At 37.8% G+C, this 72089-nt stretch overlaps 3 protein-coding genes across 6 annotated transcripts; 2 read left to right on the forward strand and 1 right to left on the reverse strand.

Annotated features, from left to right (window-relative positions):
- Positions 1-15749: 15749 nt before the first annotated feature.
- On the forward strand, positions 15750-19000 carry LOC116264742 (probable WRKY transcription factor 35). Its single transcript, XM_031645115.2, has 3 exons — positions 15750-16383; positions 16990-17130; positions 17854-19000. Exons 1-3 carry the CDS (start codon positions 15812-15814, stop codon positions 18434-18436), a joined length of 1296 nt encoding a protein of 431 aa, XP_031500975.1. The 5' UTR covers positions 15750-15811; the 3' UTR covers positions 18437-19000.
- A 6773-nt stretch (positions 19001-25773) lies between these two features.
- LOC116263727 (probable protein kinase At2g41970) lies at positions 25774-32554 on the forward strand. 4 transcript variants are annotated; one of them, XM_031643474.2, is made up of 9 exons: positions 25774-26043; positions 26255-26472; positions 28479-28732; positions 28929-29055; positions 29685-29958; positions 30516-30648; positions 30721-30807; positions 32124-32246; positions 32356-32552. In XM_031643474.2, the coding sequence occupies exons 2-8, from the start codon at positions 26388-26390 to the stop codon at positions 32238-32240; spliced, it is 1077 nt and encodes a 358-aa protein (XP_031499334.1). In that variant the 5' UTR covers positions 25774-26043; positions 26255-26387; the 3' UTR covers positions 32241-32246; positions 32356-32552. The 4 variants fall into 4 exon arrangements, with proteins under 4 accessions (XP_031499334.1, XP_031499332.1, XP_031499336.1 ...); XM_031643472.2 differs by having other exon boundaries at positions 32124-32554; XM_031643476.2 differs by having other exon boundaries at positions 25778-25904; positions 32124-32554.
- A 27755-nt stretch (positions 32555-60309) lies between these two features.
- On the reverse strand, positions 60310-65196 carry LOC116264073 (tubulin beta chain). The gene is made up of 3 exons (XM_031644019.2): positions 64675-65196; positions 62450-62719; positions 60310-61169 (listed from the first exon to the last, which is right to left on the reverse strand). Exons 1-3 carry the CDS (start codon positions 65066-65068, stop codon positions 60493-60495), a joined length of 1341 nt encoding a protein of 446 aa, XP_031499879.1. The 5' UTR covers positions 65069-65196; the 3' UTR covers positions 60310-60492.
- Between the last annotated feature and the right edge of the window lie 6893 nt (positions 65197-72089).

Consider the following 72089-nt stretch of genomic DNA (forward strand, 5'->3'; position numbering starts at 1 on the left):
TGCACTCATTAAGAGGCTTCCCCTTCTCCTTCCCCAATGATCAATTAATTCTTGTTGTCTTCGATTAAGTTTGTCTGTGTCCCAAAGATTCAATATCTAAAAATTTTATAATTGTGTGGGTACTGTAGCTTTGCTGAGAGTGGCCGGCGGTAGCCACACAAACGAGGCCACTCCCCCCCCCCCACCTCTCTCTCTCTCTCTCTCGTTTGTCCCCAGTTTATAGATCTCGTTAATGTTTTTGTTTATCCTTTTGCAAATGCGTGAGAGAAAATCTGATACGACATGTATGTGTGTATTATATGTATTTGTGAGTCGTGTTGCACTGCTTTCTATGATTTCCATTGAAAGCTTCATCCCGATCAGAACGCCAAAATAAAACCTTCTGATCACTCTCTCGATCAACCTCCTTACGAATGACACCTTTAACGCACTTCTATCTTCTGTGGAATCGAATATTGGTTGTCTTAGCAACAGACACTAATTTCTCCAGGTCAAAATCTTATGTCACCTTCTTTTCAAAGAACGGTGTTTTTGAAGACGCATATTCATGCCCTCGAATACCGGTGAGTTTCATATTTGTATATTGCATTTTTTTTTTTGCAAACGTTAACTAACCTAGTCCTTGACCTATGGGCAAAAAGGCATCTTAATCCCCAATTAGTTTCAATTTCTACCCTTTGGGAGCCTTCTATTTTACATTGGACTCCCTGCTTCCATTCGACGACCCTGAGCCAAATACTATCAACACCGAAGCTACACTTCTGTGACATCGGGTCTGTGTCCTCTCATATTCGTCGTCCATAAATTCTCGGAGGCTGTGTATCACCCGGCTCAAACTTGTGTCACATGATATCTGAAAGAAGTAATAGTCAAAAGTGACTTATTTAAGGCTTTTAATAGGAAAAATTCATGCTCTCGTGGCCCATAAAACTCCTGCCTACCAAAACCCCTATCCAATACGCAAGGCACTGCCGTCGTTCGCCTGCAATTTCTAGAAAATGAACTAACTAATCTGACTGCCATTTTTAGACTATTTCAAATGATGAGCCAACGCATTTTAGTCGTTGTGGAACCCAAATTGATGCACTGGCACCATAAAGAAGGCACCCATCTAATGTAGCTTCTTTCTAGACAAAACGAGCTGGCTTCCCACCTGCAACGTAGCGCAAGCTAGTAGTTGGGTTGGAGAGTTGGCTCGCCTATCCAGACCAGCTAGGCTAGCCCACTACCTGGCTTCCCCATGGACTAGGCTTGCTTCCTCCTCCAATCATGGTGCTCCATACTAGCCACTGACTAGAGCAGTGTTGGTTGAATTAAAGGGGGCCATTGATCATTTTACTAACAGGGCAGTCTGGTCCTATGGTGACATTGAGCGGGTGTGTTGGCATTACAGGAGTAAAGTTGAGGTGGCGGCTAGGACTCGCTTATGCTGATTGGGCTCAGGCTGGGCACGAGGCTGGGGCACTGGTTGGTGCATGGTGGACAAGGGTGCTTTGGGCTATGCATAAAAGGCTGTGTGTCCCAGCTCGGTGTCGTGTTGGGTCTGGGGTGGATTGGGCTAGTCATGGGAATCAGGTTTGACCAAGGGCATTTGACCGGGTTAGTGTGTGGCTGAGCTTGATCAGCCAAGACTGGCTAACCTCTCATGTGCCGATTGAGTGGAGTTGGTTCATCCTGAAGTGACTCGTATGCTCGTGTGATGGTTGGTGGATGCAGGCTGTATGGGTTACTGGGGATGGGCCTATACCAACTTCTCCCTCCTCAGATTGGTTTTGTCCCGAATACCGAGCCACTAAAAATCTATCCAGAAAACTATCATCTTCCCCAGTCATGCCCATTTCTTCCATCATTCCATTGGACCAAAAGGTGGCACGAAAGACAACCCTCTTTTCAAATCCTATCACTTTTACTATTTGAGTTGGCAAGGGCAATGGATAATCTCCACGAGTCGAGTCTTCTTCAGATGGGGCTGTACCAGTGAAGAGCTTAAGTCTAAAAACATGGAAGACAAGATGTACTTGTGCATTTATTGATTCCCAACCAGTGGGATTCCTTGCCTATTTCTTCATGACTCTAAAGGACCATGAAAAATGGGAGAAGCGTAAAATTTGCTTGGCCAAATAGGGTTCTTTGGCATTCCATGAGTCTTTTAAGGAATACCTAGTCACCAGTTTGAATGTTTTTTTCTTTCAGCTTTTGTCATGTCGTCATTTCATTCTATTTTTGTCATTTGAATATTTATTATCCTAAGAATTTCATCTTTTTCTTTACATTGCTTGTGCATATTGGAATGTTGACTAGTACCTTTCCCACACTATAACAATGAAGAAGAAGGTAACAATATACAACTTCAAAAGGGATCATACGGATGGCAGTATGGTGCCTTGTATTATACAAACCATTTGCCCGAGGACTGTAATTTGGACAACTCTTTGTCTTGTGACTGAAAAAGCATTTCAAGAATGTCTCAAGTGTCCTATTCACCACCTCAAGTTGGTCATCAGTTTAGGGGTATTGCTATATTAAAAAGTCATCATTTTAAAGTACTTCCAAAATTTGCTTAGGAAATGAGATCCTCTATTGTTGATTATGTTTTTGGGGCCCCCATAAAGTTTTCATATATCCTCATGGAAGTCTTCTACTGATGAAAGAATTGAGAAGTTTTCTGATAAATTAATAAATGAGCATAATTTGTCAGCAATCTATCACAGCCAAAATAATCTCCTGGCCTTTGGAATTGGGCACGGTGCCAATGAAATCCATAGATATCTCCTCCCAGATGTTTATAGGTTTATGTATGGGGTTTTGTAGGCCTCGCGGATGGGCATGCTCATATTTATTTTTTTGTGGGCAAGGATTACATTATCTCAATTCATTTTTTCCCTTAATTTCATGTCCTTCTAGAAGAAGGTTTCCTTGAGTCTATGTAGGGTCTTGCTTACATGCAAAATTTGTAAACTTTGCTTATGAACTGTAAATTGTTAAAACTTTTATGCACTCACCTCTAGCTTAGATCAGTACAGATCCAAGGACTAAAGATCGTTCTATCGGTATGAGGTCGGACTGTTCCTAACACCTTTACCAAGGGAAATCAACCAAGGGCTAGACTAGTCTCTAAATTGTCCAAATGACTGGACCCATAATACATCAAAGGAAATATACCCTAGATTTTGGAAAAGATATAAATCAAATGTATGTAGATTTCAAAAATTGGGGTGTACAAATAGGAGAGCTCATAAGAGTGATTTGTTTGCCCCCTTTATTCATCACATATCCATGCAAACATAGATCTAACTTAATTGATGCATGCAACACAAACAAAAATGATCGAGAAGAAGTTTCTAGGGATCAGAGTTTTGGATGTGACCCTTTAGATATAGTTTTATGATCCTAAATCAATATCAGATCCAAAATCCAAGATGAGGATGCAGTTCCAACCATTCTCTAGGGTTTTAAATTAGACAGTCATGTTGAACCTTCCTGCCACTCGGCTAAGTTCACTTCTTATGAAGCCCAAACGTGTCCTTGAATGACCAAATGGTCTAATGCTGCTGACTTGAATTTAGAGAATGCACCAAAGATGTGTATGAGAAAGAAAAAACTTTGACTTTCTCATATCCAAGTTCAATACCAAGATCCAAACTTGATACTTAAGACCCAAGTCTAGCTGATTCAGCACTTTGAGATAAGATATTCAATGTTAAGAACTAGAACCAAGCCAAGATCCATATTCATCATCTAGATCCAATTCTAAGATTCAAATCCTACTTTCAAAGGTCTATTGATGTATGGTCCGTTATCAAGGTCAAAGATTTGCCATTGGAGTCTAAATTCATATGATCTAAATCTAAGATCAAAATATGCCTGAGATCCAAAACTAATTAAGGTTTGAACTAAGTACCATGAAATCCAATGTTCTACATATCAATGTTAAGGGTGAACACAAGCCAAGTCGAGCCCGAGTTCAGTTAGCTCAAGCTCTGCTCGACTAATGAAACTCGAGCTCGAGAGTAGCTTGAGCTCAACTCAATAGTTACGTGTTGAGCTCAAGCTCGACTCAATTAAGGCTCAACAAACTCATTTGAATAGAATTGATATTCATCGTTACGTGTTGAGATCGAGCTTGACTAGATTAAGGCTCGACAAACTCTTTTGAATAGAATTGATATTCATTGTTACTTGTTGAGCTCGAGCTTGACTCGATTAAAGATCGACAAACTTGTAAACTTGTTTGAATATATCGACTTGACTAAGGCTCAACAAACTCAATTAAGGCTCGAGCTCGACTTGGCAGTTACATGTTGAGCTCAAACTCAACTCGATTATTTGAACGAGTAGATTCATGAACTCGAACTCGACTCATTTAGCAAATCTTTCGGCTCGAACTCATTCACAAACTGAGCTTTAACGAGTCGAGCTCGAGTAGCTCGACTTGTTGTTCACCGCTAGTGAAGATCTAAGATTTATGTTTTGATGTCAAGATCCAGTTCTAAGCTGGGATCTAGGTTTTGTGGAATCTGAATCCAGGATCCAAATTATGTCAATCCAAAATCCATCATGTAAAATCTAAATCTCATCTCTTCATTCTTCATAATAGACAATATCTAGATAAACTAGATGTGAGAATTAGGTGTACTTTTGATTAGCGCAAGGGCTTATGGGTCTAAGTCAACCTAAGGGTCAAGTCTAGGGATTTCATAGTTGTGGATTGTAAGGCCGACCTTGGTTTAGCCTTACAATAAAACCAAGGGGTTTGGATATAGGATTTCATCTTGGTCATACATGAACCTAAGGTTTTCAAAATCAGGTTTATGAAAGATTTGGGGAATCATTTTGAAAATATGCTTTTTAAGGTCTAGAAATTAAGATGAATTTGGGTTTTCATGTGCCTAGACTATTGTCAAGGGCACAATACTAGACCTAGTTGACATAATTTCTACTCAAATAGTGTTTTGTCTAGATCTATTTGACAGAATTTCTACTCAAATAGTGTTTTGTGCAGTATTTATGAGACTATAGTGCAAGATTAAAACATTGTGCTTAAGCATACCTAGATTTACATGATCTATAAAAAAATGGAGACCATATGTATGTAAAAAGCAAAGAGGGAATATAATTGAAGAATAAAGTACTAAAAAGGAATAAAGAGCAAAAGGAAGTGGGAGACATACCTGACCTCTGCGCCTAGCCTATAAACATCAAAATTAAATTTATTCTGATGGCATAAAACAAGCTAAAACTTGGTGCAAGAATTAAACGAAAGCAACTAGCTAGGGCGGACAAGAGGAAATTATACTAAGCATGCCAAGGAAACATGAAAATTCCTGAGGTCTTTAAGAAATAAATAAAGAAAAGCAAAGAAAAAGGAAAAGGAAAAGATATAATCCTAGATTGATCCTGGACCTGACCTGCCTGATTAACATGAACCAACCTCATAGAGTCTGAGCTAAGGACGACTTGGTTTATCACTACCATGACTTGAAGCAAGAACTAGACTTAGACCTGGGACAGTAAAACTTTATTTTTTCTAAGTCAAGATTTATAGATACCTGAGTGACAATTTTCCTCTTTTAAGGTGCCAACTCGAGTTTTGATTAGTGTGGAGAGATTGGGGCGAGTGGGTGGGGAAGGAGGGGACAACCCCTACTTATAGTGGCCCAGAGGGGGTGTTCCATAAATTTAGACACAAGGCAAAACTTCTATTGCTCAGAAATTTTTCCTCTACAAAACATAAGTTAAAGCCCTCAAACATAGGAGACCATCATACATTAAATGTATATTTCAACAATATTTTTGAGATTTTAGAACTGGCGGGTGTGCAGGTGTGAGAGTGACACAATGCATGCATGCACTAAGAGCTGGTGTTCTAGCATTTGTAGCTCAAGGTGAGCTGTATCTAAGCTAAGTTCACTAAGGTGAACTTGTTCTAGGCAAGTTCTAAGTTTAGAGTGCCAGGCGGTCTAAATTTGGTGGGTGACCTGGTTCTATAGGCTGACATGTATTGCGTGAAAAACTAGTGAGCTAACCCTAATAGCTCATGAGGACTCGTAGTGTTGGGAATCTCCTAATTGCATTGGTTTAGGAACAATTCTCAAAGTTCTAAGGTTCAGGGGTAAAAAGGTCAATTGGCTAGGTGACCAGGATCTAAAAGTCCTGGTCCTAGGTGTCTGGCACCAAAGTATGGCAGGTTCAATCAGTTCTAGGTGAAAGACCACCTCTTTTGAAATTAGTTCAAAACAAGAAGATACATTGTCCAAATTAGGGGAAAAATGGAAACTTGGTAAAGTGGGAAACTTTAGGGTATTTACAGGTCTTATGGACATCCTCATACCCAACTGATGGAGTGTCGTGGAAAAAATGAAGGAGGTTTGGAAGAAGTCTTCATTGTGTAGTTAGCCATACGTGATTTTTATTATAAACAGCCATATTCTTGTATATAGTTGGGACATGCCAAGAGGACTTCAAGAAGCTTGGTCCTAATTCGAAAAAGATATTGATCTAAGGCTTGGTCTTATTCTGTTTTTGGTCATAGGCTATCAGAAATCTGGGATATTGTACATAGGACGTTTTCTTCCTTTTGGTACCATTTCTCATTGAGAGAGCATCTGTAGCACTGTTCTCTTGATTTTTCTTGTATTGAATTTTGAAGTCATAGGCCATGATTTTGGTTAACCACTTCCGCTGCATGAGGGTAGTGATTAAGTACTTGAGGCAACGATGATCAGTCTAGACTATCAAATGCTTGCCTAGGATGTAGGATCTCCATTTTTATAAAGCCATCACGATGTCTAATCTCTCTTTATCATAGGTTGACAAATGCTTGGCTTTAGATGTAAGGGTCTTGTTGATTAAGGCTATGGGGTATCCCTCCTACCTCAAAATTACTCCAATACCTTTGTCGCTGATATTGGTCTCAGTTAGAAAGTCCTTGGTAGGATCAAGCAGGGCTAAAACAGGTGCACTCAACATGGCCTTAACTTTGACTTGATTGAAGCCGACAGTTGTTTTGCCACTTCCAAGTTCAAACAAAGGAATTTGTATGCAAAATGCTAGGTAAGAGGGGCGGCAATGTAACTGTAGTGCTAGATGAACCTCCTATAACTGCCTGTTAGATCTGGGAAACCTCTCAAGGAATGATGCTCTTGAGAGTTGGGCCTTGCTCCATGGCTTGAAGCTTCTATGGATTAGCTTTGACTCCATTGAACATGAAAATGTGGCTTAATTAAGCCACTTTTTCTTGGCCAAAAGCGTACTTTAGATGGTCTTCATTGATGTTACACCAAATTGTATCATAAACAATAAAAAAACTGAATGGGTTTTGACTGATTACATTCTCCTTATGTCTCAGATAGTCAGAGACTTGATGATCTTTGTTGTCACTATAAAAAACTGCAACGTAGATGGCCAGAAAGGGTCTGTATGGACGCTATTTTCTTTGCGCCACGAATAGTCAAATATTCATGGTCTATGCAGATATTATCCTGCATCGCTTCACAGATGGTTTAGAGACTCAATAGTCCTCACTGGCACATTCTGACATTGCATCACAAATGGTCATAGACTTCACGAGCATTCATTGGAGTTATTTTTGCTGCCTCGCAGATGGCAGGGACTTGATGGGTCTTCATTGATGTTATTCTCACCACTTCACTGATGGTGAAAAGGCTCAATGGACTTAGTTGGCACGATGACGACTGCATCATGGTAAACTCAACGGGTCCTCACTTACACTATTCAGATGGTTAGAATACTCAATGATCTTCAGTAATGTGCACATACATGAATATATATGTACCACTAAAGCGGAAGCTAAATTGTTTGAGATCAGGTCTTTTGCGGAATTGAGTTTTGGAACTTTCTGGAGATATAGGTGAAGCTTAAATAAATTCACATGCACCGAGTTTGCTTGTTTCATCTCATGAAGTTCAGTTTTACTTTCTCACTACACACTTCTGAATGGCAAATTAACCAGCCCTGGTTGCCATGATAATTTGCTATCGTTGAATGTGTAATATCTGTTATTTTATGTGAGACTATTTCTTGAACAAACTTAAGTCTATGTGTACGTACTTAGGCTGTATATTTAATACTTAAGGTGTGTATTTAAATTTGTGTTTGACTGAGTCACAAAATTGTACATGCTCACTAAGACATCCTATACTTTTTTATGTCAGAAAAATTGAAACAGATTGCACTCACAAGGTCCCTTTGCAACAGTAAACTGTTATATCAATTTACTCCAAAAGAGACACATAAAACACTATAATATACTGTTCCATGAATTTATCTCAATCTTTAGGGTGGACATTTTTCATTGCCAAATGATCTCATAGGAGGTGCAAGTATAGAGAGAGGGTCTTAAATGAAACTTCTTTTGTGGTTGCATCTTTAAGATTGGCTGTCTCATGAAATGTACAATCAAATACTGGGTGAGTGGGGTTTTCCACTGCCCAAAAGAAGGCTGAACCCCCCATTGAACCTCTTATCCCCCAAAGCACAAGGTCTGCTTTTGGTGCCTCGTCAGTGACCCTCCTTTTGCACAACAGAGGGTGAATGCAATCAGATTCGATACAAGAAGCAGCCGCCTACAAGCTTCACCATGACCATTGCACCAACCCCTTTGGGGATAAAACTCACAATCACATAGACTTGAACATGGCAATAAGATCTACTCCTTTACATAAACAGCTATAGATATCTGCTTCAAACGCAGCCTACTTATAAGTACAAGAACATGAACCAAGCTTGCATTTGCTTCGCGTAGTACGTTACTAAAGAGTGTCTAAGGGTGCAGACAAAGCGAGATGGTAACCAAAATCGATTGGCTAGCTAGTTATAAGATAATGAGATCGGTAGCAATGATTGTACTTTCCCAATTAAATTCAAAGTTAACTCAATCCAGAAATGTTTTTTTGTAGATAATTAAATTATTTTATAAAATAGAAGAAACACGGTTGATCACTTAGCTAATAAGTAGAAAAGGAGACTCATGTTTCCTATTGGAGGAAAACAACGACAAGCACAATTACAAGAATCTCGCCAAATGTCTTTAAGTGATTTATGTTAAATATCTTAGCCTTTCATTAACTTAGAAGTTGCTTGAAATGTTTATGATGACGCAGGATGTGCTAACGCTCATGATGTTTGGCTCGTTTTAAAGGAGAATTGACCAAGCCAAGTCGCGTTTTGTAGCTCGACCCATTGTATGGATAAATACTCATAGTGCGTGCGTGGCCTAGGAAGGATATTGTTTCAGAAGATTATATTTTATTTTAACAAATTAATATAGTTGATTATATTGTCCAATGTTTGATTATTAGCATTAGAAATAGTATCTATGATCATTTTTTCTGTGTTCTAAAACAAAACAAAAAAAATGGTATTATTAAGACCTGTAGTTGAGGAATGTATGTATTTGAAAAGGATAGTAAATTCTTATAGTGCAACGATTTGTTGTCTATATGGGTGAAAGGTACGGGTACACGTCGGTGTCGTTGACTGGGCAGGAACAGATTAGCCTGCCAAAGTCAAAGATGTTCATTGATGGGATGGTAGCTTATGAATGTACCCCTTTTAACGTGCGTTTGATGCACTTGGGAAAAAACACATTGGATCTTTCTACCATGAAAAATTTTCTTGAACAGGGTGGAAGGAAAATTTTCCATCGTAAAATTTCAAGTTGTTTGATATGTATAGAAATTATTTCTTTTCAAAAATTCCAGTGTTTGATAATCAACAAAAATTTCTTGGATAAATTTTTAAGTGACCCCTAGTGTTGATCAATGCACAAAGAACTTAATACAAGAAAATCTGTGTGTGTTTTTTCATGTTTGAGTGTTAACCCTACTAAAAAATAGTAGTTTTTAAAAATAACCCCCTGCTCTTAACCCTCCCAAAGACTCCAAAAGAACAAAGACAGGAACCAAACAGCAAGCATGCAGTCTAAGAAAAAGGTGTCTACACTAATTCATGCTTCATCCAATCAATTTATAGAAAATAAACATATATATATTCAACGGGAGGTTCATCTTGTTACTGAACTTCATTCATTCAATATTTCTCCACGAAATTTTTTTACCGCTTGTTTAGTGAGGGAAAAATCCGCAATTTTGTGAAAAAAAAAAAGTCCAACATGGAATCGTTTCCAGGTGGCAACCTTAATTGCATTATTAATGTTGCAAAATATTTAAACACAAAAAGTCAGAGGCCAACGGCATCCTCACCTCATAAGTTCCCAATAAAGATAGACTAGAGATGGTCCCCAAGGCTTTTCTTGTCCTTTGACCAACAAACCGTTTAGAGGTTCACATCAATGGCCTAGAAACACGCAGCTAGCTGCCCACGTAATTTTTCTATATTCTACTTTCTAGACCTTTGAACAAGTTTTAAATACAATGCCTGAGATAGGATAGGATTTTTTTTTTTTTTTTTTGGCCGGTTCAAGTAGCATCAGGAGCCCAGCCCTACTTAGAAAGACAAGTTTTAACTCTTATGTCTACGTCATGGTCATGTTTCTCCACTAAAAGCAACATCTACCTCCAACTGTGGCCGCTCGATATTATCATCAGACTCAATTAACTTACAACCAACGCATATCGGGTCTTGTGGCAAAAAGCCGTCTCAGCTTGGCCTTCTATGTCAACGGATTCGATTTGAATTCGTTTATCATCTTAATCAAATCTGCATTGTTGGATTTTCACGTATTCGGATTTGAGACAAATTAAAAGAATCTATATCATATCCAATTTCGGATCTATGGTCATGTTTTGAGTCTGATCCAGATCTAGTTTCCAAATTCACATTCACTCTAACCATCAAATCGAATCTAAACTGCATTATACGTCCGATACAAGACACTTATTTAAAATCTAAACTAAAATCTGGATTTGATCAGATATTATTCTAAATCCGATTTTGATTCCGATTAGATGCTATTTGTTAATTTGAATGGATCTGATTTTGTAGTTGGATGTTAATTTCTTTTATCCAATATTTCCAAAATGGTTCGGTCGAATATCAAATCGGAATTGAACTTATTTAACATCACTACTAATAGAAGAAAAGGTCCAAAGAGAGATTATATCAAGATCCGAATGCATCGGGTTTCAAGATCAACGAATGTTGCCGTTAGAATGTCCGTCCAGGAAACGTTGATTCTTCGTAGACAACGGCCGGTTAAGCTGGGTTGGATCTGACCTTGCTTAATATTTATTGGTCCCTCACTACGTGTAGGGCACAACACTGGACGTGTTGTTGAGATGCGGACACTATTATTTTGTTTGGGATCAAAGGAATATTTTGGGGGAAAAAAAAAACTAGAAAAAAGCAACTCGTGGATTCTCCTTTATTCATATTAAGGAGAAACCATGTCCGGATACAGTCAAGCCCGAACTCATCAAAGTTCCAATTGCGGGTAGATTTGCACCTCTATGCATTTGGACCGCCTATCCGTTCGGTAGGGATCCAAACAAAATGGTCGGAAGAGGTGCTTGGGTTTTCCCCTAACTTAAGTTATGTGTTTAGTTGTTGATGAATCATGCAACTCTATCCGTTCTAAATAATAAAGACTTATGGGTCATGTAGCAATAGTAACAATTTGTTACTTACTCGTGCTTGGTTAAATAACATATTGTTGGTACTCAGTAATTCTAACTTAATTTTTGGGACAGATTTTAACAAACTGTTCCCATTTTCAAACTTAGATGTACCTCTTTACACAAAGCGTACACTTTTCTTTTGCAGTTTCTGCCTTCCATCATGTCATCCAATCTAATTAAACACAAAGTTAGACACACATGACATGTTAGATCGACGTTCATTTTGCAGTTTCTGCCTACCATTCCATATTAACGGAGAAAGGCCAAAGCACGTAAAAAGACCATATGGAGGACGACCCACCATTTCTTTTCCTTATGACTCGAATGTTACCAATTATTGAATCAAGTTTGAATCGGGAAATCGATTTTGTGAATTGGATTCGTAAAATATATAATATTTATATTCGATTGAAAAAATCAAATAAACAGTGAAAAAATATCAGAAAAATTACCAAAGAAAAACAGAAAAGCAATGTAAAAGTGATTAATAACATATCCGATTCATTGAGAAAGGAATATTGCCTACTGCTGGAGGTGGGCAGCCTAAATTTCTTACAGCATTCCCAGTGCCAAGGAAAAAAACAAAAGAAAGAACCATGGAGTTCAAACAAAACCGTCGAAAAACGGAGTAAGAACATTACCAACTAATAGGGCTGCTGAGAAATGATCGCAGACTTATCATAGCAAAATCGATTTCTTCGTGAGACATGTGGAGAAGAGAAGCAATCTTTTATGATAGAGAAAAGTAATCTTCGCGCTATTTTGTTTTTTCTTTGAGGCCACGTTTGATGGCACCGATTTTTTAGAGGGGGAACTTTTTCTAGGGGAAAATCTCCATGGAAAAATGTCAGAAGGGTAAAATTCCCTTCTTCTTGTTTCAGACCATGTTTGATGGTCTGGAACTTTTTTGAATGGGAAAAAATGTCTAGTTTGATAGGCAGGAAAATTTTTTCAAGAAAAAATTTTTTGACCGTTTTTTTGTCATGGTAAAAAACTGCAACTAACCGTGCACCACCTACACACATCATGCAATTCAGCCTGGAAAAAATATTTAAAGCCATTCAATAAAACCCTGTGTAATGTACAACATAAACGCTACATCGTTCAAAGCCACTGAAATCATCTACAAGTTACTTGGTACGTTACCTCCAGCCCCAATGAGTGCCAAGAAGACATTCTCTCTGTCTGTCAGTCCCATTTTTCTTACCAGAACTTAACACGAGTCCTGCACCCTAGCCAATGCTGTGGGCCTATTTGGCAAGTCTAGTGCCTCCTAATGTATCTCAAACAACCACATTTGCATTATTGAGGCTACATCCTGCTGCAACAAGAATTGATCCACTTGAACTACAAGGAAAATGAAACTGAAACTATAAAAGGATGACAAACTTGTCACATTTATAACCCATTCTGTACAACAAACATAGGATGCATAGCTTTGAAAGTAGACGGTTGATTCTGTGGGCTGGACATTGTTCGTGCTTCCAACCTCAAGTAACCACGTGCATACAGTTCCATCTGATGAATTAAACAAAAGAACAGAAACAAATCTCAAGAGGCCAACATGAATAACAAAACTGTACCAACTTTTCCTTCCCAAATGGTCAGAACAAATATGATGCATACTTCAACACTTGAGTTGAATCAATTTGTTCAGTAGCAGATGGACTTAGGCTCAGTTCATGGATTGCCTTTGACTGTGTGATCTTAATAAGGTTTCAGAAAGAGAGAGAGAGAGAGAGAGAGAGAGAGAATGAGAAAGATGGATAAAAAGCTCACAATGTTGAACAACAAAAAGGAGAGGCCAATGGTAAACTGCAACCCACAGAAATCCTTGAATAATTGAGCCCATAACTTTGTAGAATTAGCAGTATCGAAAATGTAAACTAGATTCAAAACCTTATTAAGATGACGCAGTCAAAGGCAACCCTAAACAGAGGCAGATATGCTCTCTTTTGCCTTTCTTAGTTTCTAAGGCAGCAAGATAATAAAATGCAAGTCATATCTGCTAATTAACAATTTTAGGAATTCAAGCACATGACAATTCACCTCAGAGTTTCATTCATACCCACAAATACAAATTGACACCTACTGACCTAGTTGCATATACTCACTTATACACAAAGGTGCATGCTTGCTACATTTGCCTAAGCGTGATTGAATTAACACATGAACAAGAAAATAAACATAACTGAATGAGCTATAGAGGCACATACAATCACAATCAGTATCAAAATGATGAACACTTCCAATTGGGGCAAAAACAATGTTCCTTGTTTTACAATGCCAAGTACAAAGAACTCACAAGGGAAATAGCTTGAAGCAAGCTATTTACATAACTCTTTTACAGTTTTACTTTGATTGGTTCAAAAACAGTAGATGTTCCCCAATTAGCACCAATCCCTCTCACAAAAACCAATAGCATGGAACCAAAGACTAAGCCCAGAATCAGGTAAGGCAATCCCATTTTAGTCCAAAGCCTGATCTTCAAACAACAAGTTCTGAAATAAAATGTAAGTAAAATCAAGTTTTTGGAAAGGACAGAAAACTCCAGGAATACATAAACGGGATTAAGAACAGGATGTTGCAGAAGACAGAAACTTTCAGAAAACAGAAAATGATTTGGGTATAATAAGATACCCAAAAATACTAAACTTCAACGAAGTTCTTCTAAAGTTCTTTCACCAAGATCCAGAACATGTTTCAATCATGCCAAAGAACAAAGATCTAGCAAATACTAGCTTTGGAAGAAAATGCCACTAAAACGGAGATCTTGGAGAAGCATGAAAACTTCAGACGGACAAGAAGGGAAGGTTGGTACGGCGTCCAGTAAAGAGGAAGCAGACGAACATGGTAGCTGTCAAAACTGAAGACATGTATACCTTGCATTTTTGAGCTGGGAAAAAAAAAGAACACTTACAGCAATATCCACTATGTTATAAAGGACTAAAACAAGATTGACAGGCGCTGATAAAAGAATATGCATAAGATAGCTTTAATAGCACATAGTAACCAAAAAGATAAAAAGAAACGGTTGTTCAGGCCATTGAGATTGAGGACGTAAGAAGGCAAGGATCACCCATGAAGCAGCGGAAGGAAAAAAACATATGGCGATGAATAGAAAAAAAGACAGAACGCAGGAATGGCGTACCTCAACTTCTTCGAAATACCACAACGGCTGGAGGCAGAGCAGCGGCTGTGGTGGAGAGCATGGCGAGCGGACGACGACTGGAGGCAGAGCAGCGGCGGTGGTGGAGAGCACGGCGAGCGGACGATGGCTGGAGGCCGGAACGAGAGCGAAGAAACGAGTGATGAGAAGCCCTAACGGGCAAAAAATTTGTCTCCGCCAAAAAGTCGGACCCTCCAGGGTCCGACTTTTTTCCAGGGGAAAATTCCCCTGGATCCAACCTTTTACCCGGGGAAAAAAACCTGCGTTTGATTGTATCAGGAAAAGCCGTACAGATTTGGAAAATTTACCCTGATGCACAGTGAAATCCCTGTGCATCAAACGTGGCCTGAGGGAAAATTAGGGCGATTCGATTTGCGCACACTTCGGTTTTATCATGATTTAATATGAGACCGAGACGTGGCGGAGATTTAACCGATTCGGGAGCAATCTGGCGATCCCCACCTGCCGTCGACCGTTTCTGAAGCCAATCGCTAAAGGGACGATTCAGTTCAATTAGAACCGATGTTAACGATGGTCTCGCCTTCTCTTTGTAGGTAGATAGTAAAAAGAGGGAAGATTTTGACCTTGGGAAGGCGTCAGCCATCCATGACTGGAAGCAATTCTTTCGGGCGTATGAAGGAGCAGAAGTTGGTTTGCATCTCAACCAAAAAAGTCAGCCTTTGTTACATATGATGTGCTAATGACATGAGAGTTACAGCTGAGAAGAATTTAGGGGAAGCATCTCTCTCTCTCTCTCTCTCTCTCTAGTTCAACATCCATTACCATCATCACATTCATCATCAACACCATCATCTCCATCCCCACCTTTCTTTAGTACAGGTTGCGCCGCTTTACATGTAACCGAAAAAAAAAAAAAAAAAAATCGGTCACTTTAGTTCTCTCAACGAAGAACACAACTCATCAAAATCTCCATAAAAGCTTTAGTTTTCAGTCGCTCTTTGGAGCAGTTCTGAAGCCCTTCCCCTCTCCAAACTATATAAATAAGAATTCAAGTTCTCCATCTTTTTTCTCTTCTTATGAAAAGATGTGCAGTTTGTTCTGGCAGATGAAAGACGACCAAGGTGATCTCTCAGACATAGTAAGAGCCAATGGTGGTGGTAGTAGCAGCGCTAGTGCCATCGATGGTCCGTCGGCGACTTCTACTTCATCAGCTCCTCGTTGGAGTTTTCCGGCAGAATCCATGAGTTTTCCACAGAGAACTGATGATGGGATCGATGATTTCGCCGACCCGGCCTTCGGCAATGCACGGGATAGCTTGTTGCATGAACCCGTGATCTCCAGTTCGGCGTTCTACCACCGTTTGAATCCTGTGTTTCTTAAGAGGGAAAATACTTTCTCCCATAGTACTAGTTATTACGCCGGCGATGGCTTGATGAGCGAGGAGATGAAGCCCTGCCAGTTGTTGACCTGCAGGATGCTCCCTAATATTGGACCAAAGCCAAAAATCCCGATTCCGTCTATCAACTCTTCCTCTCTTTCTCCAGCAGGAATCAAGCCCTTGAATGAACGTGTGAAGGTGAATTCACTGGGTGGACCAAATGAAAATGGTGGATTAATGCCATTAAATTCCCCAAGAAACACTAGTATCAAGTGGAGGTTAGAAATTTTCTTCTTTTGTTTCTGTTTTCTTGTTCAATTCAAGCAACCGCCTAATAAATTTTTTTGTGCCGAAAAGGAAAATCATTGAACTCATTCTGCAACAAGATATGATTATCATCGGTTTCAATAAAAAAAAGTGTCATGTTATGGAGCATTCGGAAAGAGATCATATTATTGTAGGGTGACAGCTTTCATGCAATGTCATATATTTCCATTATTATGATTATTGTTCTTATGATGATAAAGGCGGGTTACTGCTCGTTGGCTTTGACAGATGAGACAGAAATGAACTCGAAGATTGTAATATTTGGTTTTGATTTCGTTTTTCTATTGATGTTTACATTTGCTTCGTTACCCATGAAATTTTGTCGTTGATCGTTCCAATCGGTCGCGATACAGTAGAAACATTTCTTTTGATTATTTTACCAAGGGTTCCATTTGCATAGATACATTTGAACATAATCTGTTTTCTTTGTTCCTTGTATTTTGTTTCTGGTCATATGTATTAAGTTTGTGGGCATGAATCAGATCAACGGAGTTAGTGATTTTATGGGTTCTGATCAAGGCAACTGTCGTTAATTAGTTAACTTCTTTGGTGGTCAGAAAGAGTCAGATAAAAAAGGTGGTGCGCGTACCAGCGCCTGCTGCACCCGATAACAGACCAAGTGGAGAAGTCGTCCCCTCAGATTTGTGGGCATGGAGAAAATATGGTCAGAAACCGATTAAAGGATCTCCCTATCCCAGGTATCATTCGGATTGAGTTTTTCAAATGAGGAAAGAAAAGGTTCACAAAAACAGAAAAAGGAAAACAAGAAAGAATTAGATTCATCGTCTTTTATTCCGTTTTCTTTTGGTACCAATTTTCCTTTTGCTGCTCCAAGTGCTGGCAGATCATTCGAGCGAGAGAGAGAGAGAGAGAGAGAGAGAGAGAGAGAGAGAGAGAGAGAGTTCTTGGTGTGAGCAAGAAATCATAAGTTTAACCGTTTTGGCTTCTTTTTCTCGTTGTTTCGAACTTACAGAGACAAGACGACATCAAAAATGGAGTGCTAGCTGGTATATCAATTCCTTTTACCTTTCACTTGGTTCAATTGGGCTCAAGTTGATCTTGCTGTCACTTCCTCCTTTCCTTTTCCACGTTACGGCAAGGATGACAAAATAAGAGGCTAAAAGTGGTACGAAAACAAAGCAGAAAGATTGACTATACCCGCTACCAGCTGCAAGGAACTGAACGCGTTTTTCGTTTTGGGTCCCTTCAAAACATTGTCCTCTTTTGAAGAACTGTTTCGTACAAGTACTGTTGACAATAACAAATTAATTAAAGATGTCTCACTTAATACAAGAGAACAATAAAAAGAAGAATCTTTCCCGGACCACGCGCGGTTATTAAATTTGGACAGACGGGTTTTGATTACAATTGTTTAATTCTTCTTCACTTTGCATTTGTTTTTGTTTTTTGGCATCCCACAGAGGGTACTACAGATGCAGCAGCTCAAAGGGTTGCTCAGCAAGAAGGCAAGTGGAGAGGAGCAGGACTGACCCCAACATGCTAGTGATCACCTACACCTCAGAGCACAACCACCCATGGCCGACACAAAGAAATGCGCTTGCTGGCTCAACAAGGTCACAACCAAGTAAATCAGACTCTGCGTCGAAGGTTTGCCCCCAAATCCAGAATCCAAAGGCGGAAGAGAGAGTGAAGGAAGAGCTGAAGGACGCAACCTGCTGTAAGATGGAAGAAGGGAGTATTGTTTGTGCAAAAGAAGATGGGATGGGAGATGCAGAAAAGTCTCTAGAGGTTGATGATGAGGGTGAGGTGGGCCAGGATTTTCAAGGGAGCTACAGGCCTATCATTCCACCAGACGCAAGCCAGTCTGACGATTATTTCTTCTATGAGCTGGGAGGGCTAGAGCCAAATCCGTTAAGCCTTATCTTTCCTCACGGTTTCCGTGATGATAAATCAAATGAAGACTCTGAGCACCAGGGCTTAGACCCCTTTAGTTTTCTTGAATGGCCTGACAACTCGCTTTCAGGATCTAGGAAGGGTTTATAGCAAGACCTTCGGCTATCAAAGTATAATTTGATTGAATCTGGTGCTCCAACTCCGAGGTCTGGTTATAAACCCTTTGCGTTCAGCTGGAAGGAATTATACAGTGACCATGTTCTTTTTCCGTCTTTATATTTTGCTTTTCAGTTAAACCCGAAGAAGAAGAAGAAAACTAGAGAGATTTGTTAATGTGCACGATACTCAAATTCTTAGTAGACAGTGGGACTTGGAGGAGCATGGACAACAGGAAACCAGAAAGATCAAGGCAGCCGAGTCTCTACAATTGAGGAAATAATTGTGCTTATTTAGCTTATTGTTGGATTAATTAGGTTCCGAATGTAGACTGCAGTTGGGCTTTGAAAGAGAGGGAAGAGAAGAAAAAGTTCTGTTTCTGTCAATCCTTTGCCTTGTGACAGATAGTGCTCTTCAACATTTTTGAGCCATTACTATCTTCATATCATTGGCCCGTATTGCAAACTGATCAGTATCAAGATGTGGCCTCTACAATACAATAATGTGAATGTAATTCAAAAACTACCTACATGGAAGGGTTTTTTTTTTCTTTATTTTTCTAAATATAGTTAACCAAAGCTGTTTCTTTTCCTTTTTTATCCTATTTACTGTCCTTGTGTTAAATAATGTATAAAATGAGGATTATGTATCTTAAATGATGTCGTCTCTTGTTGTTTGATTCTTTTGGTTCTTTGGATAAATAAGCAAATTGGTTTTGAGCGCCTATTTATTAACGCCGACGACTGAAGTTTTTGTTAGTTATTTAATGTCGATGTTGTTCACAAAGGGGAAAGGCGTTGAGTGAGAGTTTGTGCCAATAATATTGTCGAATTTGTGATAGCTGCGATGGCTTCATAGGCATGCACATGAGACAGTACACATGCATTTAGTATTGAGTTAATGCACGTGTGCGGTATTCTTAGTTAAAACATACTTGACGGTGATGATCAACTGCAGTAGAAAGAGCATGGATGGCTGGTTGGTGGTGACTTTGGTTCAGTTTGTTGGTAATTGAATTTTTTAACTAGCAAATCCAAAAACAGATGATAAAGAAGAGCTCGCGAGACATTTGCTGGAAAATCACTGGTGGAAAGAAGAGGGAAAAGAAAAGATTAAAGGGAAGAAGAAAGAAGGGGACATGTCGGTAAAAAGGGGTCGGGCAGAGGTAATAAGTCGGGGAAGCATTTACCGACGCGTGAGACATGTGGGTAAAAACATTACTGAAAAGCATCGGTAATGTTAATACGGTAAACATTACCAACGCCTGAGGTGTATCGGTGAAAAGGGATTAGTGACGTCTGTAGTCAACATGTCGATCAAAGTAGAGGTAATGTTTTACATTCCAACAATGTGGAAAATGTCACGTGTTAGTGTCTTCAACGTCGAAAAGTTTCATTGATGCGAACCATAACACATCGGTAAAGTTTGAACCTTTTTTCACTTTTACCGATGCGATCAAAGTAGAGGTAATGTTTTACATTCCAACAATGTGGAAAATGTCACGTGTTAGTGTCTTCAACGTCCAAAAGTTTCATTGATGCGAACCATAACACATCGGTAAAGTTTGAACCTTTTTTCACTTTTACCGATGCGTAGCTTTTGACGTTGGTAAAGTGCAACATCAACAACACAATAGCTCCACGTGTTAGGAGACGACTCCTTCTAACCAACGTCCTCCTCTGGACATTATTGAAAATTCACATTTATGGACATTTAGCTCTTAACGTTGGTAGCAATCAACTTTCACCGACGTTATATTTTCCACACATCGGTCTTCTTTTGTAGTGTTGCAAATATGGCTCTTCATTTTGAGATTGTCTCTAAAAACTTGCATGCGTTCTCCAAAGATGTTGAGAAGCAAACCTGGCGTTGTCATGAGAGAGAGCTATTTCATTGTTCGAGAAGGCATTGTGCTAAGTCATGTCATGTCTGAGTGAGGCATGGAAGTAGTTCATGCTAAGGGCAAAACATTTCTCCTTTGACTTCACGTACAACTATGAAGTAGTAGTGACACACCAAAAAGGAAGACAATTCTCATTTCTGAAGATAGATGTCTACAATGCGGTTATCATCAATCCAGAAGTGGCGCTAATGGATTGACGTCTTTCTCTGTCTCTACATCATTTTTGAAGCGTGCAGGTTTTTATCAGCAGTTCATTAAAGTTTTTTGTAAGTGTCTGTGTTTCGACCGTAGTGTGCATTATTGGAGAAAGGGAAACCTTTCGATTTAACAAGTCTTGTTTGGAAGCATTTGAAAGACTGAAATGGACAATGATGGTGGTAAACATCTCTAAAATGTATATGTTGCTGCTCATTTCAAATAAGGAGACCAAAAAGAATCTTGAAAGTCACAACTGATCGATGTGATTGGTCACAGCATCTTGACGATGGACTGTGGGTATATCAGACTGCTTACATTGGCGTGTCTCCATACATATGTGTCATCTATCTGTCGGGTTAGAAGATAGGACCCAATAGGCAATCAAGGACATTATTTGTTAGCTTGTAAGGTCAAGATACTATCCAAGCTAAATCCTCTTAGAACAGCCCTTTCTTAATAGACGTATTGCCAAGTAGCAAGTTCTGCTCATGCAAAATGATCTTGAATGTGTCTCAAAAATCAATCAAATGACAAGCAATTGCGGATCAGTTAGTAAATTTTCCCTAATACGAGGAAATCAGAACGAACGATGACTTTCCAGACGAACACGTACTAAGATTGGAAACAGTTTCGATATGGAAGATGTACTTTGACGGATCCAAAAACGTGATGGGAGCAGACATAGGCATCCTACTCATCACTCCAGAAAATAAATGATCTCATATTCCTTGGAACTCGACTTTTCATGTACCCATAACATGGCGGAATATGAAGCCCTCATTCAAGGACTTCGTTCTTTATTGAGTTTTCAAGTGAAAATGGTGCATGCCTTCGGCGACTCTCACCTTATTATAAACCAAGTGAATGGAGAATAGCAAGTCAAAGACGAAAAATTGGTGTCATATCAAGAGATCGCTACCTCCTTAATCCGTCAGTTTGAAAAAGTACAACTGGCTCACATAAAGAGAGAAGGTAACCCTATTGCAGATTGTCTCGCGAGCCTAGGATCCACTATCACCTTTCGAATCAATGAAACAATCTGTTCTTTTAAATTGGAAGATTGGAATGCCCTGCTTTTGAAACAACGACGCATGTCTATCATATCCAAGAGGAGAATACACCTTGGTACATGACATCAAAATGTACATTGAAAGTGGAGAATTTCCGATCGAAATGTCCAAAAATAAAAGAAAGCAATTCAGCGTATGTCAGCAAAGGTACTTTATTCTTACAAGAGTGCTATATAGACATGGATTTAGTATTGAATACTCTCGGTGTCTTGATGAATATGAAGCAAAGGAAGTCATCAAATAGTCACATCGAGGAGACTGTGAAAGCCATGTTGGTTACCAAACCATCACCAAACAAATAATTTGGGGAGCAGTAATGTTGCAACAATGGTCCATAAAATGTAAGGCTGGGCGTCGGGCCGGCCCGGCCCGGTATCGGCCGGGTTTGGGTCGGAAAAATCCCGGCCCGGCCCGGGCTCGGGCCCGACAGCCAGGCCCGGGTCGGCCCGGCCTGGCCCGCTTAGGCTCGGTAAGTTAAAAAATATATATATATATTTTTAATTTTTTTGTTTTAATAATATTTTTTTATTCTTAATAAATATATTTTATATTAAAAAATATTATTTTATAATTAAAAAATATTTTTAAAATTTAAATGGGCCAGGCCGGGCGGGCCCGGCCCGGCCCGATACCCACCCCTAATAAAATGTCAAAAACTAACCGCAGATAACTAAAAACTTGGAGACGCAGCCACATATTCCCTCGGGATCTGCTGGTATTTTATTACGTACAGAAGAGAGGCTAAAACAATGCATTCATGACATCTTTTTTTAAGAGCAATTACAAATGAGAACCCATTCAATGTTAACATCGTCCTGAAAATTCGTTATATAGTACAAACATATGATCGTAAAGCTTCTAAAGACTGTGAATGGCAAGGCAAAGGGTAGATAAGGGTTATGCAATAGCTCATTACATTGCTTGCTTACAATACATATAAATTTTTATGACAACTTGATAGTCTTCAGTACTAAAATTTCTTCAAAAAATTCTCACCATAGGAACATTATATTCTCTATCTTCTCCAAGTTTGTTTCTTGCCGAGGCCTACAAAGGTGGTTATGCTTACTGCTGCAATCACCGTTGAGGACACCATTGGAATATGCTATAGCGGAAAAATGGGCATTAGTAGTATAGAGTCTATTGCTGCAAGCTCTTCTAGTGGAAGATGTCACCGCTATCTCCTATAGCGGTGATCATGATCAAGGCTACTGACCATATAAATACCTATGCAGGCATAACTAGAGATTTATCTTTCCACTGTAGGGGCCTCTGTCCTTTCCATATTTTCTTGTTGGGATGTCAGCTATCTAACTGTGGTTCACGTAATTGAATGGCCAATGTTTGCCTAAATTCACATTGGGAACATGTGCCATCACCACCACCATTTCTGTGATTCTCTAGTAAGTTATTGAGTATGTAGGAATTTGGTCATAGATACATAATGGTGAAGACAAATTTTAATGCGGTAAGTATTTTTGTTTCTTTTGAACTGATCAAACATGATATAATTGATCCTCTCATCGTGCAATGTCCAGATCCAAAGAAACAGACCAGAAAATTTGCTTGTTTGCTGTATGCCCATCCTAATATGTGAATGTTATTTTTGACATTTAGTGCATCATTAATTACTTTTCTTACCATGTCTTGTGTTTCTTGCAACTTTTTGTCATTTCTTTTAACTTGGTTTTTCTTAATGGTAATTGCTTTCATTTATTAAGGGGGCATCTGCAAGACTTTGTACTGATATATGTTTGCTTTGAAGCTTGTTGACACCAATATTATGACTGTTTGTGATTATACATCTTCTAAATCTTAATTTTTTTTCTAAAAAAAAAATTCTTATGGCAATCATCATCTTCTTTTGTGTTATCCACTTGGTAATGCTGCTTACCACAAGGTGTTACATGATGAACTCGGAGTGTCCATTTGCTAACTGATTTTATTGCAAGTCGGAGAAGAAGGCAAGGCTACAGCAGATGCATTAGGTGCTATGTATGAACATGTGGTTCTCTGCTGCTAGTGGTATGTATGATGATCACCTATTTCTGTTATATTTATGATACAAATAATATTTACTGTGGAGTGTTGTCGCTCATAAGCTAGCTACTTGTGTATTCAATGTTCCTTTTTTCAGGAGTTGAATGTCATGCTCATTTATACAAGCATGTCTCCTATGGTCAATTTGTTAGAATAAGATTTTTTATATATTTTCCAACTTTTACGAACTTTAATTTGTCCAGGTTTATGCTTTCTCAAGGAATGGTGGCGTTCTCCTTTCTACCATCAGACTCATATCTATCCTGCCATTTTTCTAGTGAGGTGATGAAACAAGAACTAGTGCGAGGCCAGTTTGATTTCTATTTTACCATTTTTAATACCTCTCCTTTACGTCACTTACTTGATATCTGTGACATTTTTTATATTCATTATATTGATCACATAAATCCATCTATCTCGATTCAATGTGCTTGCTCCTATCTTGTAGCTGGGTTGAAAAAATGCTCAAAGGAAGATTACAGGGCATATTAAGTCGTTATTTCATCAATGTCGTCAACTGTACTGGGAGGGGAATCTAGGATGGCACTCTATAGCGGTGAAAACCGCACCGGTAGAGAATTGGTTGACAACTCCCGACGGCATAAACCGTCGGGAATAGAATACCTCACGAGACCTTTCTCGATGGCTTGAAACCGTTGGCAAATAAATTGCCAACTGCTCTAAGGGGTTTTTGCCAACGGTTATAGCTGTTGTGCACCAAATCTATACCCGTGCCAATGGTCATTGGAATAGATCTATTGCAGTGATTTCTTCACAGTTATTGGCATTGTTGTTAAAGAAAATAAATTTCATATAATCTAAATTTTCATAACCTTTATATAATATCTATGCAATCTAAAAATCAACATACAATAAACCAATTGGTATAACAAGAGCTAAAAGTGAATATAACTAACAGATCTTCATAAAACATATCAAATGGAACATAGTGGAAAGAAATTGGAAACATGAAGCGAAGAAAAAAATCATTTTATAACGAAAAAGAGAGCTTAAGCAGCATCCTTGACTCCATTCGGGGCAAAACAAATACTCGTGAATCATGAGCAAGCTTTACGCTTTTACCTGTTTGTGTGGGTGAAGCATAACTAGAGTAACTTTTAAGGGAGAAACTAGCTACTTCATCTGTCTCTAGACTTGCTGTATGCACTGATGACAGTTTTCTTTTCCAGACAAAATAGACCACACAGAAGTGTGGGTTCTAACCCATACTTTGGTGGATGTGTTGGCTTTGATAAATTTCCTTCACATGAAAGAAATCCGTTTAGTATATGAGCTACATCACAATTATAACAAAGATATCACAGAAACATGGGAATATATTTGAAGGAAATTGAGGACACAACGGCAATTTATAAAAACCTGCAGCAAGTTCGATTGCTTAATCAGAAAGATAAATCATCCCTGCATCATGATGAATATAAGTTGTTAAATTTTTAAACTGCTTTGATTTTGACCTCGATTAATCATCTTAAAAGTTAAAACAAAAAAGCAGGACTTTTACTGCAAGCTGGCAGCAATCTACGATAATAAATCACTCGTAATGTGCTACCCTAAGCCGATCAAATCCTGGAACAAGATGCAATACTCCCCCAGTACAAATGCAAGTCCTCTTATTGAACTCAGATTTTTCATTCTTTCTATTCCTTTAGATATTTCATCCTCTTCTTGAGTTCAGAGTGGTCTTTCCCAGTCTAAATAGAGTTTGCTCCAAGGCTGCATGCTGCTGTCCAGGCAGTGAGTGAGCAAGTGGCCATGGCCCCTGCCAGCTCCCCTGGCTCCACAGACGGTAATAATGGAGGTTGTAGGAACAGGGACGCAGAGTCACTCCTAGTTAAGGTTGCAAATTTTTTCCATGTGAGAGCATCTGATCTGCAATACATCGATCATAGAATCAAAAAGGGGAAATTAGACCCTGGATACAAACTGCATAACAGCGGTAGGGTCGGTCAGTTGAACACGCTTAGACGGTTTTGAAACGGGGAGCTTATACTTGTTACATAGTTTGAGATGAACGGTTACTATAAATAGAGAGAGAGAGAGAGAGAGAGAGAGAGAAAGAGAGAGAGAGAGAGAGAAGGTTTTAGACGTGGTGGGAGGTTACTCGTACAGAAATGGTATATAATAAATGAGATAGATGGTTCTGCCCACGGCGTGCATGCACGTTAACAGGCCATAATCTCTCCATAGGCGCGTTCTGCGTTGCATCCCACCACCACCAATTGCGTCTCTGGTCAATCCTCGGAAGTTTTTCCAGCCTCTCTCTCCTCATCACCAACTTCTCTCTCTCTCTCTCTCTCTCTCTCTATTTTCGTTCCGTGCACAAACACGCATCATTTCTCTTCCTCTGATTCTCTTGCCTATTTATCAGTGTATGTGTCTTCTCTCCTTTCTTATATGGTTTCTTTTAGATCTGTAACTTGCCGGTTTTTGGTTGCTCGGTTGATGGAAAAAGCATGTGTATCATGTGCAAGATCTTCCATGAAAAAAGAATTAATACGTTTTACATGCATATTCTATTGGAATTTTTCTGTTCTCGGCCTGTTTTCTTTAATGATCTCTTACAGGATTTTGACCCTGCAGGTGGTTATTGCGGCAGAGTTTCTTTTCCGATCATTTTGAAGATTCAATGTATATATCCATGGAAGTCGCATCTTCATAAGTTATATATCAGGGAGAGACCGTAGGGATTTGATGCGCTTGTAGAAGGTTCAAGATGTTCTGTTGCGGTGGTGGAGAAGAAGACTTTCAAGGCCCACAGATGAACCAATATTCCGCTCCACCAAGCGGCAGATCTTATGGTAAATAATTTTTAATGAAAATTTGATCTTATTTTCTTGTTTTCAGGTTACCTTATTTTTTTATTTGCTTGTCCTTCACGTTACCTATCATAACTACTATATGGTCGATTCAATTGCTAGTTGTATATTTGAGTTCATCTGCACCTCCTTTGATCGATTAGGTTTTGTAGGTTTTCCCGCATAATTGAAAAAACAGTTCACGAGAAAAGGAAGGTTTGGGTGCTTCCCATAACGGTGACAACTTTTTTGTTCACAAACCTTGTTCTTGTAAATATTGTCAAAAAAAAATTTGGGCTTCAGATTTCAGAAGCAATTAACTTCGTACTCTTGATAACCAACGAAAATATCAATTCAAAAGTTTACTTTTTTATAAAATTGTACACGAAACGCCAAAAACTTTGTAGAAGCATCTTTTTATTGGTTGATACTGCGACAATTTTTGATGTTTTGCAAAATATCTTGAAGTTTCCTTTTTCTTCGTTTTCTATTTTGATGGTAAAGCTTTCTTTTCTACCATGATTATTTCATGCTAATTGATATATATATATATATATATATATATATATATAACTCGTGTGCAAGTTTGGGATTGAATTTGTTATCAGTTTTACCGCCTAATAAAAGCTAAAGTGATTACCTAAAGCTGAAACATCAGCGGTGAGGAAGTAAACGCCACAAAACAGGTTATTTGGCAAAATGTACTTATTTCAGTATTTCAAGATCTTCACCGTTTCATTATTATAGGTTGCAAATGGATTGCACAGCATTTAGTAAAAGCATTGAATTTTTGGGATACATATTTTAGGATAGATTGTGTTAAGAAATATAATGCAATTATAAATACTGCTTCAAGATCCGATAATCTAATGTTAAGACCTAACTACACTAACGTTGAAACAGCATCATAGTGTTTTCACACATACAAAATGACGAAACTTCTAAAAATCAGATCCAGATCATTGGCAAGCCAGCATCTGTTGATGGCCGTGGTGGTGGCCCTCTTAACTCGTGGCTGAGGATTGCTCTTTAATTCTGCATATAGATTTTTACTTTTACGGCTATGCCTATAATCAAATAAACCGCACTGGAATCCAAGCCGCTGGGCTTTCTAGCTTCTACCGATGCCAACAATATCATTGGTGTTGTAGAAAGCAGGATGTTGCTTTAAGTTGTTGCCAAAGATGTGTTTGTTGAAATGCATGATGGCCCAAACTATGCAGATACGTAATGGCTCAAGTTAGGAGCATCATGTTACCTCCCCGGACTCCCATTTGTTCACACCCTACCCTTGGTGCATGGTGAAGGAATTTCCTTTTGGCTGCCCCTGGTTAAAAAGTCTTTGGGGAAAAGGAGCATCTCATGCCTGACTACAGTCTTCCTTCATCTGAATGAGGGATGTGGATGTTGCCAAACCAACTTTTTCCTATGCATCATGCAATTACATGCGCAAGCAGGTTATGATTATGTGTTTCCTCCGTTCGTCAAATCTGCATGTTTTCTTTCTTGCGTACGCTCACATCTGTAGTTTCCTCCTTCGTGAGCTGGAGATAATGTTCGCTGTGAATTTGTGCACTTAGTGAACTACTGTACCAGATGATGATGGACTGATGGTGGTATGTTTCACTAATATGGATGGACCAAGAAACTTTGTTGCAAGTCCTTGGCAACTAAAAAGCCTTGTTTAGCATGATAAACCAGAAGCTTAATTTGTTCTTGATTTTAGATATCCACTTCGTTTGACACAAGAACATGAAGATGGAATCTCCAGGTTACTCAAACAATACTTCATTGTGTTCACCAGTATGTTCGATGTCAAGCCGATTCTTTCTATCGACCCCGAGAGCACAGCGATATGTCCATGATGGGGAACTTGTTTGACTGGCCTATATTCGATTGGAGTGACGTTGTTATTGTCTATCTCTTTTTTTTTCTTAATTTTTCAGCAATTTATGTTAAATTCCAATTCATAATTCACTGTTACTTGTGCGCTTGTTGCCTCTATTCAGGAAGTGAGAGAGAATCAAAGGGCCCTGCTGCAGCTAAGAGCAGTGCACCAGCAAAGGTTTTACCAATTGAGACCCCTGCCTTGCCATTGGAAGAGTTGAAGAGAATCACAGGGAATTTCGGAGATAAGGCTTTGATTGGTGAGGGATCATATGGCCGCGTTTTTGGGGGAACTCTCAAAGATGGTCAGGCTGCCGCAATAAAGAAGCTTGACCCCAGCACCTCCCAAGAGCCTGATTCTGACTTTGCAGCGCAGGTTAGATTGTTGCTATTCCCTGTTCATCTCAAACTGCTATTTTGCTACTTCCTACTGGTCAAATATATGTACTCTCCTATCCCATTCTTCCCAGATAGCGTCATCCATAACTTATTATAACCATTCCATTTACTTCTATATTACCTTACTCTGACTTTGAAGATTTGGCGTAACTTTTGCTGTATTTGCTCTCCAGTTGTCTGTTGTCTCAAGACTCAAGCATGAGAACTTTGTTCAGTTGGTGGGATACTGTTTGGAGGCAGATAACAGGATTTTGGTTTATCAGTTTGCAACAATGGGATCTCTACATGATGTCTTGCACGGTATATCAATTGAAGCTTTTCTCACAGCTTGCTCATTTCAAGTATCGGTTACGAATGGAACACCGCAGAAAGTGAAGGAAGTAACAAATTTCTTCTGCCCAAATGCCAGTTGCCAAATGTAATCAATCACGTGGCATGCATAAACACAAACACACCGGGGAAGGACATTTAAGCACTAAAATTAAAAATAACATGGTTATCTATTTGCAGTCCAATCTAAGCTGAAGATAAGTCTATAGTTGTTACTTCAGCAATTTGACTATAGAGTTTGATTTCTTCAGTATCATGCTCTCGTTCAATTGCAGAGTTAAATGTAAAAAATATCTTATCAGTGTTTTTTTCTTTTCAAGTAATACATCTGTATCGTCTGCTTTGGCGAATATTACATGCGTATTTTGAGGCCTGATAAATGTGACTTAAAAGATGAGAGTATTTTGAATCTACATTATAATAATGACATGCTTTTGTAATGTTAACTGACGCATATTAGCCGCCAGTATTTTGTCAGTAATATTTGTGTATACCAACTGAAATAATTGTGAGGCAAATGTTACTTTATAAATCCTTTTATGTTTCATAGCTTCATTTGTTTCTCATTACGTCTTTATGGTAAACTTATATGACTACAGGCAGGAAAGGTGTGCAGGGAGCTGAGCCAGGCCCTGTTCTTGACTGGAGTCAAAGAGTGAACATCGCCTATGGTGCAGCTAGAGGCCTTGAGTATCTTCATGAGAAGGTTCAGCCACCCATTGTCCACCGTGATGTCAGATCTAGCAACGTTCTGCTGTTTGACAATTTCAATGCAAAGATTGCTGATTTTAATTTGACGAACCAATCTCCAGATACTGCAGCTCGCCTTCATTCCACTCGTGTCTTGGGAACATTTGGTTATCATGCTCCGGAGTAAGTACTATTGCTTCCTGATTGTGACCATATGAGTTCAGAAATGTTCAGATAAGCAACCTGTTATCCAGTCCTTTATCCTTGTACATTTTTAGCAGTTCTGGTTACTTTGAGACTGCGCAACAAGTATCCAACCGCTTACACTCTCACCTCTTGTATTTACTCAATTTCACTATAAATTTGTTGAAGGACTAAAAAAACTTAATCGTGTCATAAGTTCTAAATTCTTTAATTAAAAAAATCTCAATTTTAAAGCTTCCGCCTCTGTCCATTTCACTTCAGAAACCCTCAAGTAATTAAACAACCGACTGCATGCTAAAGTGCTTGTTTCTTCTGCTCTTCTGCTGTCAAAAAGGAAGATTTCCATGCAGTTGCGCAGATACAAAAGTCCCGTATATGTAGTTAAACATGAGAAATTGATTCAATCGGATGAATGAAACTCTTAAAACGTACTGTTACAGGATTTAACTGATATGCTTGAGTTATGGCTCCACTAGCAAGCAATAAAACATGGCTAGCATATGGAAAATGAGACTTCCAACTTCTCCTGGCTGCAGGTATGCAATGACTGGTCAGATTACACAGAAGAGTGATGTCTACAGTTTTGGAGTCGTTCTTCTGGAGCTCTTGACTGGCAGGAAGCCAGTGGATCACACAATGCCTAAAGGGCAACAAAGTCTTGTTACATGGGTATGTTAGTTTGTATTCAAGCGCTCTCCTTTGAAGAACTATCTGCAAGTTCAATTTTGTTCTGCTTTGCAGGCTACTCCACGATTGAGCGAAGATAAAGTAAAGCAATGTGTAGATCCCAAGCTAAATAACAATTACCCTCCCAAGGCTGTCGCGAAGGTAATCCCATCCTCCTTTGTTAACTTTGATATGAATATTAGTTTGGTACCTTAATTGTTCCACACTGCCACAACAGATGTAAACAATTGTGTGCAAGAAAAAGCACAGACCAGCTGATGCTAAAGCACATTGCACATGAATGAGTCCACAGATGTGTATACAATAGAGTTGTCAAGAAAGGAGTCACATAGGGACCTATTTGTGAGATGGAAACAAAGATGAGATTTTTATGCTCATACAGAATAGGAAAGTGCAGTATGCTTACACACACACACGTGAATGCATGCTCATTAGACGTATTGGTTGGCCACATCCCTAAGCACATATACAACTTGCAAAAAACAAAGAAACAGGGAAAGGATATAGGCTGATCTTGGAAGATTCATATAATGTTGTTGGTTGAACTTGAGAGAGTACAGCTCTTGCTTCCTCCATGAATCTAAAAGTACTCAAGCAGTTATGAAACAATCACGTGCCATGATGATACTGAAAGCTATTATAGATAGCGTTAAATATTATACTGTCATAATTATGCCCAAAGGCAACTTGGAGTCGCAGAATTTAGCTAGGATATATTCAAGGAACAGAGTGGTATATTGCCACCTAATCAATATTCAATGCAAAATAGTTCAAGTTTTGCCAGAATGAACTCAGAATTTTGTCAAGCTTTTCACAGAGCGAGTTTGAACAAAACTCAGGAAGAATCATCTTGGAAGCAATGTTGGAACCCCTTTGTCATACTTCCCGACTACGAGCATGCTACTTCACTTGTGGCCTTGACTTGCATATGATTATTCCCATGGGAATCCAACTATGACTGCACACATGGCAGCTCCAACCTGCTTCACTGCTTCAACCTCTTTGGAGGATATGATACTCTAATTCAAGTCATTCAACAATATATGTGATGAGCAGTGAGTTGAAAATTAAAGCTTGAAGCTAGAGAAATGATTTTTCAGGGAACTAGTTATTTACAGGCAAGCCAGAGTTTCTAGTGATTCTGGCAAACATATATGGCATATTTCATTAGTTGGAAGCACAATTTAGTTGTTCAAGGACCTCAAACATTAGATATTAGGTAGACTATTGGACATTTGGTCTTACATAGGGCCATTTTTGAGCTAAACTACTTTATCCCTGCCCTCCCCAGACTCCTAGTTCTTTAAAGCATACAGAAGAAGGTCATAGTTAGGATCTAGGATCTCAATTATGCACCAATGGCAAGATGTGCATACAATTTTCTGAAAATTGGCCTATAGATTGCTTGCTAAGTGCTTTATAAATTGATTACAACGAAATTCTTTTTGTTTGGGCAGATGGCTGCTGTTGCTGCACTGTGTGTCCAGTATGAAGCTGATTTTCGCCCCAACATGACAATTGTCGTCAAGGCACTACAACCACTTCTCAGCTCAAGACCTGCAGGACCTGAATGATTACATGTAATAAATTTTAATGGACTGCGCCCCAATATTTTATGATAATGATGATACATTCAACTTTAGTATTCCTAGCTTTTCATTAGCAGTTCATATCTCAGTTGCAATCCAGGTGTTTCTTTTTTTTTGGGAGTTCCATGCATTATATCTGAGTCTGTGCAAGTAGATGGAAATGGCGGCTTCACTTGTCACTGTGCCATGGATGTCATTATTTACTAGCAGTGCAGGCTAGCCTCAACATCGTGCCACCACGGAAGTCCTGTCTTTTGGCCAACCAAGTGGGTGGAAGCCAGTGAACTAATTGATCTGTACTGTTTTGGCGATCTACGCAACGTTCTTGTTTATCGTCTTGTACCGTTAGCAAGTAACTAAGATAATCTACTCATGGTCTATTTGTAAAGATGCTAATGGATTGGATCCACATGTAATGTGTGCCAAGATAATGTACCTGGGCCAAACCAGATACTCGAAGCACAACCAGGATTCTGACTGCTGAGTCATTGCTTTCAATGACAAATGCAAGGTTGGATTCTTGTCGTGCTACGTCACTAATCAAATTCTTGGCCTAATTGAGGCCGTACATCACACCTGCACAAATAGCCAGGAGAATGGATACCAATCGAGCTCACTTGACAGTAAAGAAAAAGGATATTGTTCTTTATGGTCCCAAACCTAGATAAAGACCTTGAGGTCACCATGTTTGGATGCATAACCAAGATTTTTATTACATTAAAATCTTAGGAGTTTTAGACCGTTTAATTTTGGTTTCTTTCGAGTTCCTATTTGTGCATACAAATCAAACGGTATGCTTGAAGCCATGAAGGTTACACGTTAAGTTAGGAAAAGGGCGTAAATAATAATATTTTTTACAGTGAAATTGCACCATTTTATTGCAATCACATTGTACCACGTCTTAGTCCAAATCCTCATCGAGGCATATTGTGCATAGTTGTTATAATAGAAGCCTTGTTCATCTGCTAGAGTACTTTGGTCATTTGCCACTATGCACATATTTTTCATAAAGACTTAGGGTCGCATGAACCTAAGCTAGCATTTCATTCATGTTTACATGAACCCAGTAGGCTCGGACCTAGACTCAACCCACTTAAGTTGCCACTGAACCACAGTTTCCAAAAATAGCATTGAGACTGAGCCTATAAACTTGTGTCCAACCTAGGGTTTATTCCATTTTCAAAACTAAACCTAGCGCATGTCCATCACAAGTAACCCCAGCTTGAACAAGCCCAGTTGAGCTAGGTTCAGGTTCACGCCATTTTCAGATCTCAATTCCATATTCAAATCTCATATCCAAGTTTCATTTCCATAACTAGATCTCACATCCAATTTTCAGGTCAGTAATCTATTTTCATAGATCCAGATCCATTATTTCAAATTCCAGACCTTTGCATTAGATCATGATTCAGATTCTTGTATCATATCTCAATCCATCTTTTATAATATTCTTTAGTTTTGCATCTAGATCTAGGTCTTAATATCAAACCTAGATCTAAGACCTGTGTGTGAGCTTAATGCACATTATATGTCAATAATCCATCATGATTTTCTCACTTCAAGGTTAATGTCAATTTGTACAAAAGAACATGAATCATGTGAAGTTATATGTTGAGCACATCAGCTCAAACGAAATTGGAATAGGTATTTGTATGTGGTCGTAATGAACATTTTTCTATTGAATATCTGTCTTAAATTATGCTTTAAATGTGTGTTTTGTCTTATTCATATTCTTGCAACGTTGGTTCTCTATGCTGAATGTCAATCCCAAGCGTTCATCATGGATCAATTAACACTTCTTCATCCAACATTGCTTTTCACAAAATCTAACAGGTTAAGTATATGAGATCATAGGAACGTTTTTTTGACTTAAAAGTTCTCTATGCTAAATGTCAATCCCAATCTTTTATCATGGATCAATTAACACTTCTTTATCCAACATTGCTTTTCACAAAATCTAACAGGTTAAGTAAATGAGATCGTAGCGAATGTTTTTTTTTTTTTTTTCACTGAAAACACATTTTATAATATGCTTGCGAGTTATGGAAGAAGAAAAGGAGGGTAGAAGTTTAGTCGTATATCCATTCTCTCAAGGAGGATCGACACATCCCCACCCAAAAACACTATAAAGGGAGTAATGCAACCCCCCTTCCATCCCCCCCCCCCCCCCCCCTTCTCTCTATACACATAATTCGAGTTTACTAGAATCCACATATTTTTGGCATAATTTCAAAGTGGTACTCAAAAAGGCTTGGCTCAAAGGAAATCAAATTTTTTAGAATGTTTGGTCTAAGTCTTGGTTCAGGCTGCAGTGCCATTCAACATAGACTCAACCAAGCTAAGTGCAAAGGTTGTGGGAGCAGGCTCAGTCAGGTATCCAGGTTCAGGTAATTTCTTTTTCTCTCCTCTTTCTTTTCTTATGTGCAATTGAGTTCTTTTTCTTTCTTTTCTTTTCTTTTATGCATGTTTTAATTTAATTTTTTTCTTGCTTAGTTCCTATGTTTTCTTTATTTACTTTAGTAATGCTCTAGCTTAATTTTTGTTTTTCTAGAATAGATTTAATTTAATGTCAATAGGCTAAACTTATGGGTCAGATATTCCCCTCTTATCCCTCTCTATTTCTTTTAATTTCATATTTGACGTTTAGTTATTTCTTCATTTGAAATTATGCATGTAGATAATTTCTCTTATTTTTTCATTAACCATTCATGCTTAGTTATTTTAAATATGCCCCTAAATCACAATGCACCCACGTACCCACATGTTTGAAACTACATCAGGTCAGCCTAGTAGCTTACTCTGTGGTGTTAGCCCCAGTATGTGAACACCTGGATTCAGAGTAGTCCTTATGCATGACCATATTCAAAATCTTAGCTTTTCTATAAAATGTTTTCAAAATCAAGTTCTTCAAATGGCTTCAAGAACCCTAAATCGTGTAGGTGTGTGGAGTTCAAACTTAGTCTAAGCCCTCTAAGACATAAATCATAACTGGTCTTAGAGTACACTATCTATGAGCCAAGTGTCATGGCCTAGACCTAGCCAATCTCTATAGAACTCATCAATACAAGATGATAAAGCACATATTATGAATTGTGTGACTTGACTAGGACCAAACCCTCCTACTCCATTCAAGCTCATTCCTAAGTAGGTTCAAACCTACCTTAGTCAGGAGTGAGCCCAATTCCCTTTGCCCAGCCTGCCTTAATTATCTAAATCTTAGTCCAATTGGACTAGTTTGAATCATGAAATCTAGAGTGGTCTTAATGATTCTGAATTTAATTAGATAGAATTTGCATCTAAGTATAGTATTTTGGATTTCAGATTTTTTATCCTGGATATTGGATTATAAATCTTAGTTTTTGAATCTCGGATAAGAGATTTTGGACTTTAGATATGTTGGATCATGGATATTGGATTCTGAACCTTGTACACTAAACTGTAACTCGATTCACAAGGAATTGGATTAAGAATCAATGACTTTGAATCATGATTTAGAGGATTAAATCTTAGATACAAGACCAAGATTTACTGGATTTTAGACCTCCAAGTTAGGATTATGAGTTTCAGCTTCATTTCATGATATCTTAGACCTCCATAATATTTTCTATCTAAAATTGAGAGCAACAACTTCATTAAAATTTCCTGGATCATGATTTGAAAATAGTTTTGGTTCTCTTTTTCCCCTAATAGGTCCATGTACCTCCTGAAACCCAGTAAAAAAATGGACTCTAGGTCTACATGGCCTAGTTTCACATGCACCATATTAAACTTAGCACATGAATTTGTCAGTGATGATGCAAACATGAACAGACATCAACTTGATTTCTACTTCTTCACCAGTCCATCTCTAAGATACACTTAGACTTTAAAACATGCATGATTTTAAGATCTCTAAGATCTCTAAGATCCACTTAGTCTTTGGTATGATTATCCTTGGTAAAGGTGCTAATAATTGTCAAATGTCATACCGATAGGTTGGATCCCGTCTCTCGAAATCCCACATAAGGAAACAAAGGCAAGTACAGGTAATTACATCTCATTTATATGGTCTGCATGTAAAATGAAAATTTTATATGTAAACAATTGGTGGCATTCATTATGGGACCTATCACTATCGAACTAGACAAAAACTGTTCCAATTTTCTATGCTCATGATGTCATCCCTCCCTTAGAGCCACTCAGGTATCCTCATGATGTATGCGTGTATTTCTAATGTGCATTAGGACTTAGAATTGAAAAAGATTTTTCATGCTCACTTATATATAAGATTATATATTATTCTCTCTCAATATAGGGGTTGTTTGATACTATGTTTGCTTTTCTTTCTGATTTTAACTCTTTTCTTAAGCCACATTGCATTAGAGCCAATTGATTGTGCATGCTCTCACATATTTTAAAATTTTCCTTTTACCTTTATGTCTCAATCATTATGTCGTGGAAGACCTTTTTGTATGCATTAGCTTGAGGTGAGCCTAGACCAACTCATTGGAGGGAGGTATTGGCCCTCCCCTCACCCCTATTGAGACATTAGTCTGGTATATAGGTGAATGATTAAGGAGAACGAAGACCCTTTACCCTTATAACCATGTATGGAGGAGTCTATGTCATGCACTTTGGATTTCTTATCAAGGTGTATGGGCATATCTGATATATGGAACAACTATTCTCAAATCCTAGATATCTAGTTTAGGTGACCAAGCTATTTTTCAACATTTGCATGATAGAGCCATGTCTTTCGGGAGTGTTTTTTGATGCATTCTGTGTATGTTTCAATTGACTATATTATTGTCACTTTTATATTTACCACATTTTATCAACACCATGCACCAGTTTTTTCATAAAAAATTAGATGGACTTTGCAAAAAGAAACCTTATCTTTCTATGTCAAAATCATCCAAGATTTTCTTCTCCTATGTTGTCTTTTAGGGTCCCTTCAACTTATCAAAGTCAAAATTGTCATTCATTTGGAACCTCCTATTGGATCGACCCTGACTGGTATTGTCTCATCACCTAGTCTGGCCATCATTTATTTGTGTGTCCATTTACATGTTTGCCCTAATCCACACTATGTCATTTTTATTAGTCACTATGATCACGATATTTTTTGGTGGCCACATTGTACATTTCTTCTTAAAGGTGACCCAAATACTAGGTTCATTATTGCAAATGGACTTGCGCTAGGCTGGTACCCACAGTGGTTTGAGCAATTTGTGGAGGTTTTTCCCCCCACGTAGATGACTGTGGTGTGGAAACAGTGGCATTATCAGCGAGTCGTCAGATCAATAGCCACATGATACATGCTTTGTTGAAAGGTGGAACCCATATTAATCCACATTTTCGTTTCCTTTTGGAGGGATGGTGCCTTTCATGAACAAGTTTACTTACGTCTTGGGTCTACAAGAGCTAGTAGGACATCCCAAAGAGTCAATATTTGTCACCAATTCCAAAGTCATCAACTACAAGGACCTGCTATATATGCTTACATGCATCAAGAGCTAGGACCTCAAGAAGAAGGAGATCAATCTTTCTTTAGACTGGTGGACTTTCATGCACATTTTGGAGGCTTAACAGAGATGATGAAGGCCAGATCGCCCAATCTACAACACAGGACCAAGGAGGTGATATAATCTACACGGCAGGATTCACTGCCTTCTTCGAAGGACAGGGCACTATGGATTATGTGTTCTCCAACTATTTAAGATGTAGGGGAACATCAAGACTCGGTGACTTTCACTTGCCATGGCTGGTCTTGCATTTCTTTTCAAATGACTCACTCGGTTTGTCATGGGAGACTCTAACATGATAGACGACTACCTCTTGTTTCTTATATGAGTGATTAAATATAAGCTTGTCATCCAAAAGGTTCGAGTTTTCATGCCCACATGCAACAACCTTTTATCACTACATGCATATAGGCATGTATTAGATGACCTGGTCGAGGAGTGCATTGTCCATGATTTTTTCTACAGGAAGGAGCAGGTGGCTCGTTACACAAACCATGACAGGAGGAACAATATTCTTTTCAGCGGTGTGTGGCATAGATCTCTAAGAGGCAGATGGACTTTTATATGATCAAAGGAGACTACAACATAATCGCAGATTTTAATCTTGACAACAAGGAGTGGCAGGATATTTGTAGTCTGGTTGAGGTAGCTTGGTCCTCTGTTGGGATTGAGATCTTTGTGTATGGGAACCAGCTAGGTCTAATGAAGTGGTGGGAGACTATCTGTCCCACTTCATATTGACATTTGAGTCTTTGTTATGAAAATATTTACCATTTAATGATATTTTGATCTTTCATTTTTCTTCCATTTTGCCAATAAATATATGTCTTCTCCTTTCATGTTCCCAAAATAATGTTATTTTTACCTCTTTTCCAAGCTAACATGTTCTTTTTAGGTAAAATATTTATAAGGATTTATCATATCTCCCCATGCAATGTTGCAAGGTAAAAAGGAGAGAGAGCACCTGAGAATCAGGAGGAAATGAAAAATCTTCCTTAGGTGGACCCTACATTTATGCCGGCAATACAAAAAATGATCCAGCAGATGATGAATCAAGTTGTGTTAGTAGGACCAAGTAACAAGAATTTTGAAGGCTCCATCATGGACAAGCAGCCTGAGATCTCCATAAGATGTGTCACAATTCCAATCTAGACCCATATTGAGGAAATGAAAAAGGTTGTTTGATGGATTTAGAACAAGGGCAAAACAACTTAGTCTAGATGGGACCATCTGTGAATGGCTGGATGATGAGGACCTTGAGAAACTCTCAAGAAAATTCAACAAGTTCAAAGGAATGAATAACCCACACATACATCTATCAATATTCTTTGCCAAATGTGAGAAGTTTTGTGACAACAATAAGGCATTGTGCATTCGTTTCCCTTGAAGCTTGGAAGGTGATGCCACTTAATGGTACTTAGAGACCATTGACTCAACCTAACTGAGGAAATTTAATGCAGTGGTCAATGCCTTCATTGAAAAATGTGAGCCAAATTTGTCAGTCATGCCAACTATCAACACCCTTATAAACCTCCGGTAAGAGTCTAAAGAATCAGCCAGGGAGTATATCCATAGATGGCAGACATCAAGTTTAAAGCTTCATACTCTAGTGCCAAAAGTCCACCCTTTAACCATGATCCTTGAGGATTTTCAAAAGCACGTCCGCCACCATCTTGTAGTACATTTTTTGAATGCACATTTTAAGATCTGGCCAAAAAATCAGCGCATATCGAGATTGCCATCAAGAATGGCTACTCCATACAGAAATAGGCTAGAGCAGTAATAACAAAAAGAAAAACTACAAGAACTCAAATAAAAATCATGTTCATGCCCTCTTTGTTAACAAGGACTCAGCTATCAATGCATAGCCCAACCAGCCAAGTCAGCAGCATGGCTATAATGGCAAGGGAGACAACAAGAAAGAGAAAAAACCATAGTCCAATAGTAGCAGTGATAAAAATCCAACCTAGACGCGAGGCGAGAAATTCACTCATAGTAGAAAAAAGAGGAGATTCTAAAGTATCTCTTAGCAGAAGGTCTTTGTCACTTACCACATATATCAGATCGTCAAGAAATGAAGCAGAGAAGAAAGGACCAATTCTGCAAGTTTCATCATGCTTTGAGTCATAGCACAAAAGACTATATACTGTTCAAGCACATTATTCAAGATTATATTCAAAAAGATCTATTTACTGAGGACATCACTCTAGAAGTATAGAAAGACCCATTCAGGAACCATGACAAGGACACAATTTTCGTAGTCGATGACATGGCCAGGACCATATTAGGCCACACATAAGAAGTGGTGGTTATGGCAGTCAAAATAGACCTATGCAAAAGCAGCTAGACTTCATCTAAGCCCTCAGCAAGAAAGTGACGACAATAAGAATCAAAGCTACAGTGTTCATGCCCATCAAAAAGCTAGTATATAAGTTGAAAGAGACAACTACAATTACCAAGTCTCATCTCAAGGTGTCTCAATAGGGGATTAAAAGAGAGGATAAAAATGACCATGACCGAGTTGATGGTTTATCTTAGAGTTTGTGAGGCTTTGTAGATCACCATGACCGAGTTTGTGAGGCTTTGTTGATGCCATGGCATGAACATCCTACATGTCCTAATAAATGGAGGAAGAAATCTGAACATCTGCCAGAAGATGACTGCCAGAGCCTTGGGCCTTAAAGATGACCATTACATGTCTAATGATATGACAATCTATGACTTTGACTGTAATAAAAGGACGATGAAATGAAAGATATATTTGGACTTGCATGTTAACTTCATTGTTCATTCAGTCCTCTTCTATGTGGCGGATGTGTGACCATCTTACAACCTACTACTCAGATTGTCATAGATCTATGAGGCAAACACTATACCATCCACTTTGCATTACTGCAGTAAATGGAGTCGTGGATACACTATTACAACGGTCTTGGCTGAACATCTTGAGGAAAGTCTTCCATCACCCATGATTCATCGCTTGCATGCACTATTGAAATGCCAAGCGTCCAGCACCCCTGATAAGGCATATCTAAAAGATAACCTTGACTACTTAGACATGAATGAGTTTGAGATCACATAGCAGGTCAACATGGTCAAAAGGAGGGGGCCCGACTTTCTACAAGCTTGGAGGCTGAATCAATGAGATAGCTATCAAGGACATCTTTTGTATGAAGTTTTTGCAAAACTATTAAAAGAATTTCATCTAACGATCAAGTGGGATACAAGCCCTACACAAGTTTGAGAGTTAATGAAGCTAACATCAATGAACCTATCAGCAGCAGAGCCTGACAAGGGCACAATAGGCTTCGGTTACAAGAGTAAGACCACCAAAGTAAAAGCCAATGAATAGTCCAAGAAGAAACAAGGAGCCTAAAGAGAATATCATTGTCATTATTTCATTTTTCCTTGCCTTTTCGATGACTTATTGTAGGGATGGTGGGGCCCCCCATTCTTTCAAATTTATCAATAAAGTTCAACAAGTTTTTCCATACCCCTATGCCTCTCTATATTCTCATTCTCATTATTTATTTACTATGCACATTTAGCTTATTTTCTTCTCACATTCTTTACAAGATCAAGATGGCCTTCAAACTCATCTGCAAATAGGTCATCAATTGCAAGATCAGGCAGCAGAAGAATTTGCATGTCTATGAGATTAAAAAACAAGCAGAAACAGTTCAACAGGTAGAACTAGTCCAACAAACAAAACTGCCAGATTCACAGCTAGATTCTATAAATTGGCTAAATTACAAAAAAATCAACTACCAACCCTACTAAACAAATCCCACCAAGGAGGTGAACAATGGGACCACAAAAGATCAAAAATGGTATAGGTTGGTGTGAACTTGGATTCAGAAGAAGAAGAAAATCTTGTTCATTTTCTGAAAAGCTATAAAGAAGTTTTAATCTAGATATATGAACACATGCTAGGATTGAACCCAAACTAATGGAATACAGACTGATCTTGAAACTTGGGAGCCATCCAGTCAAGTAGAAATTGAGTAAACTGGACCCATGAGTTGAAGATAAGGTCAAAGAAAGAATGGAAGATCTGCTGAGAGCCAAGTTTATCAAAATCATTGACTATCTTGAGTGGCTAGCCGACATAGCAGTTGTACCAAAGAAAAATAGGAAGGTCTATATTTGCATTGACTTCAGAAACCTCAATAAGGCCACACTAAAAGATGAATAGCCTTTGCCCAATATCAATCTATTAGTTGACAGCATAACCAGCCATGTCATGTTTTTTCATGGATGGACACTTTAGCTATAGTTAGATCAAGTTAGCACCTAAAGATCAACCCAAGACATCATTTACCACTCCTTGAGGTTGTTTCTGCTATATAGTGGTGTCGTTTGGGCTGAAGAATGCGGGTGCAACATATCAAAAAGTTATGGCAACCATTTTCATGATCAAATGCACTAGTTCATGGAGACATACGCATATAATATTCTAGTAAAGTCCAAGTTGTGTCAAGGTCATATTGGCGTTTTGACTCAAGTTTTTGATAGGTTGCTCCAAAACAAGTTGAGATTAAGTCCCCAAATGTGCATATTTAGCATTGAATTAGGCAAATTCTTGATGTATATGATAAGCAAATGGTCATTGAAGTGGGCCCTACTAAAGCCAAATCTATCATCAACATGTTAGGCCCAACCACTTTTAATGAACTATGGAGTTTGCAAGAGCGGATGCAAGCAATTTCATGTTTTATTTGCAATCTAGCTCTTATATGCAAGCCATTCAATCAACTTCCTAGAAATGGCATCAAGTTCGAGTGTGGCCCATAGTATCAAGAATCATTTGAATGCATCAAGACATATCTACTCAATCCACTAATTTTAAAGCCACCAATCTTGGGACACCACTACTGGTATACATTTTTGTTAACAACTCTTTCTATGAAGGACTTTTAACATGATACAAAGAAGGAAACTAAATTGAAGATGCCATATATCATGTCTGCAAGACCTTCGTTTAATATGAGAAGAAATACTCAAATAACATGTCACTCTCTTGTTTGGATGTGTCAAAAATTAAGACATTATCTACTTTCATGTGAAGTTAAGGTTGTCTCAAGGTTAAATCCACTCAAGTATATTTTAGAGCAACCATTTCTCACAAGAAGAATCGCTAAATGGCAAGTACTACTAATGCAATATGGCTTGGAGTACATTTATCAGAAACCCATCAAGGGACAAGCTTTGGCTGATTAGTTAGCGGACTTCCTATTTGCTGAAGAGCTAAAGGACGATGATGATTTTTCATATGAGCAAGTCTTACATATTCAAACTACTCAGTCATAGACAATGTTTTTTGATGGCTCCAAGAACATGGTTGGAACATGTTTTGAGATTCTTCTACTCACCCCCGAGAAGGAGATGATCCCTTATTCTCTTAGACTTGGATTCACATGCACTGAGAACATGGCCGAATAAGAAATTCGATTCATGGACTCAAGATGTTGTTCAATTTTAATGACATAAAGGTCTATAAGTATCATGATTCTCTACTTATTGTAAACCTAGTCAATGAAAAAAGAAAGATAAAATATTCTAAGTTAACACCATATCGGGAAGTCACTCGAGCCTTGGTACAAAAATTCAAGGAATTCGAGATATTTCATGTCAAGAGGGAGTTCAATCAACTCTCAAATGGTCTGTCCAGTCTAAGATCCATTACTACATTCAAGAAAAATGAGCCATGCAGAGCTTTCGAGATTGAGAGATTGACTCAATCTTTGTGTCACCCAATAGAACAAATAAATCAAGTTGAATCAAATGAAAATCCTCGGTATTAGAAGATCAAGAATTAGTTAGAAATGGGTGACTTCCCTTTTGGATATGTTCAACAAAGAATAGAGAGAAATACAGCACATGTCAGGCCAATATTTCATTTCAGTAGGATATTATATGGACAGGGCTTTAGCTTTGAATATTCACAATGTCTTGACAAGAAAGAAGCTCAAGAAATGATCCGAGAATATATTGACCAAGATTCAAAATCAAGCATCACTTTTCAACACCCTACTTTTCACAAGCATTTTGCCATAGAATACATTGACCAAGATACTAATTTGAATCATGGAAACATGGAAACTCTCCAGGATTAGCATGAAAAATTGCATGATGCTCAGAACTCCTACCAACGCCACTCCAGCAAAATTGGCATATGGCATAGATATGGTCCTCCCATTATATTTACAAAAGCTCGGTCCCGTATTTTCATCCCTTATTGAACTTCCTATAGACTAATATCAAAAGCAGCAGATGCTACAATTAGATCTACTCCATGAAAAAAAAATGATGAGCTGCTGAACATGCAGAGGTGTACCAGCAAATATAGTCCAATACTACACCAAATCAGTGATAGAACAAAATTTCAAAGTCAATGAGCTAGTGTTGAGATCAATCATTCTATGGAAGAATCATTCTGTGGAAACTGGGATGTGTCTTATGTCATCAAAAAAGTTTTGTCAGGCAATTCATACCGATTGGTCTCTGCCGAAGGGGTTGAATTCTCTGATTCTATAAATGCTCTTTATTCAAAAAGATTATATATATAATCCAGTTGTATCAAGAATTTTTTATGACTACAATCTTCTTTGATGGACAAACTAATCTCTCTCTCCCTACTCACACATTCACTATCTTTTATGTTGGGCATCTTTTTAAATGACAAAAGTAGCACAAGTGTCACTAAGGAAATGGCCACAAACGTTTGTTTTAACAAGGACAATTTCAAGGGCTTCTAAAGTTAAAAGCAATCAGATCCATAAGTTTTCCCATCATACAAGTTTTGTGATATTTTCAAGAGCATCAAGTTTTCAAGTATTTGATGCAAGTCTTTCAAATTTTGCATGTTAGTGTACATATATGTTTCCAATTTTGCACATTAGTGCACATAGGATTTTCGCATCTCACACCTCGGTGCACCTAAGTTTTCAATTTCACACAATAGTGCACAAAAGTTTTCCTATTTTGCACCTCAATGCACAATTTCAAAGTTTGCATACAAACTGCTAAATTTGTGCATTGGCACACTCAAGTCTTCCAATTTCACACAAATTTCTAATATTTCATGTTTTCGCACATGATTTCATGCGTTAGCACACTCAAATTTTAGAGGCTTACAAGTTTTGTGCTTCAACACACCATTTTTTTGTTTCAAGACACCATTTTCATGCTTCAGCATAACATTCATGTGCTTTAGTGTATGCAAGTTTTACAATAACATGCATTGGTATAAGATTTGGTGCTTTGATGCCCCCAAGTAACTTGCCTTGACATAAGATTTCACACTTCGGCACATATAAATAAACATACCAATTTACATAAGTTTTTAAAATCTTGTGTTTTGGATAAGAATTTATGCTTCAACACGCAAAAGTAAACATGCTTTGGCATAAGTTTGTGTTTTGGTGCACACAAATAAATGTATTAGTGCATAAATTTCATACTTGGGTGTGCACATTAATTCTTGTGTTTCAGTGTAAGATTTCATGCTTTGGTGCACACAACAAACGTACTTCGGTATAAGATCTTGTACTTTGGTACACCAAGTAAATGTGCTTTGACATAAGATTTGCCCTTCGGTGCACACAGTAAAGATACTAGTTTACTGAAGATTTCAAACTTCTATACTTTTGCATAAGAGACATAAGATTTTGCGCTTTAGTGCACACAAGTAAATGTACCATTGCAAAAGATTTTGCACTTCAATGCATGCACCTCAACACATGATTTTGTATTTCAGTGTGCACAAGCATGACAAGCTTTACAAGTCTAGTAAACATACCAGACAAGCCATCATATTGAATCTTGCAAGCACCAAAATGATTTCAGCATTTCTAAGATGACAAAAAAAAATCAGCCAATGATTTGATAATATTGAAGGACGAAAGTTTTGACAAATCTAAAATATAAGTTATAAAGAGAGCTCAAGCAAATACAGGGAATCAAAATTTAAGATGTGTCATTGACTTAGACTCCCAAATAAAATAAGTACTCACTAAGAATCACCAGAAAGCAAAAGACTTAAGAAATCTGAACAAAACAGGCAAAACATGACAAAATGTGTCAAGAGATAAGCTCAAGGTAAGTGTAGTCATTCCACTGAATCAACACTTGAGGGTATCAGGTAGGTAAAGTTTCATTTGCATCTTTTATGTGAAGTTATGTGATTCTTGAACATTTATTTGGTTGTCTTTTAAAGTCTTCTGCTCTTGAACAAGTAAGTTTGAGGAGTATTACACCTGGTTTCTTAAGACCAATTGGTTTGGGAGCTGCTGACACAAAACTTGTTATAAGCTTTCAGTAAAGAGCTCAATAGACATGTCATTATATATGACAAACCTACATAACCATCAAAATGATGATGCTTCATAGTCGTCTATGGGGTGGTGAGGTATTTCCTCTGCATGTGAAGGTTGGCTTAAAAAATATCATGAAAGCTAGAATAAGAATGAAAAAAAAAAACAAAACGGCCAAATTCAAGAAAAGAAAAACAAGCGAAGATGTTCGCCAAAAAAAAAAAATCAAAGTCACTCGTGTCAAATTTTTTTTTATGATAAAAAGTAAGTCTCTTGTGATTACACTATAGATATGAAGAGTCACTCATAAAATCAAAGTCACTCAAAAAAAAAAATCAAAGTCACTCATGTCAAGATAGTGACAAATCATGTGCCAAGAAACCCTATGACATGAAGAGTAACTCTTCTTGGCTTATCATTTGGAAATGAGCAAACAATTGTCTGAGATTAATTTCATAACATTGGCTCAAAAGTTTTGTCCTGATAGAGAGAAAAAAAATCATGCAAGAGGTACAAGCAAAGGAATCTTTGTCAAAATTTCACAAGCATTTTGACAAGCACTCACATGTTGAGGTGAGATTTTTGTGCCTCAGCATACACAAGCATACAAGTTCGTGCACATCAATGCATAAATTTTACAACCATTCCACAAGCATCACACTGGTATTTATACTTTGACATTTTTTTATATATCAAAAGCATTTTCTTTTCGAAGCATGATCTCCAAGATTTCATCATCATTTTTAGGGTTGGTGTTCTATCGCCACTAAGCACATTTTCTTGGCTTAATAGCAAAGAGAGGCATCTGTGAGCATCCGAAATTTGCATAAGTCCAAATGGTTGTTTTATCCTTCATCCTGATATTTTAATTTTCAAGGACAAAGGTCATCATTGAGTCAAACAAGTATTTTACATTAGCATTGAATACCTAGACCCAGATCACCCAGTCATCAATACTAAAAATTACCATTTTGTCGTTACAACCTATCATCATGAACTAAAAATTATGTACTTTCACTAGATTTCTAAGAATTATCTATTATTTGAGCAATTAGGCCATTTCTTAGTTTCACAAGACCTCAAGAGTCATTACAATTAGCTCACTAATATTTTCTCATCTCAAAGACAACTCACCTTAGCTCGATCAACTCACTGAAACCATGCACCTACCAATTCTGGAACACCAAGACCATGTCAATCTGAGCCGAGCTAAACAAAAACTCTCTTCAGTACATAGAGAGTATTTCTAGTTACTTGCAGTTCCGAAACATAGATTTGAGTTCGAGTTTTGTCCTAAAATCAGAGTGGCACTCTTTCACCGACTCTAGTAGGTCTGAGCTACACTTCTCACAATCTACATCATGTCAGCTCACACCAAGCTAGGATCATATTCTTCAATGTCCAATCTGAGTATTTCAAACTTTAATTTCTAATCATTTTTTCAGATTTGAGCTCAATTTCTATTTTATAGATTTATTAAGATTTGTCTAGTTCCAAACACTTAGTTTCAGTGTAACTCAATCTTTCGAGCCAAATTCTGATCAATCTGAGAGTTGTTTTCTTCACATAGTTGCGAGCAAGAACACTTCAAGAGAGTATTTTGAGCTTTACATCAAATGTACATGGCTCAAATCAAAAGTTCTCATTTTGTCCTTACCCAAGCTTCAGAAAATGACTAACTTACTACTTGTAAAAATTGAATTTTTAAGTCTTTAGGGGGCAAACAAAGTCATTTTTCAACAAATTTGACAAAATGCCTTATTTTTTACATTGCACATGTCTCAGTGTGGTCAGCTTACCCACATGACCCACTAATTTCAATTTTCTTATAGGTGTATTTTCGTTATTTGCTACCATGCACAAATTCTTCAGAAAACCTAACTTAAGAGGTACATAAACCTAAGTTAGCATTTTCATACATGTTCACATACACCCAGTAGGCTCAAACCTAGGCTCAGCCCATTCAAGTTGCCACCAAACCAAGGTTTCCAAAAATAGCACCGAGGCTGAGCCCAATAAAGCTATGCCCAACCTAGGACTAGTCCATTTTCAAAACTGAACTTAGCTGAACCCAGTAAACCTGTGCCCAATGCGGGTCTCAGACAATTTTCAACATTGAACCTAACCCAGGTCCAGCACAGGTAACCTAGCTTGAACCCACCTAGCCCAAGTTGAGCCAGGTCCAGTTCATGCCATTTTCAAATCTCAATCTAGATCCAGAAGTCATATCCAAGTCTCATTTCCATGTCTAGATCTCATATCCAAATTTCAAATCTATAATCTATTTTCATAAATTCAGGTCCATTATTTCAAATTCCAGATCTCAATATCAAATTATGTTCTGCATTCTCATACCATAACCAGATCCATCTTCTAGAATATTCTTCAAATCTGGACCCTTATCTAGATCCTAATATCAAACCCAGATCTAGGATTTGTGTGTGAGCTTAGTGCACATTATTTTTTTAACAACGCATTGTGATTTTCTCACTCCATGCTTAATGTCAATTTGTATGAAGGACATGAATCATGCAAAATTATTTGCTCATACCCCCTCTCTACAGAGAGGAAGCCCCTTCTCTCTACACAAAATTGGAGCTGCCTAGAGTTCACATATTTTGGCAAAATTCTAAAGTGGTAATAAAGAAGACTTGGCTCAAAGTAAATCACGTTTTTTTAAGAGTTAAATCTAAGTCTTGGTTCAGGCCGCATTAGTACTCAACCTATACCCAACCAAGCTTAAAGCAGAGGTCATGGGAGCGGGTTCGGTCATGTCTCTAGGTTCAAGTACTCTCTTTTTCCCTCATTCTTTTCTTATTTGCAATTTATTTCTTTCTTTTCTTTTCTTTTCTTTTTATTTTATGCATCTTTTACTTTTTTTGGTTTTGGTTTTACCATGTTTAGTTCAGTGTATTTCTTGCTTAGTTCCTAGGTTTTCTTTATTTTCCTTAGTAATGCTCTAGTTTAGTTTAGTGTTTTTCTATAATACATTTAATTTAATGTTTCTCGGCTAGGCGTAGGGGTTCGCTATGCCCCTCTTGTTCCTTTCTGTTGGGTTCGCTATGCCCCTCATGTTCCTTTCTGTTACTTTTAGTTTTATGCTTGATGTTTAGTCATTTCTTCGTTCTATATTATGCATGTAGATCGTTTCTCTTGTTCCTTTCATTAATCATGCATGCACAGTTATTTTAAATACGCACTTGAATCACCAACACTCAAGCACCCCCTATTTGAAATTAGACCGGATCAGCCTAGTAGCATACTCTGTAGCATTAAACCTAGTATGTAAACACTTGGATTCAGTCTAGTCCTCAGACAGGACCATATTTGAAATCATATTTTCTCCAAAATATTTGCAGAATAAACTTCTTCAAATGACTTTCTAAAACCCTAGATCATACAAGTGTGGAATCCAATGCTAGAAGCTAAGAGCTAACCTTACCGGTCCATGCAAGATGAATGAAGCCCATTTTATGAACTGCGTGACTTGGCTAAAACCAAACCCACCTACTCCAATCAAGCCCATCCCTAAGTATGTTCAAACCCAGATTAGTCAGGTCTGAGTCCAGTTCCTTTTGAATGGCCTAACCTTAATTATATAGATCCTAGCCCAATTAGACTAATTCCAATCATGAAATTTAGAATGGCCTTACTGAATTGAAATTTTTGGAATTGGATCTTAGTATTTGATTTTGGATCATAAATTTCAGATTTTGGATCTTGGATATCAAACGTTGGAAGTTGGATCTCAGATTTTGAATATTTGATTTTGGATCATGGATATTGAATTTTGAACCTTGTACCCTTAAACTGTAGCTCGATTCTCAAGGAATTGGTTTAAGAATCAATGACTTTGAATCATTATTTAGAGGATTAAATATCAGATACAAGACCAAGATTTATTGGATTTCGGACTTCTAAGTTTGGATCGGGAGTCTCAATAACATTTCATGATATCTTAGATCTCCATGATATTTTTTTATGTCCAATTGAAAACGAGAACTTCATTAAAATCTCCTAAATCATGACTTGCAAACTTTTAAATTTGTATATGACTTTCACTTGACAAGTCCACATCCCTCATGAACCCCAAAGCGGACTCTAGGTCTAGGTGGCCTAGTTTTACAGGCATGATGCTATACCTAACACATTGATTTGCATTGATTAGTGATGATCCAGACATAAACTGACATCAGGTTGATTTCTTCCTGTTCATCAGTCCATCTTTGAGATCTACTTAGATTTTAAAACATGCTTGATTTCAAAATAAGGGCATATTTGCTTTATTAAGTTTTTTATGACATTTAGACCTAAAAATGGATCATTTATTTTAGTCCATGATCTAATTATCTCATATAAAGATACTATGAATGGTCAAACCTCGTACCGACAAGTCAAATCTCGTCCCTCAAAATCCCGCGTAAGGAAACAAATGTGAGTACAGGTAATTTCATCTCATTATACAGTCTTCAGGTAAGATGAAAATTTTGCATGCAAATAGTGGGTCATGGAAAGGCTTTGGAAAAGAATAAATAATTGAAAATGAGTGGAGGAAGGATTTGCATTTGGAAAATTGCAATGAATGCATACATAATACAAATTAACATGTACTCAAGTGTATTTGGGTGTTTTCTCATGTTGGACATCTCCCAACCTCAAAAGTATAAATAAATAAAGTCTCATCCCCATGTTGTCACCATCATAATTCGCACATCATGAAATCATTTATTCAAACAAGTCATCAAAATAACTAAAAGATAGAGAGAGGCAAAGAAAAAGAGAGATGTTAAAAGAAATTATGAAGAAAAAAAGAAAGAGATTTTTGAAAAGAGAGAGAGAGAGTCTGATCAAAAAGAAGGGAGAGAGATATTTTTGTAAAAGAGAGGTAAGTAAGAGAAGGATTTGAAAAAGAGGGAGAGAGAAAGGAAAAGAAAGACAAAAACCTGGTAGAAGAGAGAGCGGAAGACTTGAAAGAGAGCAACAGAGAAATTTTAAAAAAAGAAAGTGATTTGAAAGAGAAGGAGTTAGAGAAGACATTTAAAGAGAGAGAAGGCGAGAGGTTAAAAAAAGGGGAAAGAAATTAATAAGAAAGAGAAGGATAGAATTAAAAAGAGAGCCATTAAAAAGAGAGATTGTAAGAGAAAGGGAAAGATAAATTAAAAATAAAGAGAAAAAAATTAAAAAGATAAGTTTTAGGAGAGAAAGAAAGAGAGAAACTAAAAAGAGAGAGTGAAATGACAGAAAGAAATAGAAAGAGAAGTGGAGAGAGAGAGAAAGGAAAGCATGAAAGGAGAGAAAAAAAGACACGACGGTGGAAGATGGATAAAAAGGAGAAGAGAAAGAAGAAGAAGGGGATAGATTAAGAAATGGTGGAAAAGGATTAAAAAATAGAGCGACAGCCATGTTCAAAAAACAAAGAAAGAAAAATGAAAAAGTCGTGCTTGTCTCGGTCATACTCCTAGAGATTTCAGCTAATCCATAGTTCTGATGACATCTCAAACCTACATTGGCTCGGTATTGAGACAAAGAAAATCTAAAATCCAATAAATCTACATACCTTGAAAAGAAATGATTTAGTGTAGAAAAGGCTCTTTAGCTGTTATGGGTAAATGGGACTCCTTCATGGTGGCTTCAATGGATTACGAGTATTGTTGTCTAGGCCATAGCCCCACTCCAATTAATTGAGAAAAAAAAAAAAACGTTAAAAAAATTAATTTTTTTCTTGTTGCGACTATGTATTGTTTGGATTTGGCTTCAGTTTGTCCCTACTTGGATCCAATCCACAAAACCCTTGCCGTTCTGATCATTTGGTTTGTTCCTGAAAAAAATCTTGGCTCCACTCCTGCACACCAACTCATCCAAGTTCTCCTCTTGTTGGAATTGAAGGCATGGTGTTGAAAATAATAAAGACCAAGAGAAAGAGAGAGGTTGAAGGACACGAAGAAGGCTAGAGGATGAGAGAAAAGGCTCTAATGTATATGTTAGAGGAGGAAAAGAAGAGGTATTTAGAAAGAAAAGTATCCTAAGGGCATTATCACTGTTTCTTTAAGTATATTATTCATTTTTTTAGTCTTAAAAATAGCTTGTTTACACTATGTACAATCTTGTCCAAAAATATGGGTTGACCAAGGTTTGGGCCATCTCAAGGGGGCAGGTTCGGGCCTCTCCTGCACCAGGTATGGCATGACCAGTCCTGTTGAGCGTACCATGTTAGCGGTGGACCCTATTAAGAGAGGAAAAGGGCATGTGGGGAATTTTTTGACAAAAGTAAGGAAATTTTTGTGAAATAGATATTTTCAAAAAATCAAGGGCATTTTGGAAAAATCAAAGAATGTTGGAAACATTAAATGTATTTTTGGAAAAACGAAAGTACTTTTTTGAAAATGAAGGCCAATTTGTATTTCAGGAAATTTTGAGAATTTTGAGGAAATCACCGTAATGCCTCTATCCACGGTTCTCGCAATTGGTCTAGGATAGGATTTGGATTAAAATTTGGACCTAAACACGGAGGCAAGTCAATGTTGGAAATTTTGGAGCAAGAATGGATACAAGTTGTAGATATGGATGTTGAATATGGATTCAATCTGGAAATTGACCCAGGCTCAGATCTAGACTTCGATCTAGATCAAAAGCAAAAAATGGGTCTAGAATCATAGATTTGGATTTGAATCTCTGATTTGGATACGGATTGAGAGAGAACATGGAATTGGATTTATATTTGGATTTTGACTGAGGATTTGGATCCAGATCGAGAATTTGGATATGGACAAGGATACATGTCTAGATTTGGATCTAGGATCTAGATTACAAATTGGATTCAAGGCTTGAATTTTGATTAAATTGGTTTAACATTGAGATTTGGACCTAAGTTCATACATGAAATTTTGTTTTGGATCTGGGTTTGGATCTAACGGTCGATTTTGGATCATAAAATTTGAATTTGGACCTAAGGATCTGTTGTGAATCTAAGGCTGGATTTGGGCCTGGATCTAGATCTAGGGCTTTGTTTTGCATCATAAAGTTGGTATTTGTATCCAAATTTGGATGTGAAAGTTGGTTTTAGATCTGGAACTAGGATCTGGATCTGGGTTTGGGATCTGCAGCTTAGTTTAGGATCTAGAAGAGATTTGGATCTATATCTGATCCTATATTTGGAACTAGATTTCAACCTAAGGTCCCATTATGAGCTTTCATACTGGATCCGAATTTGAATCTAAATCTGAATTATAAAATAGGTGTACATGGGGGTTGGGCTTCAGTCCGAAATTGTGAAATTAAATCCAAATGAGTCCCAAATAAAATCTGCATTCAAATTAGAGAAGTTCATTAAAATTGAGGGACATCGAAGCATTTGAGTCTAAAAATCCTTGAAATTTATTCTAAATTTGTCATAAAATGCTTGAAAAATGCTAAATGTAAATTTTTGAAACGTTTGGGTTGATTACCCTTAAGCCCTAAACCCCAACGCTTTGCTGGTGATGTAATGTGCTAAAACCCAAAGCCCTAAAGCAAAGTACTAAACTCTAAAACCCTAGAACACTAAAATCCTAAACTGTAAACCCTAAAATCCTAAACCTTAGAACTCCTAATCCTTAACCTTAAACCTTAAATTTTAAACCCTAAAACTCCTAATCCTAAACCTTAAACCCTAAAACCCTAAACCGTTAAACCTTAAACCCTAAAGTCTAAACTCAAAACCCTAAAAGCTCTAAACCCTATCCCCTAAACACTAAAAACCCTAAGGGGGAGTTTAGGTGACACTTCAATACCAGGTTTCTAGAGTGTTTGGGTGCCATAAAACTAGTTTTGAAGAAAACTCAGTTTTGACAATACCTGGTTTTGTAAAGGGAGTGAAAAACATGGTCTCCTTTAGGTTGTTCAACACCAAGTTTTGGATGTGTCACCCAACACAAAAACAAAGTTTCTAAAACTCATTTAAAAACTTAGCTTTCATAAAACCTAATTTTACAAAACTAGGTTAGAGGAAGGTGCCATCCAAAAATCCCTACCTTAAACCTCAATCCCTAAAACCCCAAAATGCTAAACGCAAAATTTTAAAACCATAAATTCTAAACCGCAAAACCCTGAACGCTAATGCATAAACCCTAAAACCTTTAAACCCTATACTCTTAAACCCAAAAATATCATAAACCATAAACCCTGAAAACACTAACACCTTGTTTGGTTGGAGAGAAATGGAGTGAAAGGGAGGGATTGAACAATCAATCCTTTGTTTTGTTGATTAATTAGAAAGGGGGAAAGGAAAGAAAATTAAAAAGTTTGTTTGGTTGCAAAGGGAAGAAAAGAAAATAAAGGAAAAGGAAAGGAAAATGTAGTGTAAATCCAATCCCTCCAAAATTGGAGGGATTGGGAAGGAAAGGAAAGAGAAAGTCTAAACTCAAAACCCTAAAAGCTCTAAACCCTATCCCCTAAACCCTAAAAACCCTAAGGGGGAGTTTAGGTGACACTTCAATACCAGGTTTCTAGAGTGTTTGGGTGCCATGAAACTAGTGTTGAAGAAAACTCAGTTTTGACAATACCTGGTTTTGTAAAGGGAGTGAAAAACATGGTCTCCTTTAGGTTGTTCAACACCAAGTTTTGGATGTGTCACCCAACACAAAAACAAAGTTTCTAAAACTCATTTAAAAACTTAGCTTTCATAAAACCTAATTTTACAAAACTAGGTTAGAGGAAGGTGCCATCCAAAAATCCCTACCTTAAACCTCAATCCCTAAAACCCCAAAATGCTAAACGCAAAATTTTAAAACCATAAATTCTAAACCGCAAAACCCTAAACGCTAATGCATAAACCCTAAAACCATTAAACCCTATACTCTTACACCCAAAAATATCATAAACCCTAAACCCTGAAAACACTAACACCTTGTTTGGTTGGAGAGAAATGGAGTGAAAGGGAGGGATTGAACAATCAATCTTTTGTTTTGTTGATTAATTAGAAAGGAGGGAAAGAAAAAATTAAAAAGTTTGTTTGGTTGCAAAGGGAAGAAAAGAAAATAAAGGAAAAGGAAAGGAAAATGTAGTGTAAATCCAATCCCTCCAAAATGGGAAGGAAAGGAAAGAGCTTCTCCTTCTATCCACAATACCCCTTTCACCAACGTCTTCACGTTCTCCTCATCTCCCCCCTTGTTCCTGTGCTGCGTGAGAGCTCTTCCTACTGGCTCTCTCTCTCTCTCTCTCTCTTTTGCAGCAACCCCTTCTCGTCTTCCCCCTTGTTGCTTTCGGTTTGTTCATCGGCATCGGGTTCACATGAAATAATAGAGTGAAAATCTCTTCAACTGTGCGTCTTCTTCACTAGAGCAGAATAATGTAGTACCATAGAATCTCTTGTTGGTAATGGTGGTGTGCATGCTGCGATCACAATCAAGTCTGTCAATGATGCTTTCTGTATCTAGTGTTTTAAGTTTTTATCTTGTATGGATTTGAAGCAACCAAAAATAAATAAATAAAGCATGAGCGTTTCCTGAATGATGACCTTGTTGTTCCCTTTGCAATCAAGCCCATGAAAAGTTCAATATTATGTTTGAGGTTGTGACTGTTCAAAAACATACAGCAGAAGAACTAGCACATGACCGGCCTCTCCTTGCTGATTAATGAGTGGAGAAGGCGGGATGATATTCGGTGGCGGGTGAGTTCCCGCTTTGCCTGGCTGAAATTGGGCGACCAAAATAATGGATTTTAGATCTCCTCCTCGTCTTCTGTTCATGGTCAGGCATTTTCAAGTGCAAACTTTTGAGCAAATAAAGAAGAAAATAAATTGTTAAGTAGGCCTTTAATACAATGATGTTTTGAGAGACAATAAAAGGGACTTGTTTGCCTCCTACCCAAAAAAAGAACAAAAAAGAATAAGAAGCTGCAGTTTTGGATGCCCAGAGTTTCATTGCACTGGCGAACAATGTGCTTGGACAAAGAGCTTTGTTATTTACAACTATAGATCTAAACATTTTGTTTGACTGATGCTCTCTCTCTCTCTCTCTCTCTCTCTCTCTCTCTCTCTCTCTCTCTCTCTCTCTCTCTCTCTCTCTCTCTCTCTCTCTCTCTCTCTCTCTCTGTGTGTGTGTGTGTGTGGTGTCCAACTCGACTCGAGGATAGGTTTGGGTCAAACCCAACCCGTTGACACTCTCTCAAGGGTATGGAGCATGGACTCTCCGTTGAACACAAAACTGGAGTTCCATTAAAAGGAAAACCTCACAATTTTTCAAGCATTTTGAATGTTAGGAGTATCATTGTAAAGTATTATAAATTCTATTTTATGTAGTCTAAACAAACATGATTTTAGTCTTTCCTTTTCTTTCTATCCAAACAACTTTTATAATCACCTTTTTCCTTTCCTCTCCATTTCATTTCATTCCTTCTTATTTTCTTTCCCTCCCTTTCCTTTCCTTTCCATCTCTCCCTTTTCCTCCAACCAAACTGGGCGTAAATTCTAAACCCCTAGAAACCCTAAACCACAATATCATAAACCTTAAATTCTAAGACCCTAAACCCTTAAACCTCTAAAGCTCTTAACCCTAAGGCCTATATAATATGTTATATAGTTAACTAACTCTATAATAGTCCTCTTTCTCTGGCATATATCATTGTCGATTTTGAATCCGTTTTTAGAAAATTGCCATGTCTGCACCCACCTCGGCACTCACACTCCCCTCCCATGTGATGTAGGTACTAATTGACAAGAGACACCCCTTGCTGTAGATGACTTTGCCCTTCCTTTTTTCATCACAAAGTCAAGCTCCGTATTTAGTGTGGAAAGAATTTTATTGGGGTTATTGCTTAAAGCTACTTTTCACACGGTCCTGGCGTAGTTTCTTCAAGCAAAGTTGTCATAGTTGCTCCATTGAAGCCATACGAGACTTATTTAGAGAAGAGTATTTGTTTGTTTTGCATAGGTCATGAGGACAGATGAATTTTGATCAGTTATTTTGGGAATGAATATGACTAGAGAGTTTTATCATAAAATAGCCATTTGATTCTTTTAAATTTTTTGCTTGTACAAAAGAAAAATGTAGAGAGATTTTTAAAGCAATGGAGGGTAGGGCTGCACAACGAGTCGAAGGAGCTTTACTGTTGATATGTTGACAGCATGCATCTTTTGAGTTTTGATGCATTATCTTATTCTGTGTCTTTTTTTGTTTGTTTATGGTTCATGAAATGTTTCCTTTTTCCTTTTTTTGCTGTTGTAAATCTAATGGTGTATGTTCCTGTCCTCTGGGCTTAGTAAAAGGGCCCTACCCCATGGCCTGTATACGTTGGTGCTACAGACTTTCTTCACCAATTAGTTCTGTTGTATAGTATATAATTAAATAATTTGTAGGCCACATGCATTTATATTTGGCTTGGAGCAGACTATGATTACATGTTCTCATATAGCAATATTGAAGATTACTAGCCAATTTATTATATATAAAATTTGAATATTGTCTTTGTTGATCATTGTATTATGCACAACTTTAGAGAAGGAGCTGGTGCCTGATAAATTTCAGTTTTTTAGTTAGTAGGTAGTGGCGTTGTTTAAAGATATCTGGTATCATGAACCTTAGGTTTTTCAGACTCTCTTAGAATTCAATCGATTTCTGAAAGTTTACTATGCTAGTGTTGTTATTGTTCTTAAAATTGTTATCTTTCAATCTATCATTCACATGACTAGTTTTCTCCTTGATCTTGTATTGTACATATGAATATAATAGTCAAACCCTAATTCTCCTCGACCAATGATGATATGAAATATACTAGCCTTTGGAGAGACTGAACTTTCGAGAGACTGTACTATGGACAGATGATTATCTGATTTGCGTCACTTTAAGTGAGCAACTGACATATCCATTAAATTTATGTTTTTTTTTTCCCCCCTTTCAGGTTTCACATTTGCTCAAGACATACACGAGTGACTATGTTCAAGGGCTCTCCGCAGAAGCTTTGAGAATTAGTGTTTGGAAAGGTGCAAATCAGTAATTAAGTTGCTCAGGTCACTTGGCCATTGAGCCATTATTCTTGTCCAGCCTCCTTTTTTGTTTTTCTGCCTTGGTTAAACTTACAGTATGAAGGTGGCAATCCAGGAGGATGACATTTTGGGTGGGAATATGTGGTTACTTTTCGATGTCATGATCAATGGATGTGTATCAGAATGCCATTGCTATTATGCATATTGTATCATGTTAATTGTGTACTATTTTGTCATTGCATGCTTAGTTTGTCTCCTGTTTTCTGTGGCACATTGTATTATTCAAAAACATATATCGTCATTTTGTTGCAGGTGGTGTTGTCCTGAGAGACCTACAATTGAAGGCCGAAGCTTTAAATTCTCTCAAACTTCCAGTTATCGTGAAAGGGGGATTCATTGGCACAATAACATTGAAGGTACTTGTGATGACTTTGTCTTCAAACTACTACTGCCATTTCCTCCCCCATGCGCCTGAAATATCTTGTTGTAATTTGAAATGCTTCCTATGCGGAAGAGAATTTGTAACTGAATGGAGCTTATCATCTTCCTTTCAGAACAAAAAAGAAAGGGAAAAAGATAGCCACAAATATTACGATATCAAATAAATTTGGAACCATGTATTTTGTTTCTTAGTTGAAACCTTGTATTAGTTATTAGATGCAAATTTAAATCTTAACATAGATGATCATGAGTTTGGTTCAGTATATATTGAGGGTTCAAATAAAATCAGAATCAGGGGTCTGAGTGGAACCTGGCATATATTGATTACATGTGAAAATCAAATCTAATTAAATGTAGGTTGTCCGGCGTTAGGATTAGAAATTAGAATATTTCATATTTGGGATCTAGCCCTAGATATTCTGTAAAAGGCATTTAAGGATGTAGTTTTAATACCATGTCTGTCCAATTAAGAAAATGTCCGGTGAAAGTTAATTATTGGGAATGATAAGGGGGAAGGATGAGATAGAAAAACTAGAGTTGTCTGTGATGGCACTTGACTTCCCATAAGTTCTGAGATGCCTTCTTCCGTTCTGCTGCTTGGTCTGGCAACTTCAAGCTGGCCGTCCTACCAATGGATGACTCGAACCTTCAAGCCAGTAATCTGTACAAATTGAAAGGTGAATTAGTCACAAACTTGTAGCTTTTCATTTCGTGCATAAATGTGATCGCATTCGAGGGGAGGGAGCAGATGCGTTGGAGACATGTCATGTAGAAATAAAGAAGAAAACTGGGCATGTGCAGAAATCAGGTAGGGGCATACTTGGAACCTGCTTAGAAATAAATAAGGGGCATCCTTGGAATGACCATGTTCCATGTGGGCATGTATGGAATATTCCCATCTTATTTGCTGGCATCAGCATCCACAGATTCACTTCCTTGGGCCGCATAGGCAAAACGTCTTTTTCAAATGACCGCCACAAAATGCACCCAGAACCTGTCCTTATCTAGACTCGAGTTGGCCGGTTCTGCATGGGCAAAACTTGTGTTCAATGCAATACATAACAGGTAATAACTAATGTCCCCATGTACATTAATTAAAGATGAATTCCGCATCAGGATGAAGTACATGCTAGCATAAAAGAAGGTGCAGGTTGTATCTGGATCCAGATTATAAACATCCATTTGACTATTCTGTCCTTCATTACCCAGTATAAATTAACGCGAGGGAAACTGCCCTGATCCTTCATTTAATTAGTCACAAACTGTAAAATCATTAGATTAGTTTTTTAAATGTTGTTCTTGATGACGGTGAACATAAGGACCAAGAGTTGAATTAATTAGACGAGTTCACTTTAAATGAGTTAACGCCTAAACCAGCTAAACGAATTAAATGGGATTAACCGAATTAACATTAAACAAGTTAACGCCTAATCAAATTAAATGGGTTAAATGAGTGGGATGTAGCCAAATCAAGCTCGAGCTTGCTATAAGAAGCTAAGCTCGACTGGAGTCCGGCTCGTATGCAGCCCAAAGGGGCTTAATTATATTTGTAAAGTTATTCCATTGAATTATTACATCAAGCAAAATATATAAAAACCATTGTAGAATTTGCATTTGTTGTGAAAAAGTATTTGCATTTTGATTGCCCCTGACATGATTGATTATATGAAGCGAGAGAGGCATGGGAGGCCTTTGACAGAGAACACCCCAATTGGAAGATTGACGGAGAGACCGAAACATTCCCACGTGTCAACAGGTGAACAAAGTAAAGCTCGTTCATGGCTAGACCAAAGCCAGCGACGCTTCATATGATCATCATAAATGAGAAAACGATCAAACGAAAAAAGAAAAGGAATCAACACATAAACACCAATGAGCACGGCATCCTGAAACCAGAATACCGCTGTTCTCAAGTCCACATTCCAAAATCTACACAAACAGACAACAACCAGACATATCGTTGATAGACAACTGGATAGAGAGACGCAATTTAAGTATGACACACTGAGAGGCTGGGCTCAGGCAGCTGGCTCCTCCTCCAGCTCCTCTTCCTCCTCGTACTCCTCGTCTGCAGTTGCATCCTGGTACTGTTGGTATTCTGAAACCAGGTCATTCATGTTGCTTTCGGCCTCTGTAAACTCCATTTCGTCCATGCCCTCACCAGTGTACCAGTGCAAGAAAGCCTTCCTCCTGAACATAGCTGTGAATTGCTCACTTACACGGCGGAACATCTCTTGTATTGATGTGGAGTTGCCAATGAAAGTTGATGCCATTTTCAGACCCTTTGGTGGGATGTCACAGACACTGGACTTGACATTGTTGGGAATCCACTCAACAAAGTAGGATGAATTTTTATTCTGAACATTAATCATTTGTTCATCTACTTCCTTGGTGCTCATTTTTCCTCTAAACATTGCTGACGCAGTAAGGTAACGGCCATGACGAGGGTCTGCAGCACACATCATGTTCTTGGCATCCCACATCTGCTGGGTGAGCTCAGGGACAGTGAGGGCACGATACTGCTGGGATCCACGGGACGTGAGTGGGGCAAAACCGACCATGAAGAAATGGAGGCGTGGAAAGGGTATAAGGTTCACAGCAAGCTTCCGGAGGTCAGAGTTGAGCTGGCCAGGGAAACGAAGGCAACAGGTCACACCACTCATGGTTGCGGAGATGAGGTGGTTAAGATCTCCAACTGACATTGGTGAGTTCAGGCAAAGAGTTTGTCACCATTCAGCATAAACCAAGCACTTCATCAGAAACAATGACATATATATCTGCTGCAAGGTCATTTGCAGTATGAAGAGCTAATGAAAAAGAAACAAACTACAAAATTCTAACTCAAAAATCAAGGTAATGTTGGATAAGAAATACTGCTTTCTTTTATTGGTTTAGGCTGCAAAAAGTTCTAAAGCGAATTAAAGCCAATGAAAGTGAAACACATCGGCAGTATAACAACGACAGTTACCAATAATGTTCTCAGCAAGGCTTTCCTCAGCTCCTTTAGAATGTTGTTCCTCCAAAAAATCTAGTAGGTTATCAAACTTAAAAAAAAATGAAAGATGAAACTGGCTATGAGACCAAGTTTTCCGATAACTTTTTTGCAAAAATATAAAGTTAAATGTATGCAAAAAATTTCAGAAATTCAGAATTGTAAAAAGAAATAAATAAGATGCTTAAAAATCTTGAAGTGGATTCTTTTGAAAATACTTGGAAAATCTCCAAAAGTTTAGCAAGAAGACCCTGGAAACATAACATTATTTCAAAATTGTCAGTTGCCATGAAAATAACTAACGAAGATAATACAGCAACATCCAAAACATCAGCACTCAGCATTATTGATGATTATATTAATACATTGGTTGTGAACATCCAGTAAAGTAGGGAAAAAAGCAAGAATACAGTGCAAATTGAAATCAAATATCCAAGCATGTCTGAACACCCCAGAACACTAATGACAGTCAGCGGTTGTAAGAAAGCACCTTATTTACATAAAAAGGCCAAAAAAAGGGAGGAAAAAGGTTGTGATAATAGATAAAAGCTTATTTGAAGAGCACAAAGCATAAACATCCAAATGAAAAGAGAGCTTTTATTGATGATTATATTAATACATTGGTTGTGAACATCCAGTAAAGTAGGGAAAAAAGCAAGAATACAGTGCAAATTGAAATCAAATATCCAAGCATGTCTGAACACCCCACAACACTAATGACAGTCAGCGGTTGTAAGAAAGCACCTTATTTACATAAAAAGGCCAAAAAAAGGGAGGAAAAAGGTTGTGATAATAGATAAAAGCTTATTTGAAGAGCACAAAGCATAAACATCCAAATGAAAAGAGAGCTCATGCACAGAGAATGGGGAAAACCGTGCTCAAATCCTACAACAATGACATCTTGAAAAGAAGCATGTAGCTTAAGCTAATAACTGAAGAAAAGAAAGACAAGTTAGAGCTTAAAGAACTAGAAATTTACTTACAAGTGGGTGTAGCCAGCTTCAATGTCCGGAAGCAGATGTCATAGAGAGCCTCATTGTCAAGAACCATGCACTCATCTGCATTTTCTACAAGCTGGTGAACTGAAAGAGTTGCATTGTATGGCTCCACAACTGTGTCTGAGACCTTGGGTGAGGGGAAGACAGAGAAAGTGAGCATCATACGGTCAGGATATTCTTCCCTGATTTTAGAGATTAAAAGTGTGCCCATGCCAGATCCAGTGCCTCCACCTAAAGAATGGCATACTTGAAATCCTATAAAAGGAACAAACAAAAAATCATATTCGTAAGTGTAAAAAGAATATATTGCACAGAAATTTGTACGGATACGGATATGAAATGAACAAGGCCTGCTTGTGATCTGGAATTAGCAAAATAATAAATACAACAAAGCACCATGTGAAGCAAATTTCTGTACCATTCGATTATTAAATGATCAAACTCTGAATTTCATTGTCAGAATCAGCAACTGCTGGGATAATTTTTCAATAAACTGAAACATTTATAATGAACTTTTGAGTTTCAGACAGATCTATTCACTAATATCATCAGACAAGCTCATCACATCAGAACAATAAAAGCAAAACAACCGACTTATAACATATTAATGTGCACACTTAAGAAAAAATGGTGAGAGACAACAGAAGTACAGATTGTCAAGACAATAATGTTCAGTACCGGATATAGAAAGCATGCCTAGAAAACAAAACAACCCTACAACACTAAGGTTAAAAAGATTGACTGGCTTCACTGTTATAGTGCTGCAGTGAAGAACCAGAAAAATATCCTTCCTGAGTCTCATTTTTGCACAAGAGATCAGACATCCCAAGACTCAGTAAAACTAAAAATACCAACAAAAGAACAAAGCTATACAAAACTCAACTGTCAAATATGTTTTTAAAACTGAAACACTGATGCCACATTAATTTTGTCTTGGTTTGAAACTTTGATGTGCTAGATAGATTTCTCTGAAGAACCTTATTGATAGGAAACTTGCCAGAAGACATAAATATCAAATATCAAACCTTCAACGAGGATATTTCCAACTGTAGTCTAAATAGACAACATTTCAAAGAATTGTACTTACGGGAAGAGTCCAGTTATATGCACAAGAACCTACATCCAGAGCACAACGTGTTTACATGTATTCCTTTATAAGTATTGATGCAACTATACACAACATCAAGGTGCTACTTGCACTAATAGCAAACTGATGAAAAATATTCCCTCAGTTTTTCATTTTGGTTAGAAGGGTATATTCAACATCTTGTCAATTTATACCTGGTTCACACCGCATTCATGTTCTAAAAACTTCTGAACTTCAAGACTAAAACTGCCTAACCCTCCCCCACCCCTTCCTACAAAAAAAAAGGAAAAAAGAATACAAAAAAAAAAAAACAAAAGCACATGATAATAGGGCATCCTATTTTACTTGAGCAGTCATTAAAAAAATTGCGTCCACTTCTTTTCCAGCATAAAAGATAACAGGGTCAGATAGTTCCAATGTCATGAATGCAAATAAGTTTCAAACCACTAAAAATAAGACTATATATATATATATATATATATATATATATATATATGTGTGTGTGTGTGTGTGTGTGTGTGTGTGTGTGTGTGTGCTGTGAGAGGCCTGAAGAAGCGTCATTAATCAATTAAGAACCTATTTTCTGAATTTTTTAAGAGCAAGAATAACTCTTTGAACATGATTGATCATGCCGTGGAGGTACATGAGCACGCGCCGACAGCAAGGAACACATAGAAAACCTATGCGGAAGCTTGCATTTTGAAACTTGACATCCATAGCGGAGCCCTACCTTAAAGCATTTTTATGACAAACATGCATATAAATGATAGATCTTCTCTAAATCGGACCCGTCTCATAACACCTCTGGCCAATGGGATACATACCTAGGACAAGACAGAAGTAAAAACGACGGAATCAGGTTACCGCCCGTTTTCGTCGCCCAGGAAGTCGGACCACACATGCAATAAGTTTATTTTGCCAAAATGTCTGCGTCATGAACATATTTTCCATAGGAAAAAATGAGATCTACCAGCGGATTTACATGCCTTTCTCTAAAAAGCATCAAATAAGCATGTTTGATCATCTCACGGACATCGGAATCGCAAGGAAATCATCAACTTGAACCTAACCCGCCTCGCCGCGCAAGATAAAAGCAAGAGAAGGAAAGGAAAACGATCTATACCTTGCAGGCAATCGCAGTTCTCGGCCTCCTTCCTGACAACGTCGAGGACAGCATCAATGAGTTCAGCCCCTTCTGTATAGTGTCCTTTGGCCCAATTGTTCCCCGCTCCCGATTGTCCAAAGACAAAGTTGTCCGGGCGAAAGATCTGACCGAAAGGCCCAGATCTGACGCTGTCCATGGTTCCCGGCTCGAGATCCATGAGTACGGCCCTCGGCACGTACCTTCCACCGCTCGCCTCGTTGTAGTACACATTGATCCTTTCGAGTTGCAGATCGGAGTCGCCGCTATACCTCCCGGTGTGGTCGATGCCGTGCTCATCGCAGATCACCTCCCAAAACTTGGCCCCAATCTGGTTGCCGCATTGACCCCCCTGGATGTGAAGGATCTCACGCATCTTTGTTCGCTGGGGAAACGAGGAGTCCGGCCGGCAAAAATGGATGACGTTGGAGGGTCGAAGGGAAGGGCGAAGTAGGAGAGGGGCGAGAAGGATTTTATTATTGGTTAGGGTTGGCAAAACGGGAGAACGGTCCAGTTATGGCTATTTATAGGGAGCGGGAAACCGGAAACTGGAGTGGTCTTGGGAGGCGCATGATCTGGCGGGGTCTTTTTGGTTTTCTCGAGGGTAAAATTTTCCGGAGGAGAGAACAAACAGAACGGACGGCCCGGGTGGTTGATTTTCAAAACCACGCAAGCTGACGGACACAATGGATCCGATCCAAAACTTAGCTTTTTGTTCAAAGTTGTGAATGGTGATGCGCGCCCTCTCTCTTCTCTACCCATGTCAGCCTGTTGGATTATCCAGGCTTTCTGCTATGGAACTGATGTGAATGCAGGAGCAATGCTTTTGGTAAAGTCTATGATTCAGATCCACACCTAAAATCTTTATCTTACTTATTGAGTGACAGTCGGGTTACTACCCAAATCTGGAGGGAGTTCATGTACAAAATAGGATCTAACTAATTGACAGTATCTAAGCTTGAATCAAAATCTGAGACTGAACCAAATTTACGTCCAATTGCATGTGTAAGTTTATGAGTTCTGTTCGGTTTTAGGAAAATTTCAAAAGCATCTAGGGGCCATTTTCAATAGGAATTGCCGAGAGATAGGCTTTTCTGACCTTTATTGTTAACTATGTACAAGAGACAAAAAAAAAAAAAAAAAAAGGATGCAAAGCATCAACCAAAGCCAAAACTCTAGATTGCTATAATCCAACCACCACCCCTGGCGAGGAGAGGACTCTAATGGAAACAACTCTAAAAACCACTGCATACCAATGTCATTTCTTCTGTCTAACTTGTTCTCTCTACCTAGGATAAAACCCGCATTCAAAGATGGCGATTCCTTACTCAACCTAAGATTGTCTTTGATATTCCTTTTCTATTTCATGCCAACCCTCTGGAATCTTCCTGTTCCCCTGCACTATGTCCTGTAAATGTCTTGTCCAACCCATGTTGTTTGTTATGGTTTTCTTAGTTTCACTATAATTCTCAATTCTCTTTTGCCAACTAATCAATAGAGCCATTTAACTGCATGTCCTCCATCAATACTTGATGCTTATGGTCGTTCCAGTTATTCCTTTTCAAAGATGGTACCATGCCACCAAAGCTTTCATACCCGAATATGTAATAGGCCAGGTTCCTTTTCAACTCTTCCAGCCTTTGTATTGAACAACTAAGTAGTGTTAGTACAAATCAAAATCAACTCTTTTTTTTTTTTTCTCTCCAATTTCATATTTCTAAAGTATCTACACGTGTACCAGCCCCAATTTTTTAGGCAGGTTTTTTAATTAAAAAATCAATTTAGAATTAAAAGCATAGTGCATACCAATAGCTATTCAAACCATCAACTTTTCAAAACTATCAGACATTGTCACCAACTAACTTTAAGCTATCAACACTTTAAATAATTCATTCGAAGACAATGTTTCAGAAAGGCGTACAATACAAAGGTTGTAACCTTCCAAAATCCTTAAATTTACAAAATCTAATTCATGAGATGGATCGATTGGATATCATCAAATCGTCACGACAACACAACAACCTTGTTACCATCTCTGCTATTCACGATCACCTAGAAAGGAAAAATGGGGTGAGAACTTGGGAAAGTTCTCAATACGGTGTCTACCCTTGGTTTATTAGCTTATAATGATCAAATTGAAAATCAAACTTACTATTCCACTAACAAAGTTAGAACTGTCAATGTGTGATATCAATATCGACTAAGAACATACTCTAAAGCATTTGATTATCACAAGAAATTCATGAATTCATGCCAATATAAATAATAAGGAACAATCATCAATAACTCTTTCTTATATACGTAGATGTATGCAATTATTATTATTTGTTGACATGCTTGCAAACATAATCGAGTTTCTCTTGTCAATTCACAAGGACCGTAAGCAAGTAGTGTCTTATCTGACATGGTATTTTCACATAACATTTTACATAATGGCCAAAAAAATAACCAACAAGAACCACACGGTATATAACTCACACATGCTAGTACTAGACTTACAGATCAAAACCACGATCTTCCTCCATTGGATCGATCTTCCAAAAAAATAAGTTTGAGGGTTGTTTCCCAATCTTGTGGTGGTGAATGGGTCACCCCATAAACCAAAATGCAGGCAAACTCAGCTGTAGAACGACAAAAACAACATGGATGGCATAACACCCGCTCGCCCAACCCCACCTAGCTGAAAGGGCAAACCCCTACTCCTCAAGTCACAGAGATCATGCCACTAAGCTTCGTGAGCAGTTCGAACCACACAAGATCCAGCCAAATTATCCATTATCCATTAGTTATTATAAACATTTATGATTTAGTCCGGATACTTAAGCATGCTTTCAATGCATATACATTAGCTCATATAGTTCATTCATTTTATGTGCTCAACATAAAAGTAACATAGCTAAACTAAAGTAAATGGCACATTACAAAGTTTCTAGCCATCAGACTCATTACTCTCAACCACATTGTCACAAATGGAAGCATCCATGATTAATACATAAGTCTGGACCTTCAATATGGTTTTAAGCACAACCATACCTTTACAAATATATGTACATACATGTATATATGTTCCTCCAAATTAAGCCAGACGTTGATCTAAATATATTTAAAGCAACCAATGTGCATAAATGCTTTTAGAAAGTGCAATTCAAATGCAGTAAGGATAACGATCATGTGAAAATATATACCTCAAAACAGTCCAGATCTAGATACAAATCCAATGAGATTATGAAATGTATAAAACCCATAGCCATTTGTAGTGATTTACTTCAAGCATGATTTATGTTGTGTAAATTATCTTTTATCTCAAATTCTGATCTCACATTCTGACCTCATAGCGTATAAAATGGAAAAATAGGTCTAAAGGCACAAGAACCAAATTGGATTTCGGTCAAGGTTTACCTCAGATTTGGTTGAATAAGGAACAGATTTGGGTTAAAAATCTTTCTTTTGCAAATTACTGAAAATTAAGGAGATACTCAAAAACCAATTCTTCAAATGAAGCTTAATTAGCCTTAATTTACATAGAACCAATCTTGGTCCAAATCCATTTTAGTGGTCTAATGTATATTTTCAGAATAATTGGATTTATACCAAAATTCAAATCTATTTAGAAGAAACAAAACATGCATTTTAATGAGAAAACCTGATCCAAATCTGTTTTAGAGCAACTAAAATATCAAATTTCCAATAAATTAAGTCTATCATCAAAGCCATTAGAAAACTAAATACACACTTTTAAAGTAATTGAACCCATCTCTGGAACAACTAAAATATACATGTTTTCTAGGATACGATGGATCTTAATCCAAATCATTTTTTATAACTAAAACATATTATTCAAATGAGTCAAACCCGAATCTAGATTTACTCACAAGTTATGTTTTCTAAGCAATTTGGATTCATATCCAAACTCATTTTCGCTACTACTCTTTTAAAGCAAGTTAAATCCAAAACAACCATTCTAAAAGTAGGTTTGTTCACAAACCCATGTATATTTTCGGTAACCACAACACACACACACGCATATCACACACACACATATATATATATATATATATATATATGTGTGTGTGTGTGTGTGTGTGTGTGTGTGTGTATTATTTGCATCTTCCCCGGTTGGTGATCGGGTGCATGGTCGAAGGAAAACCATGCACCAAGCAGCAAAATTTGGGTTATGTTTTTATGAGAAAGGGACCCACCCATCGATACGATAAACGACCGTTCATGCCACCTTTAACAGGGGTAATCGATCCAAGGTCTAGCTTTTCTCAAGCTTTGATAAGTTATTTTTTCTATGTGCATTTGCAGGGAGTGGATTTTGGATTTTGGTGTTCATTTTGAACAAGATTGAGAATATTTCAGAATTTTGGAAATTAAGGGATTGGAAATTTGTATGGATCTTTGGATTTATCCTTGATTATAGTAATTGATCTTTGATTCGGTTCAAAAATTGGAGTTTGAGAAATTGAGAACATTGATATAAAAAAATTGAATTTTGAATGGGATTAGGATTTGAAATTGAGTAGGATTGAAATTGAAATTTCTTTTTTGATATAATCTGAGATTGAAATTGGATTTTTGAAATAGGATCTTTGAAAATGAATGGAGCATTGAAGTAGGATTTTGAAATTGAGTTCTTGAATTGATTATTGAAAATTGGAGATTTGGGCTAGATCTTATAAATTCTTAGAATTGGAACTTATTTTTTTTAACAGATTTTGGTTTTATGAAATTGGTTTTGGATCTTAGAGATTGGAAATTTCTAAGTTTGGGAATGGCTGGAAATCGACCAATATTTTGATATTTTGAACTTGATTTTTGGGAAAACTTGATCTCACTTGATTGGCAAGTTTGGAAATTGGAATCTAGGATTGTCTTGTTTTGGGCAACTTGAATTGGAATTTTGATCATGAAATTTGCTAGATTCAGGTTTGGAAATTGATTTGGTTTTGGAGAAAAAAATTGATTTTGAAAATATAGGTTTTTGCAATCATTTTTGAAATTTTGTGTTTTTGTGACAAAAGGAAATGAGTGCTCAAGTTTTTTGTCGCAATATAACTTGATTACGGTAACGACTCTAACTTGACTCACTTAGATTTTGCAAAAGTGATTGGTTGCATTGGTGAAGTGAGTGTGTATGCATACATGAGATAAACTATATGCTGATTCATGCTTCACTTGATTTCTTGCCATACATAATTTAATTTGGATCTCATGTTGGTCTACCTTGGGAGTGAAAATCTAGAACATTTTCCAAGCTTATTCTTAATATCAGGAAAACGTTTTGGAGGTAATGTCCATGGTCTTGATTTTGGAAAATTTGATTTCAAAATTGGGTTCTAAAATGAATTAGATAAAGACAAGCTTCAACGATCCTAACTTTTTGTTTGAGAATTTTGGAGATTTTGAGAAAAATCTTCTCTTTGGGTAATGGAAATTTGTGTATTTGTATAGATTAGAGCATTACTTTTAGTATAGAAGTGAGATTTGGTTTAGATAGATTTCAACTTGTTTTTGGCATAGGATATTGGTAAAGTAGGTTTCTTAGATCAAGAACCTAATGAAAAATTCTTCGTATTGAGTCTAGAGAAATTTAGGTTGGCATTTTGTAAGATTAATTTTGAGTTCAAAATGGCTTGCTTAAGGACATAGCTAGTAGATTGTTTTGATTTTGAAAATGATTCGCTATTTGAAAATGCATTTTCCAAATATGCTTGGTAGGAATATGGTTCCACTAACAATTTTGGATTTGACCAAAATGTTTGTTTTGGATCAGGAGATTTTTTTAAAACCCAACTAGAATGAACTTGTTAATAGTTTATTTTCAAAATCATTGATATTCCTAAAAATTTCAGAAATGAGATAAGTTCGAAATGAGTCCATTTTATTTGATTTATTTCATTTAAGGTGGATATTCATGGACTGAGTAGATTCAATCCTTGATGGAATCTTTTGTGAGATCCAATCCATCATATATTCAAGAAAACATCCATGCTTCATTTTTTTCTTTCTCTTTGCATTTATTCATTCAAATACATAGATTAAGGGATGACATTATGTCCAAACCTAATGTCCAAACCATGGTAGTATTTCTCCAATATTACACGAATGAGATGTTTTTAAATCAGATTTTGAAAACATCATTTTTCAATTTTTGAGAATTTGGCTCAAATAGGTTTGAACGGTTATGGGAACACATGCACATATGCGTTAACATGTATATTGTCTTCGTATTGACCCAACTGGACATCATTCCCAACTTCTAAAAATAAAAGAAATCCCAAAACAAACCCACGATTAGTTTGCCGTCTCTATTCATCATTCACATGAAAAGACATGCATAAAATGTCTATCATTTTTCACATAAACATGTCACAAATTATGGAGATTAGGATGATCAAAACCATGCATGAGGGTTGCTGTTTTGGAATAGCAAAAGATATGTGTCATTCTTGAGTTAAATGGCTTGGAGAAGACTTCAAACCATAAGACTGGTTAGGATCTTCACCATAGTGACAAATCACCAACATTTGTAGGCTCAAAATGTAACATTTTTGTGGTGCAGGTTGGGCTGGATTGGGTCCAGACCCGGACCGGAGCTCTACATGTGCAGAGGAGCCTGATGCCGGCTCTCTCCCCCTTCATTTGCTTGCTGGTTTGCATCTCTTGCTGGTTCGCACGACACAGAGGAACAGGAGGCAGAAGGAGTGGTAGCGGCGATTGAGGTGAATAGTGGCGGCAGAGATTGAGGAACGGGCAGAGGTGAAGGGTGAAAGCGCTGCAGTAAACCCTCACATTCTCTCTGTCCCTTCTATTTTTTTCTTCTTTCTCACCCTCTACAGCCATCTTTTTCTCCCTATCTATTCTCTGTCCTGAGCTCTCTCTGTCTGTCTCTCCCGCTGCCCATGCTCTCTCTGCTCGAGCTCTCTCCCCATCTTTTCTGTCTCCTCCTCCCTCTCCCTACTTTCTATTTGTTCTCCCCTCTGACCCGAGTCTTCTCTCTCTCTCTCTCCCGCACTGTCTCTCTCCTGCAAGCTCTCATGCCTTCTCTATCTGCACACTCTCCCTCTCTGCACACTCTCTCTCGCTCGCACCTGCCCTTTCTCCCTTGCCCGAACCAGTTGTTTCCTTCTCTTTTCGTTGCCCATTGTCATCTCCTCCTTTTTGTGTGTTGTCTCTCTCTCACTCACATCTCTCGTGCTCTCTCTCTCATCTTTAGCCTCCACCAACTGACCATCATTCTCAACTGAACCTCCTTTTACTTTGTTGAATGCCCCTTCTAACTATTGGCCCCTCTCTTAAACTTTCTTTCGCTTGTTCTCACCCTTTTGTGACTATTGAATTGGGATTGCAACTTGGGGATGCATCCTTCTCCTCATACCAGTGAATTGAAGGTG

Source organism: Nymphaea colorata, chromosome 11 (genome assembly GCF_008831285.2).
Source record: "Nymphaea colorata isolate Beijing-Zhang1983 chromosome 11, ASM883128v2, whole genome shotgun sequence".
NCBI lineage: Eukaryota > Viridiplantae > Streptophyta > Magnoliopsida > Nymphaeales > Nymphaeaceae > Nymphaea > Nymphaea colorata.

Excerpts from the sequence above, each read along its gene's own strand:
- LOC116264742 (XM_031645115.2), top strand. The coding sequence starts at position 15,812 with ATGTGCAGTTTGTTCTGGCAGATGAAAGACGACCAAGGTGATCTCTCA. Across the intron at positions 16,384-16,989 it reads AACACTAGTATCAAGTGGAG|AAAGAGTCAGATAAAAAAGG; the intron begins GTTAGAAATTTT and ends TTTGGTGGTCAG. Across the intron at positions 17,131-17,853 it reads AAAGGATCTCCCTATCCCAG|AGGGTACTACAGATGCAGCA; the intron begins GTATCATTCGGA and ends GGCATCCCACAG.
- LOC116263727 (XM_031643472.2), top strand. The coding sequence starts at position 26,388 with ATGTTCTGTTGCGGTGGTGGAGAAGAAGACTTTCAAGGCCCACAGATG. Across the intron at positions 26,473-28,478 it reads ACCAAGCGGCAGATCTTATG|GAAGTGAGAGAGAATCAAAG; the intron begins GTAAATAATTTT and ends GCCTCTATTCAG. Across the intron at positions 29,959-30,515 it reads TTTGGTTATCATGCTCCGGA|GTATGCAATGACTGGTCAGA; the intron begins GTAAGTACTATT and ends TCCTGGCTGCAG.
- LOC116264073 (XM_031644019.2), bottom strand. The coding sequence starts at position 65,068 with ATGCGTGAGATCCTTCACATCCAGGGGGGTCAATGCGGCAACCAGATT. Across the intron at positions 62,720-64,674 it reads GAACTGCGATTGCCTGCAAG|GATTTCAAGTATGCCATTCT; the intron begins GTATAGATCGTT and ends TTCCTTTTATAG. Across the intron at positions 61,170-62,449 it reads GAAGCTGGCTACACCCACTT|TTGGAGATCTTAACCACCTC; the intron begins GTAAGTAAATTT and ends CACCAATGTCAG.